This window comes from Gossypium hirsutum, chromosome D09, assembly GCF_007990345.1.
Source record: "Gossypium hirsutum isolate 1008001.06 chromosome D09, Gossypium_hirsutum_v2.1, whole genome shotgun sequence".
Taxonomy (NCBI): domain Eukaryota; kingdom Viridiplantae; phylum Streptophyta; class Magnoliopsida; order Malvales; family Malvaceae; genus Gossypium; species Gossypium hirsutum.
Window position 1 is genome coordinate 33482658 of NC_053445.1, and position 72089 is coordinate 33554746.

At 36.0% G+C, this 72089-nt stretch overlaps 2 protein-coding genes, 1 non-coding gene and 1 pseudogene across 30 annotated transcripts; 3 read left to right on the plus strand and 1 right to left on the minus strand.

Moving 5' to 3' along the window:
- Positions 1-6607: 6607 nt before the first annotated feature.
- LOC107891807 (putative receptor-like protein kinase At4g00960) lies at positions 6608-12184 on the plus strand. Its single transcript, XM_016816727.2, has 7 exons — positions 6608-8094; positions 8288-8416; positions 8516-8655; positions 10705-10915; positions 11005-11242; positions 11354-11504; positions 11584-12184. The coding sequence occupies exons 1-7, from the start codon at positions 7275-7277 to the stop codon at positions 11929-11931; spliced, it is 2037 nt and encodes a 678-aa protein (XP_016672216.2). The 5' UTR covers positions 6608-7274; the 3' UTR covers positions 11932-12184.
- A 7170-nt stretch (positions 12185-19354) lies between these two features.
- On the plus strand, positions 19355-28258 carry LOC107891805 (lon protease homolog, mitochondrial). Of its 28 annotated transcripts, none has more exons than XM_016816721.2 (10): positions 19355-19515; positions 19908-20106; positions 20265-20444; positions 20528-20607; positions 26057-26121; positions 26226-26324; positions 26543-26608; positions 26710-26796; positions 26995-27034; positions 27507-28258. In XM_016816721.2, the coding sequence occupies exons 4-10, from the start codon at positions 20577-20579 to the stop codon at positions 27530-27532; spliced, it is 414 nt and encodes a 137-aa protein (XP_016672210.1). In that variant the 5' UTR covers positions 19355-19515; positions 19908-20106; positions 20265-20444; positions 20528-20576; the 3' UTR covers positions 27533-28258. The 28 variants fall into 28 exon arrangements, 22 of the variants coding, with proteins under 22 accessions (XP_016672210.1, XP_016672209.1, XP_016672212.1 ...); XM_016816723.2 differs by having other exon boundaries at positions 19366-20106; positions 27507-27565; positions 27932-28258; XM_041100371.1 differs by adding exons at positions 25722-25806; positions 25915-25971 and having other exon boundaries at positions 19369-20106; positions 20528-20955; positions 26057-26324.
- A 2507-nt stretch (positions 28259-30765) lies between these two features.
- LOC121221528 (small nucleolar RNA R71) lies at positions 30766-30871 on the minus strand. The gene has a single exon (XR_005918919.1). It is a non-coding gene; the product is annotated as a small nucleolar RNA R71 (small nucleolar RNA).
- An 11557-nt stretch (positions 30872-42428) lies between these two features.
- LOC107891804 (cysteine-rich receptor-like protein kinase 26) lies at positions 42429-45571 on the plus strand (annotated as a pseudogene).
- The last annotated feature ends 26518 nt before the right edge of the window (positions 45572-72089 follow it).

Genomic DNA, 72089 nt, shown 5'->3' on the forward strand with positions numbered 1-72089 from the left:
AGAATAACATCATGTCGTCCTAAAGTTTGCAGTCTCTTGGGCTTATTGCAGTTTTTCCTATTGAAGACAAGATTCTTTTTTTCTGAGTTTTTTGAATCTAGCCTGATTGAAAAGGAATGTTCAAAGTTATCCATCATGGTCAAATGTGCCAAAAGCAAATGATGCGAGTAAAAAAGTTCGCCCTAGAGGATTCTATGAGAGGGACCCGGTAGGGAAGGAGATCCTTCCTATACAAAAAGAACTTCATAAGAAAGTGAATGCCAAATTGAGAAGGACCTTATGTGGAAGGCCTTATCTGGAAAAGTGTTAATTTTGATCAGAAGGGATAACAAGAACATGTCTAATCCTATGAGTTCAGATTCAATAAAAAAATATTTAAATAAAAAAGCACAAGAAGAAAAAAAGAAAAAGAAAAGAAAAAGGAGAGGCTAAGGCGAAAACCCACAAATGACGTATTAAGTTCTAAAATAAAAAGGGAGACCAAGGTGAAAACCCACAAAGGGCGCTTTGAGTCATATAAAAAATAATGATAATAAAAGGGAAAAAAAATGAGAGGCCAAGGTGAAAACCTGCAAAGGACACCTTGAGACCAAATGGGATTTGAGTTGAAAACCCAAAAAGGGTGGCTCAAATATTGATCAGAGCAGTTCAAATTTTGATCAGGTTTAGGCATGTGGTGATCTTGCTATACCGGAATCAACTGGAAAGGGTAGGCGACATCTTGGGGCATCGACGAAGTACTGTAGATCTCCTAAACACATGTCAAACTCAGAATGGTCTTTCAAAGAGTTTGTATAGAGAAGTTCAAGCTGCGATATCTGGGGTACCTAATATTTATATTATTTATATTAAGTTTATTGTTTTTGGAATATTTCATTCTTTTTCAAGATACATGTTCCAATCAATTCCTATTTTATTCTTGCTATCCTTGATAATTTATTTCGAGCTATGCTCCTAAATTAATTTTATTTTATCCATCGTTATGATCTTTTGCAAGCATGTTGCATTAGAAAAATGATTAATGGACTAATAATACTTTCACAAGGGAAATTTTGGATATTACCCTAGAAGTTTCTAAATAATATAAGAACCTGAAACAAGACTATTTTTTAGAACACACCAAGTTTAAAGGTTGAAATGTCTAAGAAGGAAAAGTCTAAATTAAGACTATCCTATTAGATTTTGTTGTCCAAACATTGATTGAACAAAATGACAAGATGTCGTGTTGGTGACAAGGCTTCAATGAACAAACAAGCAATGATCACCGAGCGATAAGAAGAAGTTTTCTCGGAGAAGAGAATCTTTCATTTATGCATAGGCATTTGGTATAACACCCTGTGACTGGTGTAAAGGACTAAAGAGTTTCACATTTTGTATCCTTGAATTATGATAGCAAAGGATTTCTACCCTTGGGTTACAGTTGGAGGAAGATGGTACGAATTTTATGTCCTAGTAGATTGAATCTGGAGGATTATAGTGGGGGTAATCTGTGAGTATTTCTTTAGAAATACCAGCCGAATAAGATGGCGTTCTGACGTGTCGGTGATAAAGCCCTAATGAACACCAAGCAATGGCAACCTAAGCATTAAAAAGGGATCATTCTTGTAAAATGACATTCTGCATTCATGCAAATATCATACATATATATCTAGTTAGGAGCATTTGATTCATTCTAATCATGACATCCTAAACACTAAAACTAAATAGGTTCATAAAATAGACTTTACAGGTCATGTTCCCCAGACAGCAGATCAATGGAGTTACTCATACCCCTGAGGTTACAATTAAAAAGATTGAAGCCACAACAGCGAGTCTTACTTCTCTGGCAGTGCAGTGGAACAGATTGAAGCTATAACGGCAAATTTTGTTTCCCCGACATTGTAATTAAAAAGATTGAAGCCACAACGGCGAGTCTTACTTCCCTGGCAGTACAGTGGAACAGATTGAAGCTACAACGACGAATCTTGTTTCCCCGACATTGCAATTAAAAAGATTGAAGCCACAATGGCGAGTCTTACTTCCCTAGTGGTGCAGTGGAACAAATTGAAGCTACAACGACGAATCCTGGCGATGCAGTGGAATAGATTAAAGCTACAACGGCAAATCTTATTTCCTCGACATTGTAATTAAAAAGATTGAACACATAACGATGAATCTTACTTCCCTGGTGGTGCACTGGAACAGATTGAAGCTACAACTGTGAATCTTGTTTCCCCGACATTGTAATTAAAAAGATTGATGCCACAACAGCGAGTCTTACTTCCCCGGCAGTACAGTGGAACAGATTGAAGCTACAACGGTGAATCTTGTTCCCCGATATTGCAATTAAAAAGATTGAAGCCACAACGGTGAGTCTTACTTCCCTGGCAGTGCAGTGGGACAGATTGAAGCTACAACGGCGAATTTTACTTCCCTGACATTGCAATTAAAAAGATTGAAGCCACAATGGGGAATCTTACTTCCCTGGCGGTGCAGTGGAACAGATTGAAGCTACAACGGCGTATCTTGTTTCCTCGATATTGCAATTAAAAATATTGAAGCCACAACGGCAAATCTTACTTCCCTGGCAGTGTAGTGGAGCAGATTGAAGCTACAACAGCGAATCTTGCTTCCCCAACATTGCAGTTAAAAAGATTGAAGCTACAACAGCAAATCTGACTTCCTTGGCGGTGTAGAAGAACTGATTGAAGCTACAACAGTGAATCTTGCTTCCCCGACATTGTAATTAAAAAGATTAAAGCTATAAACCACAGATCTTATCTCTCTGAAGTTGCAGTAGAGTAAATCGCATCTAGTCCTATCTTCCTAAAATTACAGTAGAGCGGGTTAAAACCACAGATCTTATCTCTTTGAAGTTACAGTATAGCAGATCGCATTCAGTTTTATCTCTCTAAAGTTGTAGTGGAGCAGACAAAAGAAACAAATTCTATCTCCCTACAGTGGAGTGGATTAAAACTACAGATCTTATCTCTCTGAAATTGCAGTAGAGCAGATCACATCCAGTTTTATCTCCCTGAAGTTGCAGTGGAGCAGACAAAAGAAACCAATCCTATCTCCCTGAAGTTATAGTAGAGCGGATTAAAACCACAGATCTTATCTCTTTGAAGTTGCAGCAGAGCAGATCGCATCCAGTCTTATCTCCCTGAAGTTGCAGTGGAGCAGACAAAAGAAACCAATCCTATCTCCCTAAAGTTGCAGTGGAGTGGATTAAAATCACATATCTTATCTCTCTGAAGTTACAGTAGAGCAGATCACATCTAGTCTTATCTCCTTGAAGTTGCAGTGGAGCAGACAGAAGAAGCCAATCCTACCTCCCTGAAGTTGCAGTGGAGCAGATTAAAACCACAGATCTTATCTCTCTAAAGTTGCAGTAGAGCAGATCGCATCTAGTCTTATCTCCCTAAAGATGTAGTGGAACAGACTGTTGATAGCGGATCTTATCATATTAGACCTTATTTCCTTGGGATCATGGTGGAGTAGGTTGAAGTACCAGATCTTATCTCCCTGACGTTGCAGTAGAGTAGACTAAAACCAAAATCTTGTCCCCCTAAAGTTGTAGCAGAGTGGATTGAAGCTACAAGCCGTATCTCTCTGAAGTGCAGTGGAGTGGATTGAAGTAACAAGAGACGGTGGATTGAAAGGAAGCTACTTGAAGAAGAGAAGCACCAGAACATGTCAATAATCGGCGAGACCGGACAAAATTGGTTTTTCTTAGTCTTTGCTCTGTTCTCGTTACATGACAACAAGCAAAGAAGGGCAGCTGTATCAGCCCAATTTGCCCGGGCCCAATAATAGTCCAAATTACGAAACAAAATCAGTCCCAAATTTAAACAAATCTAATAGCCCAATAGTAAAAACCCTAGCCCACAACTTAAAGAAAAAAACTTTCAGCCAAAAAAGAAACCCTAGTCGCATGCCACTGTCACCTCTGCCACTCCAAGCGCCGCGTGACCTGCTCTGCCATGTGCGTCTGGTGCCCTCTGCTACCGCTGCAACTCTACCACAAGCACTTGCAAACACGCAACAAGGGAAAAGAGAATCAGACAACACAAAACAATAGGAAATATTGAATCTTTTCTTTTCTGTTCATTCGGCTATAAAGCTAAACATATTGTAAAGAAAAAGGGAGAGGAAACTGATTGAAAAAATACAAAAAAATATTGATGAATCAATAAAAAAATAAAAAATTTGAAGAAAATGTGTTCTTCTTTCCTCTTCTTTATTCTGTCTCCTGATTTACTTCTTTCTTTTTCGTTTTTTAGCATATATATATAAGATTATATATTAAATAAAAAGAAGAAAAGACGAAGAAAATCGAATACAAAAAATTTATAATCAGATTTTTTTTTACTTTTTATTTTTCATCCTTTATTTTTAAAAATAATAAAAATAAAAAAACCAAATCTTTACCTTTTGCCGGCGTTTCGCTCTCCATCTTGGAAGACCGACGGACCCTTGGGGGTTCATCAAATGGTCGCCAAAGAAATAAGTGGAGACGAAGGCTTCCTTTGCTTCTTTTTTGAATTTTGAAGGCTTTTTGGCCATTTTAACCCTAAATCGGGGTTCTACACATAAAATGAATAAAAAAGATGAGTTTTTGCTTTTTCGGCCACCGTGGACGATGGTGCTGTCACCGGTGACCGGTGGCTAGCGCGACGACCAATGGCCGGACCCATGGTCAGAGGAGAAGAGAGGGAGAGTGAAGAGAACTCTCCAAAATTTTTTTAAAAAGGTGCAGAATGAAGTTTTTTTTTAAAAAAAATTGGTTTTTATAAAAAAAATATATTTTTTTAAATTTGACCGTGTAATTTTTTTTTTGTTTCATTTTGGTCCATTGAAGCTGTGCGTTTTGGAGGGTGGCGATTATTGCCTATTTGGTCCCTTCTTGTTATTCACGCATTCAAATTGGTCATTTTCCTTTTATTTATTTTAGATTTGCCCCGAATTTATGTTTTAAAGTTCAATTTGCCCCCCCCTTTTATTTATTTTTGCTATTTTATTATTAAATTAATTAATGTAATACTATTATTACTATTATTTTTTGTATATATTTTGTTTTATTTTATTTTTATATTTTACTATCTTTTTAAATACATAGTTACTATTTAGGTACTTTAGTATTTAAAACTATCTTTTTTTTCTTTTTTTGTATTTCTTTTTATATTTTCCTTTTGTTTCTATATTTTTTATTTATTTTATTATTATGAAATTGTTTTATTTAATATTTATTTATTTATGTGTCTATTATTATTTCTTAAAAATGTTTTAGTTCTTATTTATTTATAATTTACTTGTTATTGTATATATATAATTGATTTGTCTTTATTTATTTATTTATCTTTTTTTGTTTAGTTTTGGCTCGTATTATTTTATTGACATTATCGCATTTATTGTTATTTTGTTATGCACATTAGCACAGTATTTTATTTCTACCAATTCGTGTTAAATTAATTTTACTCGATAAATTATGACTTTAAAATAAGCAAAATTTCGATTTTTATATTCGAAAAGGTAGTGCCCTAACTTACGGGGTTTTGATTTTCTTGACAAATCCAAATATATGAACCTTTTAAAGCAAAAATTTGTGATACTCTCGAAAATTAATAAAAGATCGTGCTCTAACTTATGGAATATGATCTTCTTTTTTTTAAAACCGAGATGATCGATTATCTTTCAAAATAAATAAATATTTCGGTATTTATTCTCGTATCGAGAATTCAAGGCATTGTATCCTAACTTACGGGATATAATTTTCTTCATCGATTAATGTGAAATATGCCCTTTTTTTGAAATTTGTAGCATTTCAATAAAGGATCGTATTTTAAATTTCTTTAAAGTTTTCAATCTTCGACACTAAGACATTAGTTAATCAACTAGGTACCAATTTTGGGCATTACGAGGGTGCTAATCCTTCCTCGTACGTAACCGTCTCCCGAACCCGTTTTTCTGAATTTCGTGGACCAAAATCGTTGTTTTAATAAAATCAAATTGTTTATTAAACACAACCACTTTTCGAGGTGACCTAATCACACCTTCTCAAAAAGGATTGGTGGCGAATCCTGTATTTGTTTTCATTTTTAAAATGTAATTCGACCCCGTTTTTATCAAAAAAATGGTGTCAACACCCATTAGAGGTTAGAACTCATAACACTTTTAGAGAATTTTGTGTTTACGTTTTGAGGGTTCTTTATTTTTTGGTTTTTGGTGTTTAGTTTTTATCTCCATCTTTTGTACTCTTCGTTCTTTTGCCATTATAGTAAAATTATATTTGTTCGTGATTTTTTATCCTCTTTGGAGGGGTTTTTCCATGTTAAATTTGTGTGTTCAATTTCTTAGTTTCTTCCGCTATTTTCACTTACTGCTTAATCAGGTCGATCCCTAACATGATCCTTTTGGTCACCAAACCCTACGTGAGTTCAACTGCTCTATACCCCAAATCAGAACAAATGACAGGATATGTCACATTAAAGACATATTCATCTCATTGAAAACATCCACCCCAATTTGTCCCATATATAATAATGACCTAATAGCGAGTCTGTCACATTAACACCATCTTGCATGGGACCTCACCTATAAATAGCCTCTAGCATACTTGCCTACAGTTGGTCAATCTCCTTCCAGTTACCGCCTCAGCCTTCTCCAGTCTCTTTCTACTCTCTAGTTCTCCACCCAAACAGAGTGAACTGACCTCCGTCAGCTCCACCATATCTTTCTCCGTATCTTCTCCTTGTTGATCCCACACATCAACAATATCTATAGCTCTAAAGTAGAGGTTATACTTTCATCTTTGAGACGTGTTCTAATTTAATCAAACATGCTAGTTTCCAAAATAGTTAGCTTTGTCGTCTTCTTTTTTAATATTTCAGTGTTTGTTTAAGTAATACCATCTTTTTTAATATTAGATCGTAGAGTTAATGATCACGCGACCAGAGCTATTCCCTTGAAACCCAAGGAAACTTCCTAGTTCCTGCATATTTCCACATACTTGTTTTATTTTTCAAACCAAAGATTTTTCTTTTATGAAGTAATCAACAATTGACTTTCACTTGTTTATTTCAGACTTGTCCAAATCCACAGCCAAGTGGCTTTCTTGGAAATTTATGATCAGTTAAGTCTGCATCAACCCTGCATTTTAATAATCTTTTAAGAAAATTCTTACAGTTTTATCGTCCAATTCCTAATTTCCTATATCATAAAGGTTTTAAGCATCCAACTCGGTGACAGAAGGAGCATCCATCATTATAATATATTCTCAAAATTCTACATTAAGGATGACAATGGATCTTCCATGGTTGTTTTTGTTCTCTTCTTTAACCATTGCATTCTTTCTTACTGTTACCGTTGCTCAACAAGAGCCTCTATACCATTTTTGTTTAGACCTCAATGGTAACTTCACCAGAAACAGCACTTACCAGGCGAACCTCGACCGACTGCTTTCGTCTTTCACCCTCAGTACATCAAATGAAAACGGGTTCTACAATTTTTCATCAGGCCAAGGCTCCAACATAGCCAACGCACTTGCACTTTGCAGAGGAGATGTGAACTCAAGTGATTGCTTCACCTGCATCAATAACGCAAACGATGAGCTCAGAAACCGCTGCCCTTACCAAAGAGAGGCGATTATATGGTATGACTATTGCATGTTCCGCTACACAAATCGTACCATCCTTGGTGTTGCAGAAACCTCGCCTAGTTTTTACATGTGGAATTTAAATAACGTGACGAACGTAGATGCTTTCAATCAGGCCGTGAGTTCTTTAATGGACAACCTAACAAACATTGCTTCAACGGGGACATCCCTTGGAAAGTTTGCAACAGGAAGTGCGCGAATACCTTCCCTAACAATATATGCGCTTGTTCAATGCACGCCTGATTTGGAAGACACGGTTTGCCAATCTTGCATGTCACAGGCCATTGGAGAAATCCCAAATTATTGTGACAGAAAACAAGGATGCAGGGTATATAGGCCTAGTTGTAATTTTAGGTTTGAGATTGAACGCTTCTATAATCTTACTGCTTCTGATACAGCAGCAACACCATCATCACCGCCACCATCAACAGCATCCCCACCTTCTTCTCCCACTACAACAGGTACCTTCTCTTCTTTGTTTTATCAAGTCACCATGACCATCTTGTATAAAGAGATGCATCGCATGTCTATGAAAAGAGAAAAGGGTTTCTCCATAATATCAAGATACTTCCATATCCTTTTTGTTTATGCAACTGGGGAGATCCAAACTTCACTATGTCTTCACTCATAAAGGACACACTTGAAATTTTGCAGAAAACGACAGTAATTCATCTGGAACTACTATTATCATATCCATTTCGGCTGCTGCTTTTGCTTTACTCCTCATTTCCATCTGCATCTTCGTTATTTTAAGGTTGAGGAAGGCAAAGCTGAAACCTCAAAGTAAGTAAAAGTATCAGTTTATCGGTTTTCTTTCTGTTGCAATGTTGTAACTGAGTCTACAATTTACTTGTTTTTTGTTTCATTTGTTCCAATCTGAAGAGCATGAAGCAACGGAAGTAGTGGATGAAATCTCAACTGTAGAGTCCTTACAATATGATTTCAACACCATTAGAGCTGCAACAGATCACTTTTATGATGGAAATAAGCTTGGCCGAGGTGGATTCGGAGCAGTTTATAAGGTAAGACATCAATATATATTGCACCAGATGATAAATTTATTAGCATAGTGAAAGGATTTTTTAATAGAAAAATGATAAATTAAGTTTTCCATCTGATTTTTAGTATATTTAGTTAAATTTGAAATTTTGTAGGTCAGAATTTCATACAATGACCATTTAGCGAGACATATGCTAGTTTTAGTTACACCTATTATACTAATATTACCAAATTATAAATAATTTAATTTAATAATATTTTATAAAAGAATAATTAAAATAACTTTTATTACATTACAATTAATATAAATTTTAAATTTCAATTCCAAAGAAAAAGATATAAAAAAAAAACCTTAGCGCGTACAATGAAATATATATATATTTAATTTTTTTATGTTTAATTTTTTTCTTTGCATTTACACGTTAATTACTTAAAATATGAATATTATACTATTTTATAATAAATTTTCCAATTAATTTTATGTAATAATTTAAAAAAAAACATATAACTGATAATTTAATTATTGTAAGTTAATTTGTTAAGACTATAATTTTCAATATGAATATATATTTATAATTTTTTACTTAATTAATAAATTATATAAAAATATAAATTATAAAATTTACTATTATCTTCTATTATCAATGATTTATTTGTATCTTATTTATTATTATTTTATCCTTATATGTTTTTACGTGTGTATTGTAAATTATTTATTACTACGTTTATCTCTATTTAATTATTGATTACAAAATTTTATTGTTTATTATATTATATATCATTTACTATTAATTTATAAGTATTTATTTTAAAAATTATCAAATAATTAATATAATATAGATACTTTACAAAATATTTAATTTTTTGCTAGTAATTTTATTTAATAAAAATTTTAACATCTGAAAGCAAAAATGTTAAAAATTAATTGTGAGTTAACGAATTAATAAAAAATTCATATTTCATCTTGATGAATTAACCTATTATACAGCATAAAAAGCAATTACACTTCCATATTAAAAAAAATGGTATATAACCAATAATATATTCCTATATTATCAATTATGCACTATTATAGCATCTTTATTATAATAAATATTTTCTAATTTTTCTGTATGATTTATTTTTATGCTATTTACCGTATATTATTATTTTATAATTATATTTTTAATTATGAATTTTATTGTATATTGTGTATATTATCAATTATGCACTATTATAGCATCTTTGTTATCAACTATTTAAGAAGCATTTGAGAAGTTTGGACTTAGTCATTCAACTATTGGATGTTATATTTTTTTATATATAGAACTGATAAATGTTACATTGACATGTCATTTAATTGTTCTTGATTATTGACTAAGTGATAAAAAAAATTAAAAACCTTAACTTAATGCCTAAGTAAGTATTATGATAATTAATAAAAGTAAAATTGTACTTTGGTCTCCTTAAAAATAATAAAAAATTGATTTAATCCTTTAAAAATTATAAAGATAAAGACTATTAAAATGATGAAATTGTATTTTTACTATCGTAAAAATTACAATTTAATTTTGATCCCTAAAAAAATTTTCTAGTTTTGCCCCTGGTTGAAATAATCTAAAAAACTTAAAATTATATTACAATATTGTGCTAGAAAAAAATATTTGTAAATATTAAATTTATTTTATTTTTATTAATAGCCTATGTAATTTTTGCAATTATAATTACAAAACTGTCAATCTTTTATTAATGTTATCTTGTGTAACACCTTTATTAACAATTTATTTTAATAATAATTGTTTACTAACGATAGCCATGTTGTTAAAAATTGTTAAATTTTCTTATCATTTATATCTCATGTACAATTTCAAAATGATATATAATTAATATATTTTGTTTTAGCCATATATTAAACGTATGCTTGTTGTAATTTTTTTAAAAAATTAAAAATTCAATTGTAAGTTATCCTAATTATTTTTAATTAAATAAATAGCTTTATTTTATATATTTATTTCATTTAAATTTAAATAAACTATTAAAATTATTTATTAATTTTAACATAGATTAATTCCACGCGAAATCTATTTTGTCAGGGCACGCTTGCTGGTGGAAAATTAATAGCAGTGAAAAGGTTATCTTCAGATTCTAGACAAGGAGACCTTGAATTCAAAAATGAGGTTCATTTAATGGCCAATCTTCAGCATAGGAATTTAGTTAGGCTCCAAGGTTTCTGCCTTGAAGGAGATGAAAGGCTTCTTATCTATGAGTTTGTGCCTAATGGAAGTTTGGATAAATTCTTATTTGGTATGATATGGCACTGTATTACTGTAGGTAGACGTCAACAGCCTTGTTTTATTTCATTAATTCGGATTTGTCCATTTACGGTGATGTAGATCCAGTTAAAAAAGCGTATCTGAACTGGGAGAGAAGATACAAAATCATAGGAGGGGTTGCCCGTGGACTTCTCTACCTTCACCAAGATTCTCGATTAAGAATTATTCATCGAGATCTTAAAGCCAGCAATATTTTATTAGATGCAGAGATGACTGCCAAAATTGCAGATTTTGGCATGGCAAGATTGTGTGCTGTTGATCAAACTCAAGGTGCTACTAGTAGAATTGTGGGAACATAGTAAGTACTACAACATCATCTTAGCTGATACATGGTTGATGCGCATTGTCACTCTAATCACATGAACCTTACAATTCATTAATTTTTCTTATATTAATAATTGATTTGTAGTGGATACATGGCACCTGAATATGCCATGCATGGTCAATTTTCGGTTAAATCAGATACCTTCAGTTTTGGTGTACTAGTTTTGGAGATTTTAAGTGGTCAAAAGAACAGTGCTTTTCATAATGGGAGCAATATAGAAGATCTTCTAAGCTTTGTAAGTATCCAAATCTTCTGGACGTTATGCATTAAAAGAAGGTAGAGTTTTTCATTTTGCATGAATTAAAACCCTGCAGGCATGGAGAAATTGGGAGGCTGGGACAGCATTTGATCTTGTAGACCCCAGTTTAAGAGATGGTCCAAGAAGAGAGGTGATGAGATGCATCCACATTGGACTGCTATGTGTTCAAGAAAATGTAGCTCAAAGACCAAACATGGGTGCGGTTGTTCTAATGCTTACTAGCGACTCTACCACTCTCCCTCTACCCTTAGAACCTGCATTTTTTATGCACAGCAAAACTCAATCGGCGATGCAACTGTCAGAGGACTTAAATTCAGAGGAAACAACATCAAGTCGATCCGGAAACGAAATTGCGGTAGTCTCAGAAAATAAGCTTTCCATTACCGACCCATATCCAAGATAATAAAGATGGTCACATTTGTATGCATTTTGCTGTCAAAATTTTATCCCCATTGTTGTAAAATTCAATGATTGCCGGTTTAAGTTGGTGTTGGTGCAAAGAGGCAACAACAAACTGTTTTCAATTTTGCTTGGATAGCAAGCCTCGAGCCTTGCTGAAGAAACAAACTCAGAAGCAAGAACAGAAACAAATGCAAATAAAAACAAGATAAAAGAGAGAGAGTTTTTGAATGAAAGGAGCTGATATTTTTCATTAACTCATCAACAAGGCATCAAGCCATTACATATATCAGTCAACAAGTAAAACAAACAAGTAATCACCTAATCAACTACCTAACACCACTAATTTGCATTGAAACTTACAAGATTAGCTTGTACAACTTGCATTGCTGATTTTTCAGTCAATCAATATCAAAACATTTACCTACTTAGTTCAACATGAACTAGATTACAAATAATCAAAATGCAACTAAAAAATGGCAAGTGGATCGGCAACTTCAAGCTTCAGGCTTCAGCTTCTGCAGACCAAGGCTCGAATGCCTGCTACGTCATCTTGCATGGCCACCTTTGCATGGGAAGCTGGTTGCATGGGAACTAACTTTAACACTCCTCCTTAGTTTCTATGCTGGTTACACCTAGCTTCCCTTTTAATTTTACAAATCTTGACATATTGAGTGCCTTGGTAAAAATATCCGCAATTTGCTCCTCCGAATTGCAATGAACCAGCTCGATTTCATGAGCTTGTTCCATCTCCCTTATAACATGTAACTTGATATTGAAGTGCTTGGTTCTCCCATGGAAGATGGGATTCTTTGCAATTGCAACAGCAGATTTGTTGTCACAGTAAATCTCTGTTGCTTCTTCTTGGTTTTGGTTTAAATCGGCCAAGATTTTTCTAAGCCATATGGCTTGATTCACAGCAGATGCAGCAGCAACATATTCAGCTTCTGCAGTTGATTGTGCCACCAGACTTTGTTTCTTAGAACTCTAGCAAAACATGCCTGAGCCAAGGCTAAATGCATATCCAGATGTACTCCTCATGTCATCACATGATCCAGCCCAATCACTATCAACATAGCCTATCAACTTCATACTTTCAGCTTTTTCAAACATCACACCATGACTAATGGTGCCTTTGATGTACCTTAGCACTCGTTTAGCTGCTTGAAAATGCTGATTCTTGCAGCAATTCATCTATCTAGATAGCACACTAACTGCAAACATAATATCTGGCCTTGTTGCAGTCAAATATAGTAGACTACCAATGATACTCTTGTACATAGTCTCACAAACTGGTTCACCAGTTTCCTGTCTTGATAGTTTCATTCCAACAGCCATTGGTGTGCTTGTCGGCTTGCAGTTCTTCATTGAGAACTTGTTTAAGATTTTTATAGCAAAGGAACTCTGGCTGAGAAAGATTCCATTTGCTGTTTGCTTCACTTCCATTCCTAGGAAATAATTCATTCTGCCTAGGTCAGACATCTCAAACATCTTCATCATTTTCTTCTTGAAATCATGTAGCATGTTCTTGTCTCCTCCAGTTACTAACAAGTCATCAACATAGAGTGACAAGATAAGCTGAGTCTCAGCTTGATTTTTCTTCACATACAATGTTGGTTCACTGACACTCCTCTCGAATTCCAAACTGAGCAAGTAGGAATCAATTCGAGCATACCAGGCTCGAGGAGCCTGCTTCAGGCCATACAAGGCCTTTTTTAGCCTATACACCATGTGTTCTTTGCCAGTGGTCACAAATCCTTGAGACTGCTCGATGTAGATCTCTTCTTCCAGGAAACCATTGAGAAATGCAGACTTAACATCAAGCTGATGAATGGTCCACTGATGTTGAGCAGCTAAGGCAACTATCATTCTGACTGTGTCAAGCCTGGCTACTGGAGCAAAAGTTTCAAGGTAGTCTAGACCATACCTTTGGCTAAATCCTTTGACAACAAGCCTGGCTTTCAGCTTGTTCAGACTGCCATCTGCATTCTGTTTTGCTCGATAGACCCATTTTACTCCAATGGTCTTTTTTCCAGCAGGTTTATCAACCAGCTCTCATGTCTGGTTCTTCTCAATCATGTTGATTTCATCAACCATAGCTAGTTTCCAACCTTCATCTGCCTCAGCTTCTTCAAAACTACTAGGTTCTGCTATAACAACTTGTGCTCTTTCATAAATCTCATCTAGGGGCCTTGTGCCTCTCACAGGAACATCATCAACATCCATCTCAGGACCAAGCTGCTCGAGTTCAGCTTGATTAGGCACCAGGTCTTCTGAAGCAGCTTCTGGTTCACTCTTTTCCCAATTCCAGCAAGCCTTCTCATCAAAGATGACATCTCTGCTCACTTGGACTTTGTTTGTCAAAGGATCCAGCACCCTATAGCCCTTCTTAACTGAGCTATAGCCTACTAGAACGCCTGGTTGAGCCCTTTCAGAGAGCTTGTCTCTCTTTGCTGCTGGTATTTGTGCATAACACAGGCAACCAAACACCTTCAGGTGTGCCAAGGAAGGCTTGAAACCAAACCAAGCCTCGAAAGGTGTCTTGGATGCAAGGGCTTTGGTAGGAAGCCTATTTTGAAGGTAGACAGCAGTGCTTACTGCCTCGGCCCACATGGTCTTGGGCAGTTTCTTCTCAAACAGCAGGCACCTGGCCATATCCATCAAGCTTCTGTTCTTTCTTTCTGATACCCCATTCTGCTGAGGTGTGTAGACATTTGTGAGCTGGTGTTTGATACCAGCATCATTACAAATGGCTTGAAACTGAGCTGAAGTGTACTCAGTGCCATTGTCAGACCTTATCGATTTCAGCTTGCAACCTGTTTCTGTCTCTACAGCAGTTTTAAACTTCACAAACACTTGAGCTACCTCTGACTTGTATTTTAAGAAGAAAATCCAGCAAAACCTTGTAAAATCATCAATGAAGAGGATGAAATACCTATTTTTGCTGAGTGATTCAGTCCTCATCGGGCCACATACATCAGAGTGCACCAGCTGCAGTCTTTCAGTAGCTCTCCAAGCTGAATTTGTAGGAAATGGCAGTCTTGCCTGTTTCCCCATCTTGCAAACTTCACACACATCATCATGCTCCACTGAGCTGGTGAAGTTCTCTGCCAAGCCCTCTTTGGCCATTCGAGCCAATGATCTAAAGTTAGCATGCCCGAGCCTTTGATGCCAAAGTTTGGAATCATCAACAGAGGCTGTGTATGCTGACTTTGAGTCATTTGGCCAGTGCACCTCAAAGCATTTGTCAGTCATTGTGACTGTCATAAGGCTTGATCCACTTGGATCAGTAATGTGGCACTGTTTGTCCTTGAACACAACAGAATAGCCTTTTTCGAGCAATTGAGCTATACTGAGAATGTTTCTGTCAATCTCAGGCACCAAAAGCACATTTGGAATAATTTTGTTACCTGTAGGAGTACATATCAGCACCTCTCCTCTTCCTTCAGCTCTTATGAACTGACCATTTCCAACCTTGACCTTGGTTTTACAACTTCTATCCAAGGTTTTAAACAAGGAGGCATCTGGTGACATGTGGTTAGTGCAACCACTATCCAATAACCATCCTTTTGAGCATTTCTTCTCAGCAGCTAAGCAAGAAACAGTAAAGACTTGCTCTTCTTGATCACTACTGTCATCAGCTACTCGAGCTTCAACCTTTTGTTGTTGAAATTGACTCTGCCACTGCTTGGTTTTGTTTTTGCAAACCCTCTCAACATGACCTTTCTTCTTGCAGTGTTGGCATACTGCATCTGGCCTGAACCAGCATCTGTCTTCTGGATGACCTGGCCTCTTGCAATGTCTGCAGGGCTGGTCATCGCTCCTTGCAGCATCAGGCTTAGGCCTGCTTTTCCAAGGCTTTTTGCCTCTTGGAGCATTGGTGCTCGAGGCTTCTCTGGCCTTGGCATTGAATGCACCTTCTTGGTGATCTTCAGCTCTGCTAGCTCTTCTTTGTTCCTGAGCATAAAAGGTGTTAATTAGCTCAGTCAAGGAGATGCTTGCAAGGTCTCTTGAGTCCTCTAGAGAGGATATCTTGGCCTCATATCTCTCAGGCAAAGTGGAGAGGACTTTCTCCACTATCCTTGCCTCATCAAAGTGCTCACCAATGAGCCTTATACTGTTAACCACTGCCATGATTCTATCTGCATACTGCTTCACTGTTTCTTCTTCCTTCATCTTCAGATTCTCGAAATCCCTTCTTAAATTCAACAGCTGTTGTTGTCTTGTCCTCTCAGTGCCTTGAAACTCCTCCTTAAGCTTGTCCCAGGCCTGTTTTGGAGTCTCACAGGCCATAATCCTTGTGAAGATCACATCTGACACTGAGTTTTGGATGCAAGACATGGCCTTATGCCTCTTGGTTCTCTCATCAGCATGCTGCCTGATTTGAGCCACTGTTGGATTGGCTCTTAATAGCTTTGGTTCAACATCTGAGTTGACCACCTCCCACAGATCAAAAGCCTGCAGGTAGGTTTTCATTTTGACCACCCATATGTGGTAGCCTTCTCCATTGAAGACTTGAGGTGCAGCTGGTGAAAAGTTTGATGAAGCCATAGATTTGTATAACAGATCCCTTAAGAAGTAAGCTCTCGATACCAATTGTTAGTGCAAAGAGGAAACATCAAACTGTTTTCAATTTTGCTTGGATAGCAAGCCTCGAGCCTTGCTGAAGAAACAAACTCAGAAGCAAGAACAGAAACAAATGCAAATAAAAACAAGATAAAAGAGAGAGAGTTTTTGAATGAAAGGAGCTGATATTTTTCATTAACTCATCAACAAGGCATCAAGCCATTACATATATCAGTCAACAAGCAAAACAAACAAGTAATCACCTAATCAACTACCTAACACCACTAATTTGCATTGAAACTTACAAGATTAGCTTGTACAACTTGCATTGCTGATTTTTCAGTCAATCAATATCAAAACATTTACCTACTTAGTTCAACATGAACTAGATTACAAAATAATCAAAATGCAACTAAAAAATGGCAAGTGGATCGGCAACTTCAAGCTTCAGGCTTCCGCTCTTGCAGACCAAGGCTCGAATGCCTGCTACGTCATCTTGCATGGCCACCTTTGCATGGGAAGCTGGTTGCATGGGAACTAACTTTAACAGTTGGTTAACCCTTAGATCTTCTTTTCATGTGGCAAATATGTTGGTGTTAATTAATACTCCTTGTTTTACTAGCGTGATTAAAAAAACTTATTCATTGTTTTCCCGATTAACCAAATGATTCCTAATTAAAATTGCAGATTTTGGGATGATAATATGTCTTATGGACTGGCCGTTAGTAGTAGGTAATTATCTAAAAAGTCTAATAAATTATAATTATTAATGAATAGTTATCTTCTAAAAACATAACTTCTGTGGGTAAAGTTGTATATTAATGTAAAGTTGTTTTTTAAAACAATACAATCTTACGAAAAAGAGTGTTTCATTAAACATATGTCCTCATGAATGGATATCTTATGGAAAGATGCACTTATTGAATGTATATATAAATAACTTTTCTATTAGTCATTTTCACGGTTCTGTTGGGAGTGTTAAAAGACTTTGTTGTATTTTAAAGACATATAAAAGCCTTAAGAAAAATGTTGTACACGCCTCAAAGCAATAACATTATTTTATTTTTCTTTTTTCTATTATCCAATTATTTATGTTTCTAACACTTACAACTACAACCATTCACTATACCAAAATAGGCTTTTAGCGGCATTTGGATAAAAAATGCCACTAAAAATCAAGCATTAGCGGCGCTTTTCTAAAAATGCCATTAAAGATCGAGCATTAGTTGGAAAACGCCGCTAGAAATAAGCATTAGCGGCGTTTTCTGAGAAGTGCCGCAAAAAACCTAAGCCCAACGACACCATTTTCTGAGTTTTTGGGGCTTTAACAGCGTTTTCGAAAAAGCGCCGCTAGTGCTCGGGCCTTTAGCAGCGTTTTTGAAAAAGCGCCGCTAATAATAATAAAATCTAATAACCATTTCAATTATCTCATTCTTTGATATGTTTTCAAGTAATGTTTCAATTATATTTTTTTTATTATAAGTTGAAAATTTTAATATTTCGATGTATTTATTATATATTGGTCAAATTTATATTTAAATGATAACAAATAATATTGTTTAATACAAAATGTTTTTATTAAAGAGAAGTCCTAACTCCTAACTATTTATTATTATTTTCCAATCACAGTTTATTTAAACTACTTTACTAGAAAAATATATTAAATTATGAGTAAAATAAAATATCATAAAACTTAAGTTGTTGTGTTGTAAAGAATAAAAAATAGAATAAATTTTTATAAGAATAATAAATTTTGATAGTTCGACTAAATAAATGAAAGAAAGTAATATAAAACACTAAATATCGTGATAAATAATATTATATATTGATAATTTTATTACCAAAAATAATTTTATATTTAGTTAATCAAACATGAACATAACAATGACCTAATAGTACCTACTCAAGATTAAGAACTGAAAATGAATGAAAAGGGACAAATGAGGTTGTTACATTGGTCTAATACCCATTAGAAATTAATACTAGGTTTTTTAGGCTGAGAAAGGGTTATAGGAAAATATTATAAATATTGAAATTTGAATAAATTTTATTAAATATTGAATTTTAGAAAATAATTAAGTGAAGTTGGGATTCAATTTAGCTAGTAGAGTCGGTGGGATTAGTTAGACGATTTGCTCCCGAAAAGAAAAAGCTGTTTTTTTATTCTTGATAACAAAAAGTGTTAGCTGGGTCTCGAGTCTAGAGCCGAATGCTGCTTCAGGCGGTATAGTGGTAGTGGTGGACAGGTAGGTCTAATTTATCTGAATAGCCCAATTGCAAAAGAAAGCAAATATCTTATATTTGCAATCATTAATCGAATTACGTTGGGTACTTCATTAGGGTGGGTGAGTGGCAAGTGCTGAGGTCCAGGGTTGAGAAAACAAAATGAGCAGAGCAGGGCAGGGTTTGCATTTGGATTTAGGTCGGGTTAGTGGATAATGATGAATAAATATCATAATATGCATGGGACACGGCAACATAGCTTCCTAAAACGATGTGGAGTGGGCACCAAACTCTAATAATTTTGTACTCCATGCCCTAGTAGAAAGGGTTCAAACATCTTTTTCTCAAGATAATGATATGCAAGTGAGCTGTTAGACTGTGAGGGTGTAATATATCAAATGGTTTTTTTTATTTATAAAAATCCAATTTATAAAAAATAGTAATAATAAATGTTTTATAAAATCATTTAACTAATAATTTTTAACAGACAAAATAAAGGATTTTTAGCAAAGCAGAACGGCGTCGTATTGATCAAAATGAAATAATATTTTGCGGTGCTCATAGTGGCGTTTTTACAAAAAATCATTTTACTTTAAAAAATTGGAGCCGTTTTATCCCTAAATTTCCCCCTGAAACACTTAATTTTTCCCTCTAAAAATAATCACCTCAGCACACTGTTACCCCCTCAGCTCTTTTCGAAACCCTAAAGCAATGCCTCCCAAAGAAGCTAAATCCAAGCAAGCCCAGCGGAGAGGCCCATCCTCGGTCGATTCTCTTCTCATATAGTTTAGGATTTAAGGTTGTTAATTCTGACTCTTGAACAAGTTGACTCATTCACCGACTCAGCCTTCAAGGGAACCCCAGCAGCGGTTTGTTTGTTGTAGGAATAAAGAGATGAGAAATGGCTGCAAGATCCTCTACTGTCAATCACCATAAAAAAAATTCTAGTTTTTGCATTTCTGGATATTTTTCTTCATTTTTAGCTCTCTGGGTTTTTGTTCTTTTGATTGTTTTATAACAGTTTCTTCTTACAAATCCATGTAAAGAAAAAAGGGTTTTCTGGGTTTTATAATTTGCTTCTTTTATAACTGTTTTTCTTTTTTTGTTCATTTATATTCTTATGTTTTCCATGTGTTTGTTTTAATGCCTGTTTGGTATTTCATATATATATATGTTTTGTTGGCTTTGAAGGTACGAAGATCCTCATCATGGTGAGGGGAAAAACACAAATGAGGCGCATAGAGAACGATACGAGCAGGCAAGTTACATTCTCAAAGTGACGAAGTGGGCTACTAAAGAAAGGTTTTGAACTATCAGTTCTTTGTTATGCTGAAGTTGCTTTAATCATCTTCTCTCCTAGAGGCAAGCTCTTTGAATTTGCAAGCTCTAGGTAAATCATATTTTTCTTTAAACCCCCTCACTTTTCAATTAATTTTCTGTTCAGCACCAATTTTCATACTTAGGGTTGTTTGATTCTGCCATAAAAACTCTCACTTACGCACATCATTACTCTCCACAACATTGTTCTTTCATGTGGGGTTTTTCCAGTTACTAGAAAGACAAGAATTTGAAATTCGGTGTGATTTTGATGCAAAACGTTCTTCACTGGAAGTTGAGGTTAGTGATTTAGAGGAAAAAATAGCAGCTGGATCTGACAGCAAGATGCTTTCTCGTGGTTTAGATGGTTCTTTAAATGAATCATTGTAGAAGCTTAATACAGCAAAGAGGGTAAAGTAACTTAACTTTTCATGGAATTAATCGCTTTTAAGTATATCAATAGTTACTAACAATTATGTATATTTGGGTCATAGGAACTTGCAGCTAGACTGAGGGCAATAGTATCAATAAAGCGTCTGTTGGATGATGCACCTTCCCAGTCAGAACTCATCCAGTATGTTCACCTTCCTTTTCCATTGCTGTAAAGTTTTAGGCCTTGAAATCTTGATATTACATAGGAACTTGCAGCTAGACTGAGGGTAATAGTATCAATAAAGCATCTGCTGGATGACTGCCATGTCACATTTTCATTCTGGAGTAATCAAATTCATGTTGTAATTCTCTCCCGTGCTTAAGTTGGTGAACTTGTGCTATTGTATAAGACCACTTGGATGAGATATTTGCTTTCTACAGAGTTCTTGCTTGTGTGTGAGTACCTGGGTGAATGGAGAAGTAGAGATTAGTGAGTAAAATGCATCAGGGAGAATAAGATGTCCTAAGATCGTCACAGGAGAGTTTGAAGGTGAGAGGTCACCAGCATGGGGTGGGATATTCTTATTTGTTTGTGTTAGGACATAGAGGGATGGTGCCTATTTCAATGTTAAATTTCTCTTTTGTTTACTTCATCAGAACTGATGTTACGTACTGTCTGTAACTTGTAACCATTTATTGTGCTGTAGATGGTTTATCTATATGTTCTCAGTTTTGTGCGGATACATGTTTATTTTTGATCTCATAATTTATTTTTGGATCTCATAATTTATCCTTTCACCCCTGTCGATTTTGGATCTCATAATTTATTTTTGGTTCTTGGGTTTAGTGAGCTATTTTGGGTGCTTTCTAGGAGATTTTCTTTCATTTTCCTTTCTCCTATTTCGGTGGATTTTAGGGAGGTCTTTTATTTCATCTTTAGTGCTGATATATTTTCTCCTTAGTCTGGACTATGTCTTCTTGTCTGTTATACCTATTGAACACTTTTATTTTGAAGTAAAATTGTTATAAACAACATGGAGGTTTTATTAAGCAACGTGGGTTATTTCTTCTATTGGCTTGGAGGGCATGAAATTTGTTTGAACTCTTTGAAGTGAATTGTGGTTGCGTTTAGCTTTTTTTGTTTTAACAAGTATTTGTTTGATTTATGTTTTCCTGAAACTTGTTCTCCTTGTTGATGTAAAAAATTGTCCTCCTTGCGTTTAACTTGTTCTCCTTGTTGATGTAAAAATTTGTCTTCATGAGTTTTTGAGCTTCCCAGCATTTCATTGTTATACTAATTAATTAGTTGACCCTTTGATTTTATGGGAGCTCAATAACTTAAGGCCTTAACTTTATTCAGCTGCTGAGTACTGCGAAAAGTCGTATCTCCATAATGAGCAGAAATAGATGTAAGGTTACCTATTTTACTTAAATACTTGCTTAGTTCCTTCATTGTTTGTTTAACAACCTCACATGTTCATGCAAGCAATACCATAATTGATTTCAGAACTTGATCGATTACCACAAGCACTGGCTTGCTTCTATAATGTTCATGCAAGTGTCACGGGGCTAGACCTTTCGTCTCGCAATCCGTGCGGCCTTAGGCAATCCGTTCGTCCTAAACTCGCCTAAGTCAGCCTTTACGCCCAAAAGTGAGGATTCTTTAGAACTCCTCCAAGCCACCAATTTGTATAGCGGAAGCGATTGTGCCAAAAGAAGCTACAAAAGAACAACAGAAAGCCAAAGAAAGAATGCACACAAAGTGTTTGAGTGAATGCTCAAGAATTCTATTACTCTTAAGAATTCAGCTTACAATGGATGAGTACAAATGAGGGGAGGCTCTCTATTTATAGTTGAGCTCCCCCAAAACCGACGGTCAAGATACATTTACATCGACGGACGAGATTCACTATATCCCTTGATTTTAGGGATTTACAAGATTTGCCATATCAAATCTAATCTAATCTTTACAAGATATGATTCTCTCTATCTTCTAAGATTAGTTACTAAAATTAGCCTAAGTTGCCATGTCTTCATCATCGGGCCAATCAGGCTTCAATCTGACAGGCTTCTTCAATAGTTCTCTGAATTGGGCCAGTTCTCGTGGGCCAAAATCTAATCGATAGACCTCCATGGGGCGCTTCTTGTGCCATGGTCAAGGGCTTTGCACTTTGGCCCGTGACATTCTCCCCCACCCATTCTCGTAACGCCCTAGTTGTAACTTCTGGATGACACTGACTTGATTCACCTTGAAGCTTCCTCGTTGCCTCGGCTTCTTCCCGACTTGTCTTGCAATCGGGTTGTCCCTTCCTTCGGAACCTATGCCTTGGCTTCCGTTGCCTCTTATCTTGAACCGTTGCACTCGTTGGTACATTCTGTTGGCAAGAAGTCTCTGCTTTAACTTGCCCCAATTTTGACTTGTTCCCACTGGAATTCCCTGAATTCTCACATCTTGGCCTCGTACCACCCATAGTCCCTTTGCCTCATTGCTTATGAACTTTGAAAGGGCCCCTACGATCTTGCCAAGCTAACAAGTCAGAATTCAAAACACTATCAGAGTGTTTGCAATGCACCTTACTCGTAGCATTTACTCACCTCGACTTTTTTGCATCGCTCCTTTTCCCTCGAAGCTCGATGCACAACCCACCTTTCCCAAAGGTGTTGGCTCCACAGTCAAATCCGCAGGCTTCATATCGGTCCCTTGCGCCACTAACACTTCCGAAAGGGCTTTCGTAGCTTTCTGTTCTGACGAATTAATGTTTCTCTCATACGAAACATCTTCGACTAGTTGGATTGACGATAACACCTTGGTCCCAACCTTAATATCTCGATGCACCGGCACAACCATTTTTGTTGACTGCCCGGTGACAATATGGATTTGATCGGCCCATGGTTGCAGAGTTGCCTGAATCCTGTCAAGGAAGTTTAAGCCAAGTACATAATTGTAATCATCCAATTGGATTACCTCGAAATCTTCCTTGCTCTTCCATTTGCCGATTTGTAGTTCCACATCACGAACTACTCCCACAGTTGGGGCTTTCTCGGAAGTTGCTATCTTGATCTTCTTATTCGATTTCCTAATCGATAGATCAAGCTTTTTCGCAGCCTTTTCCGACATGAACAAGTCCAATGCTCCCGTATCAATAAGAGCACTCTGCTTCTGACCCGCAATGTTGATGTCTACAAACATCAACCCTTTGCCACCATTCCTCTTCCCAGGAATGAGCACTATCAAATTGACTCTCGATATCTTTCCCTCGGTAGGCTTTGCCTCTTCCTTCGGCTCATCTTTCTTTTTGATTGCCGAAATCATCACTTTATTTAGACATTTTCGCGCCATGTGTGGTCCTTGACAAAAGAAGCATTTTATCTTCTTCCTCTTGTCCCTTGGGTTGTCGAATCCACTTGTGCTATCGGTACCGTTGCCATCATCGCTATGTCCCTCATCATCTTCTTCATGGTTTCTCTCACCATTGCCCTTTCCATTGGGCTTAGATGCCTCAAGCTTGTCTCTCGCTGGATCAAGCTCAACAAAGGACTCTGCTTCTGCCATGGCTATAGTAAGTTCAATGATCCCTTGCCTTCGCAACTCATGCTTTGCCCACGACTTTAACCCATCCTCGAACCAATAGAACGCTTCTTTCTCACTCAAGTCAGAGATTTGAAGCATCAACTTGCTAAATTCCCAAACATACTCCCGAACAGTGCCTTGTTGCATGAGACGACGTAACTTTGCTCGAGCCTCCTTCTCGGCAAACTGAGGGTAAAACTGCTTCTTCAACTTTCTTTGGAACTCCTTTGTGTTCCCACTACGTTTCTCATCTGTGGACCTACGACGTCACCACAAGAGAGCTACATCAGTAGAATAGATTGAAGCAGTGTTTACCTTAAAGGCATCATCCTTGATGCCCATCGCTCAGAAGTATTGCTCCATTTCCCACAAAAAGTTGTCCACATCCCTTGCGGATCGTGCACCCTTAAACTTCTTTGGTTTGGGAACATCCATTGCTTGTTGCTTTAGCCTTGAAGTCAACATCCCATTACTCAAAGCGACTTTGTAAATCGTGAGCTCCCCTTTGAGCTCCTCTATTTCTTTCTTCACGGCTAACACCATATCCTCGAGATTCTCATCCCTCTCTGCCAACTTTTCCACAGTGGACTCGAGTAATTCCTTCATCTTTTCCCCATTTGCATCGAGAGAATCCAACACAAAATCTCTGAGTTGCTCTTCCATTGAGTCAAACCCATCCGTGCGTCCTTCGACCAATTCAAGCGTCTCTTTCACGTTCCCTACGGACTCCTCAAGATTGACCACTCGGTTTTCCAAAGCTATCAGCATTTCCCTCGAGCGACTGGCTTTTCTAGCCCTCCCACGGGTCTCCATTGGCTCACTCTGACCAACGACTTCTTTTGACATCCCAACAGTGCCTTCGAACCAACTCGAATATCACTTGGTTCAAAACTTGGCTCGGATACCACTTGTCTAGGGGCTAGACCTTTCGTCTCGCAATCCGTGCGGCCTTAGGCGATTCGTTCATCCCAAACTCACCTAAGTCAGCCTTTACACCCAAAAGTGAGGATTCTTTAGAACTCGTCTAAGCCACCAATTTGTATAGCGGAAGCGATTGTGCCAAAAGAAGCTACAAAAGAACAACAGAAAGCCAAAGAAAGAATGCACACAAAGTGTTTGAGTAAATGCTCAAGAATTCTATTACTCTTAAGAATTCAGCTTATAATGGATGAGTACAAATGAGGGGGAGGCTCTCTATTTATAGTTGAGCTCCCCCAAAATCGACGGTTAAGATACATTTACATCGATGGATGAGATTCACTATATCCCTTGATTTTAGGGATTTACAAGATTTGCCATATCAAATCTAATCTAATCTTTACAAGATATGATTCTCTCTATCTTCTATGATTAGTTACTAAAATTAGCCTAAGTTGCCATGTCTTCATCATCGGGCCAACCAGGCTTCAATCTGACAGGCTTCTTCAATAGTTCTCTGAATCGGGCCAGTTTTCGTGGGCTAAAATCTAATCGATAGACCTCCATGGGGCACTTCTTGTGCCATGGTCACGGGCTTTGCACTTTGGCCCGTGACACAAGCAAGAAGGTACATTTTAGCCCCCAGTTACAGACAGATCCTAGGCAAAATTATCTCCATGCTAAATCTTGTCTTCAGCCTTCAGGTATAGTGTTTCTTAGCAAGTAGGAACTCTTCTATGTTAGTTGTTTTCTGCATTGTTGTGATATACTTTCTTGAAGGAAGAAGGTAAATATCATGGTACTGATTAAATGTTTTTCAAGTATAGATACTCCTGCATCAAAAACTCTTTCTTGGCACTTATCCTCAGAAACCAAGTCTACTTTGAAAGGGACTTCACAAACTTTAGCAAGGTTAGTTTGGCTTAAAAATTCTATGTTGAATGGATATTTTCCTTTGAGTGTAACTCTTCTAATGTTCAGCTGAGAGAAAGAAAGTTATTAACATTGCTTACCATACAGCAATGAAATCACAAAACCTACTATTCCCGCTTCTGAGGTTTTCCAGTTAGTGGGCATGTACGTTAGACCAGTAGCTCATTTTTAGTATTGTTAAAAAAGGCTTTAGATGATAATACTTGTATTTTGACTGTAATTCTGGCAGAGAATGAAGACAATGCAAGCGCAAAGTCTTCAGCAGCACTTTTTCCTGCTTCTAATGAGTTATATGTACATCATATCACTATCAAAATCTATTTGTTGGGTTGTTCAATTAACTTTAGCGACTTAATTATGAAATGTTTCTTCTTTTTTGCCTTCTCAATGTTTTGCAGCATATAGGTGATTTCAATTTTCCAAGGTTAGCAGATTTTGGAGCTGCAATATCTGCTGCAAACAAATTGCAATGCCAGCAAGTTCTTGAACAGTTGGATGTAAGTGCACTGGATACAATGTACTATTGATTACTGATTTTTTTGAGATCTTTTTTCTGGTTTAGTTGGTTTTATATTTGAGGATATCACAACTCTCAAACATCTATTATGTGAATTATCCTGGAATAGGCATTAACCTGTTTGTTTGATTTTATATATTTGGAGATTGGAGTAATTATCTTTTTTCTCGTTAAACTGTTCTGTACTGTTTTCATTAGGTGCATAAGCGGTTGCAACTTACACTGGAATTAGTAAAAAACGAAATGGAAATCAGCAAGATTCAGGTACTTGATGCCATTGAATCCCCTTGCACCTCTACGTTATTTAAACATTTTTATTCTTGTTTGATTTGAGTAGGTCTAAATCATTTGAAGCATATTTTTAGGAATCAATTGCGAAAGCAATCGAGGAAAAGATAAGTGGTGAGCAATGCCGATACTTGTTGAATGAGCAGCTTAAGGCAATAAAGAAGGTATTTTTATTCCAATATGTTATTATTATTATTTATGTTCTTCTTAGGTGGTGCTAATGCTTTTACCAATTTATCTTTAAATATAGCCTAATATGCCCCCATATAATCATTTTATTTTTTTTGAACTCTTGTCTCTATTCTTTATTCCAACCTTTCCTCCGTAGAAATTGGAATGAATTTCATTTTTTTTTGGTGCAGGAACTTGGGTTAGAAACAGACGACAAAACTGCACTTTCAGGTTAGTTCTGTTTCTTGTCATATTTGGCAGAATCACAAGATAGTATTTACCTATTTGCGTTTCCTCTATCTCTCTCACACACACAAAAATGGTCATTTGCGTGCATGGATGCTCCTCTTGAACATTGTTGTTGAAGTAATTTTTCGTACGAATGAAGAACTAGACTAATTGTTTATTTTCAGACTTTTTTCCAATAAAAAGTAACTTTCTGAATTTCAGTTATATTATAATAATATAAAAGCAATTTCTAGACTATGTAAACCACCAAGCATAAGTTGCTACACAATTGTAGTTATCTTTTTAAATAATATAACGCAAGATTGCCATCGACGCTAGCATGAGCATTTACCAATTTCTTGTTTGTATATTGTTCCCTCGAAAAGAAAAAAAATGAAAGTTCTCTCTTTTATATCCATTTGAGAGCTAAGGCTAACTACTAATGTTTTTTTTTTAAATTTTGGGTTGATTGTAGATTGTGGTGGGTCGTATAGGGACTGAAATGCTCACCAATGAAGCCGGTGAAGTTACCAGGTTTTTAATATATTTTTCCCTTCATTCATTAATTCATTTTTATCTTAAAGAACTATCGTTAGCTAATTCTTATTTTATTTTTTTACCTTTTCAATTACATTTTCATTATTTGGTTCATAAAATGTTTACATGGGTTCTGCTAGCCTAATCCTTAGTCATTTGCAAAAGCATGTTTACTCGGACAATTCGGCTTCTTGAAGCTGGGCTTAAACCTGTGTAATGTATTTCTTTTTCTTTTCTTTTCATTTTCCTTAGAAGTTAATTAGTCAGTCATTTTAACACAGATACTTTCTTCCTTATGCTGCCTATACGGTACCACATCCCAAAGGCCCTTTATTTGCTAATGCTTGTGGTATTTTCTTTCAGCTATGTTTTTGATGGGTAGCCTCCAGTTTTGAAAAAACAAGAGCTTGCTAAGCGGTACACATGGAGTGATAAAGTAAAGTTTTCTTTTGTTGTTTCACCACTACGGAAAATTAAGGTGCTGTTGTTTTTATTATTAGACTAAAAATAAGGATGGCATTGAGAAATTAAATATGTAGCCAAAATTTTGTCACCTGTCAGTAATAGATACTCGTAGAGTTCAATCAATTCAACGCTGCAAGAAAAGGGAAGCGTATGTATAATAACTGTGTATTGTAGTACTGATTTTTGTTATATATTAATGAAAAGAATATATGTTCTTTTCCCGTATAATGAAATTTATTTATTTATTTATTGTTAGGAAATTTAATTGTTTATTTTAACATTATATGCTATATACATTATTTTATATACTAATGATCTATAATTAATTAAATAATATAATCAATTTAAAATAAGGTTAAAGTGTAAATTTGTTGCCATATTATAGGTGAATGTTGAAATTTATTACTATAATTTATTTTACTTTTATTGTTAATGAAAAGTAATACATTTAAAATAAAATTTGACCATTCTATTTGTTATTCTAAAAATTCATTTAATAAAAATATTTTTAGTGTTGCTTTTTCAAAAACGTCACTAAAGAACGGAACTTTTAGTAGCGTTTTCGATAAAAGCGTCGCTAAAGGTCATGCTTTTAGCGGCATTTGTGATAAAAGCGCGCTAAAGATCATGTCTTTAGCGGCATTTTTGGGTAAAGCGTCGCTAAAGGTCATGTTCTTTAGCGACGTTTTTTTACATTTTGTTCTTTAGCGTTGTCTACACCGCTATAGGCCCAAAAAAGGCCGCTAAAAGTCTATTTTGTTGTAGTGATTTTATGTTGTTTTAGCAGTTTTTCTAACAAATAAACAATTTTAGTTATTAAAAGGAAATTGATAAATGCCAAAAAGTAATATATTTTTAGTCTCATTCTTAATGTGTTTTTGGATGATTATTTGATTTAAAATGGTGAATTTTATGCTCCTAATCCTTTAAATTTATATTTCTAGACATTTGGGAGTAAAATGAGTGAAAAATGAGTGAAAATCGGAAAATCGGAGCAAGTTTCAGGAGCCACATGGGCTGGACCCAAAGCCATGTGCTAGACCGTGTGGATTTTGCAAATCACACTCCAAGCACGTGAAAAACGTAATTTTTAGATTCTTCCGGCATTTTAAAACCTATATATGACAAATATAAAAAGAGGGGAGCAAGTCGTCATAGAATATACAAGAAAATAAATCGGAAAACACCATTGAATCTGACTCTAAAGTAGATTTCCATCAAGATTAAAGATCTCCTTTTGATTTCTTTGAAGTTTATTATGAGTTCCTTATTTCTTGTGGTTATGATTTCTAAATACCTAGGGAGATGAACCCTAGAATGTATTTTGTATTTTGTCTTTTGATTTATGTTTTACGTAATAAATACTTTGAATCTTATTCTCAATTATGTGTTCTTAATTCTTAATTTAATATTTTTAGGTTATTAATCCATGTTTAATGTGCTTAAATTAGAGGAGAAATAGACCCTATTTAAGAGTAGATCTAGCGTAATTGAATGGAGTTGCATGCAATCCTAAAAATAAGACGCCATAAATCTATCGGATTAGAGTAAAATATAATAAAGGGGATCCATAGATCAAGTTAATGCGATAATAGGGGTTTTAATTAGAAAGAAATTTCAATTAATCAACCTAGAGCCAGTTGCTCTTAGTTTTGAAAAGAGATATTAGCATAATTTAGGGATTTTTTCTGATCAAGATACTAAATGAAGAAATTATTTAATTCAGATTAATAATGACAGATGAAATCTAGGTGGATTCTTCCTGGATATTGTTCTGCTTCTTGGTTGTTAATCGTTTGTTTTCCTGCTTTGTTCTTTGTTGTGTTATCTAGTTAATTAATTTAGTTAATTTTAGTTTTAATCAATCACTCCTATTCATCGGTTAAATAATAGAAAGACGGTAATTAATAGTACTTTTAGTCTTCGTGGGAACGATATATATGCTCATCGTAGCTATACTATTAATTGATAGGTACACTTTCCTTTGTTAAAGTTTTAGTTGGTTTTGTGGACGTCAAGTTTTTGACGTCATTGTCGGGGACTAAAATATTAGGAAAACTTTATTTCTACTAATTTAGCCATTTTTAATTTTTAATTTAATATTTTTATTTTTAATTTAATTTTTATATTTTAATTTTTTGTTTGTTTGCTTCTGGTAGGTTATATTGGTCTATGACTAGAGGAAACCCGTTGGTCCATTACTTTTTTACAATAAGATTGAAAAAACTGCTCACATAAATTGTAGAGAGGTTAAAGAAGTAAGGCAAAGTCAACAGAATATAGTAGACGATTAAGAGGAAAAGGATATTACTGTGGACATGGGTGATAATCAAAATAATCAGCTACCTCCTGCACGTCCTGCCCTTTGGCCTATGTATGATTATGCTAAGCCTACACTGATTGAGGTTGAATAGAGTATTATGAGAGCCACCATTAATGCAAATAATTTTAAGCTAAAGCAAAACACAATTTAGATGGTAAAACAGTATGTTCAGTTTGATGGTTTGCAATATGAAGATCCAAATACTCATTTGGCTAACTTTCTAGAGATTTATGACACTTTCAAGATCAATGGCGTTACTGACGATGCCATACGCTTACGATTATTCCCATTTTCTTTGAGGAGTAAGGCAAAATAGTGGTTGAATTCACTTTCACGAGGTTCTATCACAGCTTGGGATCAAATGACTGAAAAGTTTATGTTGAAGTACTTCCCACTGGCCAAAATAACTAAGTTAAGAAACAACATCTCTTCCTTTGTTCAATTGATATGGAGACATTATATGATGCATGGGAGAGATTTAAAGATCTTTTGAGAAGTTTTTCTTATCATGGGTTACCTTTGTGGTTGCAAGTTCAAACATTCTACAATGGTTTGAATCTCTCAACTAGACAATTAATTGATGTAGCAGCTGGTGGAACACTGAATAATAAAACACCTAAGGAAGCCCAAGAGTTTATTGAAGAAATAACACTGAATAATTATCAGTGACAACTCATAAGAACAAAATCGATGAAAGCATCCGATGTTTTAAATATAGATGCAGTTGCTATGTTGGCAAGCAAAGTAGAAGCACTGAATAAAAAATTTGATGCTTTGAATTTTCTAAGCAGGTAAATTCAGTGATGCAATATGATGCCAATGTAGTGAAGATGATTAATCCAGAATATTTAACCTTCAAGTCTAACATGGAGTATAAGCAAGTCAACTTTCTGGGTAATAATTCTACACTTCAAAATAACCCTTATACTTATAATGCAAGTTGGAGGAACCATCCAAATTTCTCTTGGGGTGGTCAAGGAAATCAAAGGTCACAACTTTTTCCAGGTTTTCAACAACCTTATCAGTAATAGAAGAAATTGAACCTTGAGGAGATGTTAACTAAATTTATTTTGGTTTCAAAAACTCGATTTCAAAACACTGAAACAACATTGAAAAATTAACAAGCATTGATTCATGGACGAGAAAATCAAATTGGATAACTTGCCAAACTTATTTTGGAAATACCACAACGGAGCTTACCTACCAACACTGAAACTAACCTAAGGGAGCAAATCCACGCAATCATTGTTAGAAATGTGGAAGGGTTAGTCGAGCTTGAAAAGAAGTCGAAGCTAGAGCTATCGTGAAAAGTGATGAGGTTGAGGAGGGTTAGAAAGAGCATAAAAAGATAATTAGCGAATACAAACCACGAATTGCATATTTGGCAGCATTTAAGAGAGACTGCACAAATGAACAATATGGTAAATTTCTTAAACTTTTAAAAAACATCATATTAAATTTCCTTTTGTTGAAGCCATTTCGTAGATGCCAAAATACATAAAATTTTTAAAAAAGCTGTTAACAAAGAAAAAGAAGTTAGACGACTTGTCGACTGTGGAACTCAATGTAGTTTGCTCGACCATTCTCCCAAACAAACTACCAACGAACATAACGATCCAATATAACACCTCAAACCCGACCTAAAAGTTAGGCCCAAATCTGGCGTGTCACTTTAAGGTGTTTTTCAAAAATCATGTTTTCATTAAAAACCCTTCTCGAAATTTCAAACTTCTTGCCATTTAAAATTTGTATAAAACCTCAATTTGCGTTTGTTTATTTTCAATTGAGTTTTAATAAAAAGTTATTACCTTCTAAACCTTATTGTTGCGGAAGCTTAATTTAAAGCAAATGATTTACGAAAACGCGATATTTAAAAATTAAGGTACGGAAACGTAGTGTTAGAAAACAATTATTGTTTTGGAAAACTGCATTCTACTTCTAGCAGATATAAATCACAATCACCTCAAATCCCAAAATTAAAATCCAGAAATTATAGAGGCCTTAGTACAACCAGAATCAAAATCAAATTGCTTATGTAAATGAGCAAAACAGAATAAAACATGTGCAGTTGTGTGGCCCTCTCCGAGTCCCTCGCAGCTCCGAACCGCCTAATGCTGGGGATCACCTAAAAGGTTAAAAACAGGGTGAGTTTACGAAAACTCAGTGTGTAATCCCCTTATTAAAGAAACAATCAGTATACAGAAACAGATTCAGAATCATTCAAGGCCTGAGCCCTTAAACAGTAACTGTATCAGTGTAGGCCTTAGCCCATTACAGTAACGGTAGTAATTGGGCCTTAGCCCCCATCAGCCTCGGTTGGGTCTGAGCCCATAACAAATGGCACATAACACATATATTTGGGCCTAAGCCCATCATAATATCAGAATCAGTATATGCAATGCCTAAATACCCATACCAACCCTGCACTCCATCTTCTGTCCAGTCCTACACTCCTGTGGGGATTAAATGGACCCACCCATCCCTACACTCCTTATGTAGCACCGGTTGCAGCACTAACCAATATTGCAGCAGAGCTGCCAATCACATAATCGGCTTAAAGCCATCAGTGGGTCCACAGTGGTCTCGTACGACCCGTGTGACCCTCACATATCAATCACTTCCTCAATACAAGATCCCAACCCCATGCAGTATGTCATGTATGCAGTATGCCATGCTCAGAATCAGTCATATCATTCATAGTTAAGTTAATCAAACCATAGCACAAATTAGTCAGTTACCCTCAATGGGTAAAATAGTCATTTACCCTCCAAAGGCATTATGGTTATTTAACAACCTTCTCGAAGGTCTACAGTTGCCTCAAGCAACACAGATAACCTAAATGGTCATAATAGTATAAATGGGCCCAAGGCCCGAATTCGGCTTCAATGGGCCTACACGTTCGTATGGCCTATTTGACCCAAATTTAATTACGACTATGCGAACTACATTTCCCAATCCAGTACTTGCCACTTAACGTGGATTTTGTCCATGTGGGGACCACGAGCCTATTGGGCTCACACGACCCATTTCAGCCCAATGAGGCCCATAACGGCCCAAGAGCACGGGAATGTTCGTGGCAACCTCAACAGTCTAACACCCATATTCTTTAGCTCGACTCACCACACGAGTGTTCGTATGCCCATGTGTCCTCAGTCACCGTATTTTCAGCTTTTCGGCTTTTATCTGTTCATAGAAGAGACAGTGTGATTACACACCTTTTTCACGGAAGCTAGCGAAACACCTCTTGGCACCAACCTACATTGATTTGAACCTTCAGTTAGTCTCTTACTTAACAGTGTTCACATTCATCTAATCCCTAAACAATACTCTTGCTTACCTTGACCGAACGGAGTATGGCCAGACATACTTAGATCGTGGCAAGAATCAACCACACGTATCCTGGCACTTAACTGCACACACGTCAGATAGATAGATAGAATTGCTTAAAATGTAGCCCAAAACCTTATACATAATACTTTCAGAATCTAAGAGTAATTGGCCTATACCCAAAAACAAGGTGTCGAAAATATTGAGAGACAGGATCTCGACAACTGAAGGGGCATACAAATGCCAATTGGTTTCTCTGAAGTCTTGTAAAATCGAAACCAAAATACCAAGAAGTATTCGACTTAGTAATGGAGTTCAAGGGACAAGAGAGGAGGAGAATTGACTTGTAAAATAATAGAGGAAACAAAATAAAAATAATAGAAGAAGAGAGATGTTAAGTTCGGCCAAGACAAAGAGATATATTGAGAGGAGATGAAAGGTGAATAAAGAGGGAAAGAAAAATAATATAGTCGACTTTGATTGTGAGAGAAGAGGGATAAGGGTTCGGCCAAATGAAGGATTAAGATCGAGAGTAGAGAGACAAGGTTCGACTTCAAGAAATAAAGGAACGAAAATGCCCAAAAGCAATTTGATCACAAAAGTAGAGCATGAAATCGCAAAAGAGCAGAAAGCAGGAAAATTTGGCACTTAGAAAAAATAAGACTAGTTGACACAACTCCCAAAACTCGAAACTGGCACAACAATAATATCCCAAAATGCTCTTAAATTGTCGAAAATCCCACAAAAGAGACCCCTAGCCGAATTTGCATACACAAGCTTCCCTAATCAATTACAACTCTCTAAGTTTTGAATTCCTAGATTTCCTCCTCCTAATCACCCAACTACCAACCACATCCCCTGGTTCTCTCCTCATTGACCAATTCAAACCTTATCCAGTAGAGTTTTAGCCAAACTCCACCTCTCTCACCACAAAGAAATAAAATAAATATCCTTTTGCATTCCATTTTGAATTCCTAGATTTCCTCCTCCTAATTCTCCTCCAAATCACCCAACTACCAACCACATCCCCTGGTTCTCTCCTCATTGACCAATTCAAACCTTATCCAGTAGTTCCATGAGATTCGAACCCAAGCTTTCATAATAGCCAAGTCACGCCACCACCACTAGGCCACAAGTTCTTTTGTGATGTAAATCTACCATATTTATTTATAATGTCTACAGTCTAGAGTCAAGGTTTACTTAAGAGGGAAAACTAAAATTTTGCTAAAGCTTAGGTTTGATCCCAGGACTTCTTAGACACTCCTAAACACACCCAAATCACTTAACCACTAAAGCAGACATTCATTTATACCATTTTCTTGCACACATGAATTTTTATGTGATCCCACGCTCAAGACCTATTTCTATCTAGCCCAAATTCGAGGCGTTACATCCAAGGAGTTTTAGTATTCCGTGTCTCATTAGTAGTTTAAATGTTAAAAGTGTTTTGGTTGATTTGGGAGCTAGTATAAATGTCATGCCTTATAAAATATTCAAACAACTTGGACTTAGGGAACCCAAACCTACTAGGATAAGTATTCAAATAGCAGATAGACCAATTAGATACCTTAGGGGTATTATTGATGATGTACTTTTGAAAGTACATGGATGAGGATATTGAGGTACCTATGATCTTAGGCCAACCTTTTCTTGCCACTGCTAGAACTGTTATTGATGTGGGTACTGATGAACTTGTGCTTTGTATGGGTGATGAAAAGTGTACTTTGCAAGTACATAATTTTGTAAGAGTCCCTAGTAAACAAGATGATACTAATTGGTCTGTTAGTTTTAGTAATCATCTGGCTCTACGTTCTTTACAGGAAACCCCTCATGAAAACGTGTTTGAGCCATATTTTATTCAAAGTGATAAAACTCGAGGGACAAGTGAAGAGCGAATGGTGCAGCTCAACGAAATAGATGAATGACGATCAAATATTGATGAGAAATCGAGAAAGCAAAAAGAATTAACAAAGCAACGCCATGATGTGCATGTAAAGAGAATGAACCAATTCAAAGTTGGGGATCAAGTAATGTTAGACAAATCTGATCCACAAAATTTTCCTTTACAATTTAAGTCAAATAGGTCCAACCCATTTGTCGTAAAAATCGTTTTTTCATACGGTATAGTTGTGGTAACAGATTCTGAATTTGGCACGATCAAGGTAAACAATACTCGTCTCAAACTTTATTTTGGTGGTAAAACTGATATCAAGAGAGAAGAGCTTCAGCTCCAAGATTCACCTTAACCGTGAGCTTAAAAAGAGAAGTCAAACTTAGACTCTAAATAAATGCTTTGGGAAGCAATTCGAGTGTTTTTATTTTTTTAGTTTACTTTCATGTTTTTTTCAAAAAAATAAATATATATACTACTGTTAATTTTTTTATCACTTTAAAAAAATTGAAAAAAATAAAAAATTTTGAAAAGAAAAAATTCAAAAAAATTGAAATTGTTTTTTTTTTTAAAAAGTGGTGCACATGATTTAGGGTGATCCACACCCACACGGCTGAACACATGGGCGTATCTCAGGCTGTGTGTATACTGGAGCTAATTTTTTCAATTTTGGTTTGACCCATACAGGCATAGAGAGTTACACGAGTTGGAGACATAGTCGTGTGAGACACACGGCTTGGCACACGGGCGTGGGAGAACCAATGGAGCATCGCACACGACTTGGCCCATAGCTGCGTGGTTACTGGGCTTATTTTTGCCTATTTTTTTCACACACGGTCTGAGTGATTTACACGATCATGTGCCGCACATGGCCATGTAATTTTTTCCATTTTAAAGCTAGTGTTTTTTCCTTTTATTTCCTTCCCAACCCAATTAGAGTGATCTCATTTAGTTTTATATTTTATTTGTTTTTGTTTTTGTTTTTATTTTTTATTTTATTATGCACTGTACTTATATGATTTTGTTGGCTATTTTTCTATTTTGTTATCTCTTTATCTTTTTATTCATTTTCGTTTGTTTTTTATTAGTTTGTTTGAAAACATGCACATCATTTAGAGTCGCACATGATTCCGATTTTCAATATTCCGACAAATTCATCCAAATTAAGGGCAATTCTAGTTCCCCTACTCTCTTATTTATGTTTTTTCTATGATTATATTTGTTTGTATATTGAGGAAAATGTACATCTTAAGTGTGGAGAGGTTGTTTGTATATTTGTGATAAAATATCTGAATTATTTCTTGTGTTTAGGAACTTTTCTCATACCTTCCATTAGAGTGAGTTCCCTTTAATTTGAAGATTTTATTGATTCGGTTTTGGAATAACTTGTGGATTTTTTTGTGATTTATACTTTAAGACATGAATGAGTCAAGCATGATAAGATGTTTTCAAAAATTATTATTTTAGGTTGTCTCCCTAAATTAAAGTATTATCTTTAAATTTTAAATTTACAAGTTTGACATCAAAACCATAATTTTTTTGTGAGCTTTGAGCCTATAGAGCATATATTTATTCGTGTTCATTTTATCTTTGGTTGAGAGTCTGCTGACTTGATTTGTTATTCTAGAACTTGCTTTGATTATACATGTCGAGACCACATTATTGATTTGATATACTGAGATGATAAAGACACTTAGGATTTAACCCACTTAACCTGCAAAAAGCTTACCTATTGAATTAACCCTTAGTATACCCCATTGATCCTAACACATTTTTTTTCTAACCCGTTAATGTTAACCCATAATGTAACACCCCAGAATTTAGAAGTTTTGAGATTTGTAGGTAGGGTCAGTGGTTGGGCAATTGGGTTTGTTGCTCAGATTTTATGTCAGAGTGGGTCTGCTTGTCTGTTGGTTGGTTGTGTGTTAATGTACGCTTAGGCCCCGAGTTTGAGTTCTTAGGTGTGTTTTGAAGGACTATTTTTGATTTAGTTTGTTTTATTTTAAAAGTCTAAATATTTATTTATTCATTTGTTTTTATTTATTTTTAATTTTTTCTTCTGAAAGAGGCAAAATCTCTTCTTACGTTCTTTTCTCCCTCTCTTACACGTTCTTCTATTCTCTTTTCACCTTTTCTTCTTTTTCTTTTAATTTTTGATTTTCGTTTGCTGTTTCATTTCAGTGGGTTGTTTTCGACTCGATTAGAGTTCTGCTCTTTTGCTTCTACTCTATTTCTTTTGTTGCGTTTTACAATTTCGTCGACAAGAGTTTTCAGATTTTGTGGATTTAAGGCGTTGATCATTTTGGGTGTTTAAATCATGAATTCAAGTGTGGGTTTCATAACTCTTTAAATTTATTCATGAATTATTGAACTAATTTTGTGAAATTTGGTAATTTCGTGTGTTCCGGTGATTGTGTAATCGTAATGTTGTGTTGCTGTTAAATTGCATAAAATTTAACTAGTTAGGGTGTATTTTTACACTATTACGGTGTGTAAAAATTCATGTTTTCTGTGCTATTTTAAGGTGGTTTCGTGACCACACAGGTGGCCACATGGGCATGTGCCCACATGGGTGGCTCACACGGCCGTGTGCAATTGGAATTAGGGTTTTTGGGAAAATTTTGGTGCACACGACTATGTGGCTAGTTTGGGGATTTTGTCAATTTTCATACGGGCATGTGCCTTGGCCACACGGGCGTGTCCCCTAGCCACATGGGCATGTGAGATTTCTATGTGGCCGTGTATGCTCTACACTTAATTTTAGCTCTTTTGGATAGTGAGTTACACGAGATGATCACATGGGCGTGTGTGGCATTCACATGGGTGTGTAAACCCCCACATGGCTGAGGCACACGGCCTTGTGGCTCTATTTCGTAAATTTTGGTTTTGAGTCGGGCTATAACTTAATTTTGTTCCTGTGTGTTCCAACCCTTAGCTAGGCCTTAGTAAGGGTAGTTTAGACTCTATTTTGGCTCGGACATATGTGTTTTATGTATCGTTAAACTAGATTAATGATTTGTTATTGTGATGTTGCCTAATAATTATGTATCATGATATTTGATTATGGACCTAGTCGATTGGATGTGTGCACCTTTGATTCGGTTTGACTATCCGTACGCTGTTTCTGTGAGTTTGTCTGTATACATGCATTTGCATAAAGTTTTTAGGATTGGTTGCAAAGTGAAAGAAGTCTGATATAATATGCCAGTTCATCTGCATTACATCTGTACAGTAGTTTACCGCACAGTATAATACATATGTCAGCTCAGCTGCATATTATCATCTACGTGGCTTAGTTCCACATATGTGGTGTGTAAGGCTGGATGGGTCTTTCGAGGTCCTATGTGGTGTGCATTGTTGGTTGGGCTACCTTTAGCTTATTCATAGTGTGAATGGGGATCAAAGTGGTGTTCAATTGGTGGGGTGGATTTGTTTTTAATCTGTTTTGCATCAGCACATACTTGTGGTTGTGCAAACATCTATTTGTTTGAAAGATATGTTCACAATGATATGATGTGCTCTGTTTGATACGTATGATTGGGACGTTGGTTTCATGTTTACATTCCGAATTAGTAATAGCTTGGTAAGTACGTTTCACTATTGAATTGCTAATTGAAATTCTATTTTGAAAACTTTGTTGTTTGTTACGTTTCGAACTTATACTGAGATCATGTAGCTCACCCCATAGTTTATCCCTTTGCAGGTACCCTCATTTTCTGTAGCTGGGCTTGGCATGCTAGAGGTCTCAGAGTGATATGTTTTAAGCCGGACTAATAAAATGACTTTTCAGAATTTTAAATTTGTGAACTGTTTTGGACTGTAAACATCTATAAAGACTATGGTAGAATCTAATTTTTGATTTTCATTGATAGTTTTGTTTTGAATTCTAAAAACTCAGAGCTTTACTTCCAAACACCTTCAACGTGACTTGAATTTTCTGTTTTGAATCTTAAAACAGTTAAACAGTTTAGTTCGATTTTAATAACTGTGTTTGTATAAGGTTTTAACAACTCATTTGTAAAATTGTTTCAGATCACTTTGTGATCAATATAACCTCTGGGATTCGGTCTAAACTTCTAGGTTGGGTTTTAAGGCGTTACAGATAACCCATATTTATGTTTTTTATTGACTCCTTTTTTTTGAGATTTGGTTTTGTTAGTTGTCTAACTATGTTTCATTATTTGAAATACTGAATTTTATTTTGTTTAAAAAAATCAATCAAAAAAGAATAAAAAAATATAAAAAAATTGATTGAGCTTGAATAATTAGTTTCATAGTCTATTGAAAAGCTCAATTCCATTTGTGATTATTCTTGTTGATGTAATTTCTTTTAATTCAGCAACTGATTTTTTTCTTTCTAGTTTGGTAATTTTTCAACACGATCTCGATTATAACTAACTTTTCTGACATTTTCCATACCCATAATCTAAGCCCCATTACAATCTTGTAAAGACTTTTTGATTGGTGTGTCATTTCATTTTATAGTGGTGGAGATTTGATTTTTAAGCAAGCTTGTGATAATGGCATTTCTCGTTCGACTGTTGAGTGTACAATATTTGAACCTTAAACACTTTGAGTACTTTGAGTGATCTTTAGTAAGGATGTCAATTCTTCTTGATTTGAATTTAAGGTGATTATTTAGATAATAGGAGACACCTACGTTTTTGTGCTTTAAAAAAATTTTCGGCTTGGACTACTTGAATATTTAGTGTCATTTTGGTTGAATTTACTATGCATGATTATTTGTGAATTACCTTGAAACATTATTGATAAAAATGACATATTGAGAAAGTTAAATTGAATGTGGGTTGAGAATTTTGCTTGAGTACAAATAAATGCTTAAGTGTGGGGGTATTTGATAGATGTCAAAAGTAACATGTTTTAGCCTCATTCTAAATGCATTTTTGGATGATTATTCGATTTGAAATGGTGAATTTTATACTTCTAATCCTTTAAATTAACATTTCTATACTTAGGAGAGCATTTGGGAGCAAAAGGAGTGAAAATAAAAAAATTGGAGCAAGTTTCAGGAGCCACACCATGTGAGTCATATGGCCATGTGCTAGACAGTGTGGATTGTTGGAACATTTTCAAATATTTAGAGTGTTCCAGTAACTATAAATGAATGAGTGTAATTAATCGAAAGTTATATTATTTGATTTTTTTGAAAAAGAATTATAACTATTTAAATAATGTTTTTTGAATAGTTATCATATTAAATGAATAATTATGTGTTTATTTTAAAGACATTATTATTCAAAAACACACCTATTGATGAAAGATGTCTCTATGAAGAGACATGAAAATTCCTATAAATAGGAATGAGATTTCATTTGGAAAACACACCAACAAATTCTAAATATTCTTTCTTTCCTTCCTTCATTTTCTAATATTATTAGATTATTCTATAAAGTATTACTATAGAAATCCATTGTAGAAATTGAATTTTTGTTATTCATTGCTCAGTGTGTAGTGGACTGTTCTCGTCAGTGCAAAACGCAAATAGTCATTCGCTTCATTGTATCCTCGAGGTTAATTTGCTTGGAACTCATTTGCACACTGAAGATAGGTAGGGGAAAATATAACCTTAAAGATAATGGCTTGATACACGCCTTGGAGCCTTGTCCTATTTCTTTTTTTTTCTATTCGAGTTTCGTTCGTCTGTTCGAAATTTTCCTCATCGAAGATTTGTATTGACAATGGATTTCGCGAATCGCAATCCGAACACGCAAAAAAAACGTAACTTTTAGGTTCTTAGGGCATTCTAAGACTTATATATGACAAAGATAAGAAGAGGGGAGAAAGCCTTCATAGAATATTCAAGGAAACAACTTGGAAAACGCTATTGAAACTGACTCTGAAGCAAATTTCCATCAAGATTAAAAATCTCATTTTGAATTCTTTGAAGTTTATTATGAGTTTCTTTATTACTTGTGGTTATACTGTCTTTGAAATGTTTTTAATTGCAATTATGAACTAATTTTCTAAATACCTAGGGAAATGAATCCTAGAATGGATTTTGCCTTTTGATTTCTATTTTACGCAATAAATACTTGAATCTTGTTCTCAATTATGTGTGCTTAATTCTTGGTTTAATATTTCTAGGCTATTAATCCATATTTAATGTGCTTAAATTAGAGGAGAAATAGACCATGTTTAAGAGTAAATCTAGCATAATTGAGTGGAGTTGGATGCAATATTAGAAATAGGATGACATAAATCTATCGGATTAGAATCAAATCTACGAGGGGGATCCATGCGATAATACGAGTTTTAATTAGAAAGAAATTCCTATTTATCAACCTAGAGTCAGTTGCTCTTAATCTATTAGCAGAATTTAGAAATTTCTATGAACCAATATACTAAGTGAAGAAATTGTTTAATTCAGATTGATAATAACAGATGAATCCAGGTGGATTCTTCCTAAGTATTGTTTCGCTTTTTTATTGTTAATTGTTTTTTTTTTCTGCTTTGTTCTTTGTTATGTCCTCTAGCTAATTAATTTATTTAATTTTAGTTATAATCAATTACTTCCATTTGTCGCTTAAATAATAAAAAGACAGTAATTACTAATAACGATATTTGTACTCACCTCATTGTAGCTATTGCAAAGAATTTTTAGTTGGTTTGTCAAGGTCAGAAATCATGCATGAAGGTTAATGGACTCCAATTTCACTCTTCTCTGAGCATTCCATTACTTTCTTGCAGCGTGTGGTAAAACTGAATTGAAGAGGCAGCGCTGAATGTTACACTATTTGTTTTCTTCATTTAAGTAGGAGGGGACAATATTTATAGCATATGGTTAAAGGTCACACAATTAATTTCCATTACCTTTTAACTTTGAATCATTCAACGTTGACATAGACTAATACACCATAAAGGTTTTTAAGCATCCAACTCCTTACTCCGTGACAGAAGGAGCACTGATCATTTTAACATACTCGCTTTGAAGATCTGCAGGCAATCATATCAATGGATCTTTCATGGCAGTTTTTTTCCTCTTCTTTAGTTACAGCGTTCCTTCTTACTCTTACCCTTGCTCAACAACAGCCTCCATACCTATACCACTATTGTTCAGAGACAGATGGTAACTTCACCAGAAACAGCACGTACGAGACAAACCTCAACCGCTTACTTTCGTCCTTCTCCCGCCGCACAGCACATGAAAACGGCTTCTACAATTTTTCATCAGGTCAAGGCTCCAACATAGCTAACGCAATTGCACTTTGCAGAGGAGATGTGAGCTCAAGTGATTGCTTCAACTGCGTCAATAACGCAAACACTGAGCTTAGAGATCGCTGCCCTAACCAAATAGAGGCAAGCATATGGTATGACTATTCATGTTCCGCTACACAAATCACTCCATCCTTGGTCGCGCGGAAACAGACCCTGCTTTCTTCATTTGGTATGGAGATAACGTGACGGATGTAGACGCTTTTAATCAGGCTTTGAGTTCTTTATTGGAAAGCCTAAGAAATAAAGCTTCATCAGGGACTTCTCTTGGGAAGTTCGCAACAGGAAGTACACGAGTTTCACCTTTCCGAACAATATATGCGCTTGCTCAATGCACTCCTGATTTGACACAGAATGGTTGCAGCTCCTGCTTGTCTCGCGTTATTGTTTATATCCCGCAATGCTGTGGAAGAAAACAAGGAGTCAGGGTAGGTATGCTTAGTTGTAATATTAGGTTTGACATTGAACGCTTCTATAATCTTACTGCTGCTGATACCACAACAACAGGTACCTTCTCTTCTCTTCTTTGTTTTATCAATTCACCATCTTGTATAAAGAGATTCCTATCTGTGAAAACAGAAAAGGGTTTCTCCATAATATCAAGATACTTCCATATTGGGGAGATCTAAACTTCACTATGTCTTCACTCAAAAAGGAAACACTTTTTTGAAATTTTGCAGGAAACAATAGTAATTCATCTGAAACAACTATTATCATATCCATCTCGGCTACTGCTTTTGCTCTATTTCTCATTTCCGGCTGCATCTTCATTATTTTAAGGTTGAGGAACCCAAAGCTGAAACCTCGAGGTAAGTAGAAGTATTAGTTTATTGGTTTTCTTTCTTTTGCAACGTTATGACTGAATCTACAATTTACTTGTTTGTATTTCATTTGTTATACCTCTGAAGAGCATGAAGCAACTGAAGCAGTGGATGAAATAATAACTGAAGAGTCTTTACAATATGATTTCAACATCATTACAGCCGCAACAGATCACTTTTCTGATGCAAATAAGCTTGGACAAGGTGGATTTGGAGCAGTTTATAAGGTAATACGTTAGAATTAAATTTAAAAAGAAGAAGAAGAAGAAGAAGGTATTGCACCAAATCATAAGTTCAATTAGCATATACATACACACATGTATATGATTCATTCTGATATCTTGTCAGGGCACACTTGCTGGTGGAAAATTAATAGCAGTGAAAAGGTTATCTTCAGATTCTACACAAGGAGACCTTGAATTCAAAAACGAGGTTCAGTTAATGTCCAATCTTCAGCACAGGAATTTAGTTAGGCTCCAAGGTTTCAGCCTTGAAGGAAAAGAAAGGCTTCTCATCTATGAGTTTGTGCCTAATGGAAGTTTGGATAAATTCTTATTTGGTATGATATGTCAGTGTATTAATGTATTATAGAATCTCTGCTACAAAGCTGAACACCAGCAACCATTTTTATTTCATTATTTCAAATTTGTACATTTTTGGTGATGTAGATCCAGTTAAGAAAGCGTATTTGGATTGGGAAAGACGATACAAAATCATAGAAGGTGTTGCTCGTGGACTTCTCTACCTTCATCAAGATTCTCGACTAAGAATTATTCATCGAGATCTCAAAGCTGGCAATATATTGTTAGATGCAGAGATGACGCCCAAAATTGCAGATTTTGGCACGGCAAGATTGTGTGCTATCGATCAAACTCACGGTGCTACCAGTAGAATTATGGGAACATAGTAAGTACCCCAAAATAAATTTTTGATTGATGATTGGTAATCACTGTCACTAACATAATCAGGACGATTCAAAAAATGAAAAGTAGTTAATTTTTCTTATATCGATTGCCTTGTAGTGGATACATGGCCCCTGAATATATAATGCATGGGCAATTTTCGGTTAAATCAGATGTTTTTAGTTTTGGTGTATTGATTTTGGAGATTTTAAGTGGTCAAAAGAACAAGATTTTAAATGGGGGTGATATAGAGCATCTTCTAAACTTTGTAAGTATCCAACTCTTCTGCATATTATGATGCATTAAAAGAATGTCGAGTTTATCACTTAGTAGGACTTAAACCTTACAGGCATGGAGAAATTGGGAGGCTGGGACAGCATTTGATCTTGTAGGTCCCAATTTGAGGGATGGATCCAGAAGTGAGCTAATGAGATGCATCCACATTGGGTTGCTTTGTGTTCAAGAAAATGTAGCTCAAAGACCAAACATGAGTGCGGTTGTGCTAATGCTTACTAGCTACTCTACCACTCTCCCACTACCCTCTGAACCTGCATTTCTTATGCACAGCAAAACTCAATCAGGGATTAAACTCTCAGGGGCAACAGCATTAGGTCGATTCCGAGACGAAATTGCGGTAGCCTCACAAAATCAGGTTTCCTGTTGAAGTTAGTTCCCATGCAACGAGTGTAGTAGCAATCGTTGCCATGCAACTCACATGGAGCAAAGAAGCAGCACATGCAGATCGTGATAAAAGGCAGCAGCTGGAGCCTATGAATGCTGTCCAAATTCAACCTATTTTGTTGCTTTGTAACTTAGTTCTTTTAGAAATTAGTTGGTAAATCTTTTGATGTAATTTTAGATGTTGATTGACTAAAATTCAGCAAAGCAACTAGTACAAGCTAGTTTAGCAATTTACAATGTATTTAGTGGTGTTAGGCAAGTGTTTAGGTAGCATTTTGACTTGTAAAATCTGACTTATGCATGATATATGTAATGGCAACTTGCCAATACTTGGTTAATGAAAAATCAGTTTGTTTTTCATTCATATTGTTGACACCATTTTTTTAACAAGATGGGGTCGACTTGGATTTTGAAAATGAAAACGAGTATGGGAGTCGCCACCAATCCTTTTTGATAAAGTGTGATTGGGCCACCTTCAAAAGTGGTTGTTTTTAATAAACGATTTAATTTTATTAAAACAACGAATTTTGGTCCACGAAATTCAGAAAAACGGGTTCGGGAGTCGGTTACGTACAAGAAAGGATTAGCACCCTCGTAATGCCCAAAATTGGTACCTAGTTGATTAATTAATGTCTTAGTGTCGAAGATTGAAAACTTTAAAGAGATTTAAAATACGATCATTTATTGAAATGTTAAAAATTTTGAGAAAATGGCATATTTCACGTTAATCGGGAAAGAGACTTATATCCAGTAAGTTAGGACCAATGTCTTGAATTCCTGATGCGCGAATGAATGCCAAAGATTTACTTATTTAGAATATTTTTAGCTATCTCGGATTAAAAAAAAAGGGATGATGCCCAGTAAGTTAGGACACGATCTTTTCTTAATTCCCGAGATCGGTTAAAACTTAAGTTTGAAAAGATTCGTGTATTTAAATTTATTGTGAAAATTAAAACCCAGTAAGTTAGGGTGCGACCTTCTCGAATCTAAATGCGAGATTTTACTTATTCAAAAATCATAATTTATGCATTGAATAATAATAAAAATAATCTAACGCGAAAAAGTGGAAATAAAACACGATGTTAATACACGTAACAAAACAATAATGAATTCGATAATGTAAGTATGAATAACACGAACAATCATGAAAAATGAAATAAATAAATATAAGAGACAAATCAATCATACAATAACAAGTAAATAGACGAATAGAATTAAAACGTTCTTTTAAATAATAATGAATATGTAAATAACAATAAAGAAAATGAATAAAATTAAAAATGTAAAGAGGTATATATATATGTATATAGATATAAATTAAAAAATATATGTATATGAGTATATATATACGTATATATATGTATATAAAAATTATGAAAATAAAATAATAAGAAAAATATATATATGTAAAAGTATGTGTATATATATATTTACAAAAGTTTAAAATATGTACGTATATATATATAAATGAGTTATAAAAATATGTACGTGCATATGTATATATATATTATAAAAATGTATGTATGTATATATGTATATAAATTATAAAGTATAAAAAATATATAAGTATGTATATATATAAATCAAAGATATGTATGTATATATAATTAAATCTAAAAAAGGTATAAATGAGTAACTAATAATAAACATGATAATAGTAATAACAATATAAATAATAATAATAGTAAAAATAATGATAACTTTATTAAAATCAATTAATTTAATAGCAAAATATAAAAAAAGACTAATTTGAACTGAAAACAGAATTTTGGGGGAATCCGCAAATAAAATAAAAAGGGGAAGCTTTCTGAACGCGCGCATAACATGGAGGGACTAAAAGGGAAATTTTCCCTTCCCCCACCAAAACGGCGCCGTTCAAATAGGGACTAAACTGTAAACGCGAAGAATTGTGGGGTAAAATTGAAAAATCCTAAAATACTTGATTGAAAAACCATAAAATAGCAGAGGGACTAAAAGGGTAAATAACCCAAAGCTTAAAAACACGCTGATCCCCTGGAGCGAGTCGGGTCGACTGACGGGTCAGGTCAAAACGGCGTCGTTTTGTGCCTGAGAAGGCTGCCCAAAACGACGTCGTTTTGGAGGCCTATTTAAGTCAAAATGTTCTCAAAAATTTCATTCCAGCCTTCTTTCTAAAAAGAAAAAAAAATTGAAAATCCTCTCAAAACTCTCTCCCTCTCCCCTGAACCAGGCCAGAACGCCGACGATTGGCCACCGCGGCGGCCATCACTCGCTGGCACCGCCATGCACAGCGGCGGAGAGTCCAAATTTTTTTTCGATGCAGCCCTCCGCGCTCCGAGTACTCCGGCAACAGCGAAAAGGTAAAAAAATTCCTTTTTCTTTTGTTATTTAATATTTTGAAATAAAAAAATAAAGAAAAAACGAAGCAAAAAAAAATAAAAAACAAATTTTGAATCTTTGCTCTTTTTTTGGACGTTTTCTTTTATTATTTTCCCCAAAAAGAAAAAATCCCCCGTTACAATAATTTTTCATGGCTTATATAGCCATTTTACAGAGTTTTTTTTTCTTTTTCTATGCTGTCTTTTCTTCTTTTGCAGGTGCAAGTGGGTGGTGGAGCAGGTGGAGTTGGTGCGCTGCAGGCGGCGGTGGCAGGCATGGCAGAGGCTAAGGTGGCGGCTAGTGTTATGGAGGCTAGGTTTTTTTTTATTTGGTTTAGGGTTTTTTAGGCCAGGGTTTTAGTATTTTGGGCCAGTTGGGCTGTTATGTTTGGGTTTATTTTTTGTAAAATGGACTGTTTTTATTGGGCTCGGGCAAATTGGGCTAATTATAGCTGCCCCTCTTTGCTCGTTTTCGTGTAACAAGAACAAAGCAAAGACTAAGAAAGACCAATTTTGCCCGGTCTCATCAATTCTTGACTTGTTATGGTGCTTCTCTTCTTCAAGTAGCTTCATTCTAGTCCACTGCGTCTTGTTGCTTTAGTCCACTCTACTGCAACTTCAGATGCAACTTATAGCTTCAGTCTATTCTGTCACAACTTCAAGGGGATGAGATTTGCGGTTTTAGTGTACTCCACTGCAACGTCAGGGAGATAAGACTTGTTGCTTCAACCTGCTCCACTGCGACTTTAGATAGATAATGTTTGATATGATAAGATCCGCTATCTACAATCTGCTCCACTACAACTTGAGGGAGATAAGACTCGTTATGGTATATTTAATCTGACCTACTGCAACTTCAGTGGTATAGGATTCATCGTTTTAATCCGCTCCACTGCAACTTTAGGGAGATAGGATTAGTTATCTTCAGTCTGCTCCACTGCAACTTCAGGGAGATAAGACTGGTTACTTCAAACTGCCCCACTGCAACTTCAAGGGGATAAGGTTCGTCACTTCAACCTACTCCATGCAACTTTAGAGAAATAAGGTTTGTGGCTTTAATATACTCCACTGCAAGTTCAGGGAGATAAGACTTGTTATGGTTTAATCCGACCTACAGCAACTTCAGAGGTATAGGATTCATTGTTTTAATCTGCTCCACTGCAACTTCAAGGAGAAAGGATTAATAGCTTCAATTTGCTCCACTGCAACTTCAGGGAGATAAGATTGACATCTTCAACCTGCTTCATTGCAACTTCAGGACGATAAGGTTTGTGGTTTAAATTTGCTTCCCTACTACCTTGGGAAGATAAGATTCACCGTTTTCGATCTGCTCCACTACTGCTTAAGGAGACAGGATCTACAATCTTCAACCTACTCCACTGCTGCTCAGGGAGATAATGTTTGTTTTTTCGATCTACTTTACTGCCAGTACAAGAAGACAAAATTTGTTGTTTTCAGTCCGCTCCGCTACAAACTCTGGGAGGCAAGGCTGGTGTCTTCGATCTGCTTCACTGTCAGTACAGGAAGGCAAGATTTGCTATCTTCAGTCCGCTTTGTTGCAAACTATGGTTTCTTCAATCTACTTCGCTGTCAGTACAGGAAGGCAAGATCTGCTATCTTCAGTTTGCTCCGCTGTCAGTACAGGAAGGCAAGATCTGTTACCTTCAGTCTACTTCACTGTCAGTACAGGAAGGCAAGGCTAGTGTCTTCGATCTACTTCACTGTTAGTATAGGAAGATAAGATCTGTTATCTTCAGTCTGCTTCACTGTCAGTGTAGGAAGGCAAGGCTGATGTCTTCGATCTGCTTCGCTATCAGTACAGGAATGCAAGATTTGTTATCTTTAGTCTACTTTGTTGTCAGTACAGGAAGGCAAGGCTGGTGTATTCGATCTGCTTTGCTGTCAGTATAGGAAGGCAAGATCTGTTATCTTCAGGCTGCTTCGCTGTCAGTGCAAAAAGGCAAGGCTGATGTCTTCAATCTACTTCACTGTCAGTACAGGAATGTAAGATTTGTTATCTTCAGTGATCTGTTCTCTGGGGAACATGACCTGTATAATCTATTTTATGAACCTAATTATGCCTAGTGATTAGGATGACATGATCAGAATGAATCAAATGCTCATAACTAGACGTGTATGAATGACATTTGAATGAATGCAGAATGTTATTTTTTCGAGAATAATCATTCTTTATCACTTAGGTTATCATTACTCAAAGTTTATTAAGGTTTTATCACTGACGCGTTGCAATGCCTTCTTGCTCGGCTGGCATATCCAAAGAAACACTTAATCAAATTGCCCCCTACTGTGAACATCAAAGTTCAATCCACTGGGATGCAAAATTTGTACCTACATTCTCCCACTGTAACCCAAGGGTAGAAAAATATGGCTTTTTTTAAATCCTCTCCTATCACAATTCAAGGATACAGAATGTGAAGCTCTTTGGTCTTTTACCCCATTCCCAGGGTGTCATACCAAATGCTCATGCACCAATGAAGAATTTTTTTCTCCCAGAAAACCTCTTCTTATTGCTTGTAAACATCGCTTGTTTGTTCATTGAAGCTCTGGCATCTTGTCATTTTTTTTAATTAATGTTTTGAAGACAAAATCCAAAAGGATGGTATTAATTTAGACTTTACCTTCTTAGATATTCCAATCTTTAAACTTGGTACGTTCTAAACAATATTCTTGTTTTGGGTTACTGTATTATTTGGAAACTTCTAGAGCAATATGCGAAACTTTCTTTGTGAAAGTATTATTAGTCTATTAATCATTATTCCAATGCAACATGCTTGCAAAAGATCATGACGAAAAAAAATAAAATTGATTTGGGAGCATAGCTTGAAATAAATTATCAAGGATAGCAAGACTAAAAAGGAATTTATTGGGAACACGTATCTTGAAAGAGAATGAAGTATTCCAAGAACAAAAAATTCAATACAAATACTATGAAGACTAGGTACCCCAGATATCGCAGCTTGAACTTCTCTGTACAAACTTTCTGAAGACCATTCTGAGTTTGACATGTGTTTAGGAGATCTACAGGACTTTGTCGATGCCCCAAGACATCGCCTACCCTTTCCTGTTGATTCAGGTATAGCAAGATCACCACATGCCCCAATATGATCAAAATTTGAGCTACTCTGATCACCTCATGTCCCGTTCTGATCAAAATTTGAGCCGTCCTTTTTAGGTTTTCATCTCAAATCCCCTTTAGTCTCAAGGCGCCCTTTGTGAGTTTTCACCTTGGCTTCTCCTTTTGCTTTTTTCTTTTTCTTTTCTTTTTTTTGAAATATATTTTTATTGACTTTGAACTCATAGGATTAGGCAAGTCCTTGTTATCCCTTACGATCAAAATCAATATTTTTTCAGATAGGGTCTTTCACATAAGGCCCTTCTCGGTTTGGCATCCGCTTCCTTCTGAAGTTTTTTTGTATGGGGAAGATCTTTTTCAATACCAGGTCCCACTCATGAAATCCTCTTGGGCGAACTCTATTTTTTTTTGTTTTTGTGAGCTCGCATCATTTGCTTTTGGCGCATTTGACCATGATGGATAACTTTGAACATTCCTCTTCAATTGGGATTGGATCCAAAAACTCAGAAAGAAGAAAATCTCGACCTCAATGGGTGAAACCGCTATAAGCCAAAAAGAAAGGCGTTGCCCCGGTAGAGTTTTTTTTTTATGCCATCTTTTTTCGGGCGATATGACATTAATCGTGAACAGACTACAAACTTTTGATATTGTGCTGTTGTTTAAATTTAGTGCATTATCAGATATGATCCTTTTGGCATTCCATAATAACGTATGAATTTTTCAAGAATTTGTTGACCGTTGACTTTGTGACATTGGCGTATAAAGCAGCTTCTACCCACGAAGATAAATCGATGACTGCCAGAGTCCTTTGGCGAGATCGACCCAATGATCTTCTTTCCCCACATAGGGAGAAGTCATGGATTTCATTGATTCTTTGTAGGTAGGATCTATTTTTTATCTTGTTCTACCACCCTTAATAAGTCCGGAGATAGGTTATAATCTATGTCACCTTCAAAGTCGTGAGATCCTTTTAAACACATGTCTTGCTCAAAAAGAGATTCTGAGTCTGTAACAGCGTCACTCATGTCGTTGATATCTGGGGACCTGTTATAAGTACCAAAGGATATACAAAGAGTGTATGAATTTAAGAATACTTATTTATATGGTATGATTATGAATTAATGAAAGAATGATTTGGAAGAAAATCCAAGAGAATGAAAGAATCCAAAATGACTATTCGTGCAAAAATAATGAAAGAATCTTGAAAGAATATCTGCTCAAAAATAATTGCAAATATATGTTCCATTAAAATAACGATGTTCAGACATATGCCCATTTCACAAAAAATCCTTATTTTCTCTAGGCTAAAACAACAAGCATGTTCTGAATATTACTCTGAATAAGCTCTAAAGACTACAGTGATTTCTTCCGTAGTCCAATTACTTAGAACACTATCAGGTTTATAAGGGTGGATATCTAACAATACCCCTTTTCAGTTGTCTTCATATACGGCATTGATGTGAAAGCTTCCCAACACTTCTTCATACATCGCATTCACCCCATTATCAATGTGATTGGGTAGCGATTTTCTACACTGGATGAATCATCAATTTGACAATGCGCATACTAATAAGCCTTTCAACCACTTTTTAAAGGCAATGTAATTTTCTATAGAATTCCCCGTAATTCCTGCATGATAATCGCATTGTGCATTCGCGTCTTACCATTTGGGGTACGGAGGTTGTAGGGGTTTTGGGTAGAAAGGGGTAACAACGTGTGCATCGAATAAGCTTTGATACAGCTCCTTATATGACATCGAAATTGGCGTGAACTAAAGCTTCTCAGTGTTTTGTCTTGTTCCGGATTCTTGTCTTGATGAACCTTGTTGGTTAGAGACCATTTTTCTTGGCTGATTCACCGTAATTGATTTTGAATAACCCTTGTTATATGTACTCGTGTTGTTCGCCTCATTTTCCTTATTCTTTAGGGTTGATCTCTTGACGCTTTCTCCCGCATCTATCTTTCCACTTCTTATTACGTTTTCAATCATCTCACCAGACATCACTACATCTGAGAAGCTCATGGTAGCACTTTCTAACATTTGGTTAATGAACGGTGCTTTCAGAGTGTTGATGAAAAGTATTGTGGTTTCTTTCTCTAAAAGAGGTGGCTGAACTTGTGTCGCTACCTCTCTCCATCTTTGGGCATATTATTTGAAGCTCTCACTTGGCTTCTTTTCTATATTCTACAGTGTAATTCTGTCAGGTGTCATGTCTGTTACATGGCTGTATTGCTTCATAAAAGCCTGTGCCAAGTCCTTCTATGAGTGGATGTCGACACGGCTCAACTGGTTGTACCATTTGGCAGCCGACCCGATCAAACTATCTTGGAAGCAATGAATTAACAAATGATCGTTATTAACGTATCCTGTCATTCTTCAGCAGAACATCGTGATGTGAGCTTCAAGACAACTAGTCCCATTATACGTTTCAAATTCTAGAGTCTTGAATTTTGGCGGGAGCATTAAATCTAGGACCAAACTCAGATCCCTAGCGTCAACCCCGTGATGGTAATCAGCATTTTCCATTGCTCGGAGTTTTTCCTCTAACCACTTGTATCGATCTTTAAGCTGTTTTGGCAGCTCCACTATTTCTTTTTCTATTTCTGCCATTTCATCTAGATCAAGAACCACAGGATTGGTTGGATTGTCCCCCGAATTGGAGCCTGAGCCTGTTTGGTAATTCACCAGAGCCGAGGCACTGGCCTAATATTGTTGGGGTCTGTTAGTAACGGGTGCCCCTTGTAGATATGCCTTCGGTTGTGCCTGGGTATTAGTTGGAGTGAAACCCGGTGGATAGGTAGGGTCTTCATGATCATCTCTAAGATTGACTAAAGGCTTTTCCCCTTATCATGCCCCCTAGCCATTAACTGCGTCAATCGGCTCAATAAATTTCTTTGGGACTCTTCCATGTCATGTTCGATCTTTTCTAGTTGTTCTTGCACCTGGGCTTGCATCTACTCTAATCTCTCCAACCTTTGGTCCATTTCTTTAGCTTCTGTTTAGGCACCGTAAGGGTGTTGGTTTTCCAGATTAGCTGAAATAATTTTACTCAATTAGGGTCTTTTAATGATCCTTAATGCATATGATGTCATGTAATGCAAATGCATGAAATGAAATGAATGCCATGAATGCAAAAGAAGAGAGGCTTTGATTCTGATTCAATTCTATTAGAACAACTTTTCTAGAAAACAAATCTCTTTACATAAAATAGATATTTATACGGCCTTGCCCTCATACTCCAGGTCGAAGAAATTGATCTTTTCCTCATCCGGATGCTAGGATAAATCTCGCGAATTTTCAGTAGAAGTCTCTACTATCTCCTTTTTACTTGATCCGGGCTACGACTCATTGCTCACTCACCTTCGTGATGCTCGTTAGCTTCTTTAAAAAAGTTCAGCAGCTTTCGAATAATCTTTGTCAGCTTGAATCCTCGGGTGACGAAGTAAAGTTGTGTATTCATTCATCAGACTATCACCTTTACCTCTTCTCGGTTAATGAATCCCCCACTTTTTTCTCGAAATAGATCTTGTTACTTTAAACAATGCGAAATGAAACCCGAGGCCCTATCTGGTTCACCATATTTGGATGACCTCATTATTTTCTATTTTATCAAGAAACTCATTTTCTTATGACAAGCTCTCTATTTAGATACTGAACGTGAATCAACACCTCTTTTCTATGATGAAAATGCAATGCAATTATAACCAAAACAAAGGAAAATAGGTTAGTACAAATCAAAAGTAAGCAAGAAAGAAATACATAGAGTACCTATTCGGGTGACCACTAGGGGTTTGGCATGGTTCTACTTAGGGTGGGCTCTTAAGGTCTTCTTCATGTGATTTGGTTCTAAAGTAAAGGTACCTGAACCAGCAAATTCCTCGATCCTTACCCATTACATGCTTATACGGACCGAGTTCGATTCAGGGGAATACATTTCATTATGGCTACACGGAGATGAAAATCTCACGAAGACATAGGTACAGATGTATCCCGAAAGCGATCCACTATCTTGCATGAATGTGAAAACCTCACGAAGGAGTAGCTTCTCACTCCCACTTAAAAGGGTGTGACTAACGGTCATGCAATGCAATGTGCAGAAAGATACCAAAACTTAAACTAACATAGCAATTATAAACCACAATGATGAATATCATAATAAAGATGGATGAAATGCAACGAAAGGATCATATATTTAAATCAAGTTTTCAACTTTCGACAAAAAGACAAAAAATAATCAACTTGTGGCTTGACTCACTTATTACGTCCCTAGTGGAGTCGCCAAGCTGTTGACACCATTTTTTTTGACAAGACGAGGTCGACTTGGATTTTGAAAATGAAAATGAGTATGAGAGTTGCCACCAATCCTTTTTGGTAAGGTGTGATCGGGTCACCTTGAAAAGTGGTTGTTTTTAATAAACAATTTAATTTATTAAAACAACGATTTTGGTCCACGAAATTCAGAAAAATGGGTTCGGGAGTCGGTTACGTACGAGGAAGGATTAGCACCCTCATAACGCCCAAAATTGGTACCTAGTTGATTAATTAATGTCTTAGTGTCGAAGATTGAAAACTTTAAAGAGATTTAAAATACGATCCTTTATTGAAATGTTAAAAATTTCGAGAAAATGACATTTCACGTTAATCGAAAAAGAGACTTATATCCAGTAAGTTAGGACACAATGTCTTGAATTCTCGATGCGCGAATGAATGCCAAAATGTACTTATTTGGAAGATTTTTAGCTATCTCGGATTTTAAAAAAGGGATCACGCCCAGTAAGCTAGGACACGATCTTTTCTTAATTCCCGAGATCGTTTAAAACTTAAGTTTGAAAAGATTCGTGTATTTAGATTTATTGTGAAAATTGAAACTCAGTAAGTTAGAGTGCGACCTTCTCGAATTTAAATACGAGATTTTTCTTATTCAAAAATCATAATTTATGCATTGAATAATAATAAAAATAATCTAACGCGAAAAAGTGGAAATAAAACACGATGTTAATACACGTAACAAAACAATAATGAATTCGATAATGTAAGTATGAATAACACGAACAATCATGAAAAATGAAATAAATAAATATAAGAGACAAATCAATCATACAATAACAAGTAAATAGACGAATAGAATTAAAACGTTCTTTTAAATAATAATGAATATGTAAATAACAATAAAGAAAATGAATAAAATTAAAAATGTAAAGAGATATATATATGTATATAGATATAAATTAAAAAATATATGTATATGTGTATATATACGTATATATATGTATATAAAAATTATGAAAATAAAATAATAAGAAATATATATATAAAAGTATGTGTATATATATATTTACAAAAGTTTAAAATCTGTACGTATATATATATTATAAAAAGTATGTATATATATAAATGAGTTATAAAATATGTACGTGCATATGTGTATATATATTATAAAAATGTATGTATGTATATATGTATATAAATTATAAAGTATAAAAAATATATAAGTATGTATATATATAAATCAAATATATGTATGTATATATAATTAAATCTAAAAAAGGTATAAATGAGTAACTAATAATAAACATGATAATAGTAATAACAATATAAATAATAATAATAATAGTAGTAAAAATAATGATAAATTTATTAAAATCAATTAATTTAATAGAAAAATATAAAAAATGGACTAATTTGAATTGAAAATAGAACTTTGGGGGGGAATCCGCAAATAAAATAAATGGGGGAGCTTTCTGAACGCGCGCATAACATGGAGGGACTAAAAGGGAAATTTTCCCTTCCCCCACCAAAATGGCGCCGTTCAAATAGGGACTAAACTGTAAATGCGAAGAATTGTGGCGTAAAATTGAAAAATCTTAAAATACTTGATTGAAAAACCATAAAAAGTCGGAGGGACTAAAAGGGTAAATAACCCAAAGCTTAAAAACACGCGGATCCCCTGGAGCGGGTCGGGTTGGCCAACAGGTCAGGTCAAAACGGCGTCGTTTTGGTGCCTAAGAAGGATGTCCAAAACGACGACATTTTAGAGGCCTATTTAAGTCAAAATGTTTTCAAAAATTTCATTCCAACCCTCTTTCTAAAAAAAACTGAAAATTCTCTCAAAACTCTCTCCCTTTCCCTTAAATCCAGCCAGGACGCCGGCGATTGGCCACCGCGCCGGCCGTCGCTCGCCGGCATCGCCGTGCACGGTGGCGGGGAGTCCAAAATTTTTTTCGATGCAGCCCTCCGCGCTCCGAGTACTTCGGCAACGGCGAAAAGGTAAAATAAACTTTCTTTTTCTTTTGTTATTTAATATTTCGAAATAAAAAAAATAAAGAAAAACGAAGCAAAAACAAAAAATAAAAAAACAACCTTTGAATCTTTGCTCTTTTTTTGAACCGTTTTCTTTTATTATTTTCCCAAAAAAGAAAATATCCCCCATTACAATAATTTTTCATGGCTTTTATAGCCATTTTACAAAGGTTTTTTTATTTTTCTATGCTGTCTTTTCTTCTTTTCCAGGTGCAAGTGGGTGGTGGAGCAGGTGGAGTTGGTACGCTGCAGGCTGGGTGGCAGGCATGGCAGAGGCTAAGGTGGCGGCTAGGGTTATGGAGGTTAGGGTTTTTTTTTCTAATTTGGTTTAGGGTGTTTTGGGCCAATTGAGCCGTTATGTTTGGGTTTATTTTTTGTAAAATTGACTGTTTTTATTGGGCCCAGGCAAATTGGGCTAATTACACATATACTCTTTGTACAAGCCCAATTTTAAACCCGGGCCCAATTACAATTAAACCTTACCCACCAGCTACCAACCCAAATCCCAAATTTACACATAACAAACCATCTTAAACCAAACCCAATACCCAAAAATACTAACCCAGCAAACCTCAGCCCAATAACCTACCCAAACCCGAATAGCCCAATAACAAACCCAAAAATAAACCCAACATCCTAACCCAAATACAAACCAAGCCCAAAACCCGAATGGCCCACTAACCTAACCCTAGCCCAAAATCCCAAACCACAACACAAAAGAACAAAATTTTCAAACCCTAAGTGCGCCGCACCTAGGGTCTTCTAGCCCGGCGCCTCCTCCATGCGCCGCCTCCATCAGTGCAAGTGACGCACGCCACTGCCACCGCTGCAGCCCACTTGCTCCATCACCATCACCACTTGCCTGCAAAATCAAAGAAGAAAAGACAAGAAACAATAGCATTCGGCTATAAAAGCCGAGGAAAATGTATTTTGAAGCTCTTGGCTTCCTATTTTGTAACAAAAAGAAAAAGATATTAGCAAACAAAAGAAATAAAAACAAGAAAACTTGAGAGGTGATTTTCTCTCATTTCTGTTTTAGATCTAAAACTCTATTTCGGTTTTTTTCCTTCTTTTCTCTTCTTCTTGGTGTTTTTTTACGTAATAATAATAAAAGAAAAAGAAACCTTACCTGCGCCGCGTCGGAGGAGAGAAGACGAAGCGGTTTCCCCCCGTTCTTCGGGTCACCGACTCTTTTTTCGGGGGTTTGGTCCTAGATCCATACCCTAGGGATGCCTTGGAAACCAACCTACCAAACCAACACCCTCTCGGTACCTGAACAAAAGCTAAAGGAATGGATCAGAGGTTGGAACGATTAGAGCAAATGCAAATACAGATGCAAGAGCAATTAACGAAATTGCAACAAGATATGAAGGATCAAATGCTAGAAGTCCAAAGAAATCTGATGACTCAGTTAACCCAGTTATTGGATAGAGGGTTAGAAAAAGGAAAAAACCTGGTGGTCCACTTTAGAGATGATGATGAAGACCTTGCTCATTTTCTAGGCTTTACCCCAACAAACATCCAAGCACAACCGAATGCATATCCACAAAGGGTAACTGTTAACATCCGTCCACAACACCAGACCAGTACCTCGACACCGGTGAATTTCGGGGCAGGCTCAGATTCTAATCTTAGGGGCAATCTAACTAGTCCTGGTGTCCTTGATGATCTAGCGGGAACAAAACAGACAAGGGAAGAGCTCTCAAAACAATTTGAAGATTGTTACAAACGAAAAGGACAAGAGTGGAACTCCCAAAACAATACTTCTAAGGTCTCGAGGAAGAGGAAAAATGAGGTGAACAATACGGGTAGGCATCATGAAGGTTATTCAAAGCCGATTGTCGCAGGTCAACAAAGGTCGGTTGCTACTGGCCTTCAGATATCCACAAGACAAGAATCCGACACAAAGCAAAGCATTAAGAAGTCTCAATTTACACCAATCCCAATGTCATACCAGGAACTGTATCAGAGTTTATTTGACGCACATGTTGTCTCCCCCTTCTACTTGAAGCCTTTACAACCTCCGTACCCTAAATGGTACGACACAAATGCGCAATGTGAGTATCATGCGGGAATTACAGGGCATTCTATAGAAAATTGCACTGCCTTTAAAAAGTTGGTCAAAAGGCTTATCAATATGGGCATTGTCAAATTTGAGGATTCACTCAGCACAGAAAACCCTCTACTCAATCATGCGGATAATAAAGGGAATGCGATGAATGAAGAAATGTTGTGAAATGTTCACATCAGTGCCGCATACGAGGAAGAAACTGGAGAAGAGATCTTATTAGATGTTCGCCCTTATAAACTTGGGAGTGTTCCGAATAATTAGACTGCAAAAGAAATCCTTATAGTATTTAGAGCTTACTCAGAGTAATATTCAGAATACACTTGTTGCTTTCAGCCTAGAGGCAACAAGAACTCTTTTGTGAAATAGGCTCATGTTTGAACATCTTTATTTTAATAGAAATGCATCTTTGCGATCTTTTTGAACCAATATTCTTCCATTTCTTATGAATGATTATTCTTTTATTCTTTCTTCCAAAGCATTATTGCATTCGTAATCATATTGTACATAGCTTTATATATTCTTTGTATATTCTCTTGAACCTACAATAGGTCCCCAGATATCAATGACATGAGTGACGCTGCTACAAACTCAGAATCTCCTTTTGAGCGAGACATGTGATTAGAGGGATCTCACGACTTTGAAAATGACATGGATTGTAGCCTACTTTCGGACTTATTGAGGATGGTAGAACAATATGGAAAACAAATCCTACCCTACAAAGAATCAATAAAATCCACGACTTCTCCCTATGTGGGGCATGAAGGTTGTTGGGTCGATCTCGCCAAAAAAGTCTGGCGGTCATCAGTTCATCTTCGCGGGAAGAAGCTGCATCATATGCCAATGTCACAAAGTCGACAATAAATTTTTGGAAAAAATCATGTCAACATGAAAAGCCGAAAAGGATCATATCTGACAATGCACTAAATTTGAACAAGAGCACGATATCAGAAGTTTTCAGTCTGTATCGCCAAAAAGAAAAAAGATGATGGCAAAAAAAAAACTCTGCCGGGGCAAACTCTCTTTTTGGCTTATCGCGGTTTCAACTATTGAGGTCGAGATTTTCTTCTCTTTGAGTTTTTGGATTCAATCCTAATTGAAGAGGAATGATCAAAGTTATCCATCACGGTCAAATGCGCCAAAAGCAAATGATGCGAGCTCACAAAAAAGGTTCGCCCTAGAGAATTCCATGAAGAGGGATCTGGTATTGAGGAAGATCATTCCCATACAAAAAGAACTTTATGCCAAGTTGAAAAGAACCTTGTGTGGATAGCCTTATCTAGAAAAGCGTCAATCTTGATCAGAAAGGATAATAAGGAAATGCCTAATTCTGTGAGTTTAGATGCAATAAAAGAATATTTTGAAAAAGAAGAAGAAAAAAGAGAAAAATAATAATAAAAAATAAAAATTAGAAAAAATCAAAGTCAAAAAAAGGAGAACAAGAAAGAAGAAAAAGAAGAAAAAAGAGAGGTCAAGGCGAAAACCCGGAAAGGGCGCTTTGACCAAAGGTGGATCTGAGTTGAAAACCCGAAAAAGGGCGACTCAAATTTTAAGCAAAATGGGGCATGGACTTCACCATTATCGAAGACTTCTAATGGTCATTGCTTCATTTTTTGAGAGGCTACTTCATGGATCAAGGTCATCCTATACCGATACAGTATTTCAGAGAGGATGGTATTCGAAAATGCATTGAACTTAAATAATAGCACGATAACTGAGGTCTGAAATCAATTCAGAAGCAGGCACCACGTTTTGTCGCCGAATTACCTAGAGGTGAACAAGGACTGGCATGAGAAATTACCATTTGCCCTCCTTGCTTGTCAAACATTTGTACTGGGGCAACACTTCTCTTTTTGGTTTACAAGATTGAGGTAGTTTTACCTATTAAAATCCCCTCATTGCTTGTTGGAGGTATCCAATCGTGATGTGATCAGTTGGCCGTAAGAAAAGGGTTAAAAGCTATTCATCAGGGTTAGATGTACCATAAATAAATGATATGAGCCCATAATAAACAGGCTCGTCTCAGAGAATTCCACGAGAGGGCTGGATGTTGAATAAGATTCTTCCTTAATGAAAGGATTCTAAAGAGAAATGAATGCCAAACCGGGAATGTCCCTATGTTGTAAAAAAGACCATTTTCAGAGGAGCACTGATCCTGAGTGAGATTGCTAATCCTATAAACTTGGATCCAATTAAGAAACACTTTGTTTAAAGAAGAAAGAAGGACCAGGGTGAAAACCTGCAAAGGGCACTTTGAGTCAAACAAAAAAATGAAAAATAAAAATGAAAAAGTAAAAATGGAGAGGCTAAGGGGAAAGCCCACAAAGGACATCTTAGGCCAAAGGGGATTTGAGTTGAAAACCCGAAAAGGGCAGCTCAAATATTGATCAGAATGGGGCATGAAGTGATTAGAGCAATCAGATTGGGGCATGTGGTGATCTTGATATACCTGAATCAACAAGAAATGGTAGGCGACATCTTGGGGCATCGACAAAGCAATGTAGATCTCCTAAACACATGTCAAACTCAGAATGGTCTTCAGAAAGTTTGTACAGATGAGATCAAGCTGCTATATCTGGGGCACCCCATTCTCATATTATTTATATTGAATTTGTTGTTCTCGGAATACTTTATTCTTTTCCAAGATATGCATTCCCAATCAATTTATTTATTATCCTTCTTTTCTATTCTGGATAATTTATTCATTTTGAGTTATGCTCAGAACCAGCTTTATTCTTATCCATTGTTATGTCTTTTTTGCAAGCATGTTGCATTGGAATAATGATTAATGGACTAATAGAAATTTCACAAAGGAAGTTTTGCATATTACTCCGAAAAGTTTCTAAATAATATGGGAACCTGAAACAGGACTATTGTTTAGAACACACCAAATTTTAAAGGTTGGAAATTTGAGAAGGACGAGTGTAAATTTGGACTTTCTTTTTGGATTTTGTTGTCAAATGCATTGATTCAACAAAATGACAAGATGTCGTATCGGTAAGGTTTCTTCGAAGAAGAAATTCTTCGTTTTGTGCATAAACATTTGGTATGACACCCTGGGAATGGTGTAGGAGACCAAAGAGTTTCACATTCTGTATCATTGAATTATGATAACAGAGGATCGAGAAAAAGGCCATGTCTTTCTATACTTGGGTTATAGAGGGAGAAAGATGATTCAAATTTTGTATCCAGTGGATTGAACCTTGAAGATTATAGTGGGGGCAACCCGACCAAGTAAGAGATGAGCATTACCCACCGGACAAGATAGCATTCAGACGCATTGGCAATAAAGCCTTATTGAGCAAGGGGCAATAACAACTCAAATATTGAAAGATCATTTTCAATTTGCATTCATGCATACACATTTAGCCAGGATATTTTGATTCATTTTGATCATAATCACTAGGCATAAATAGGTTCATATAGGTCATGTTCCCCAAAGAATAGATCAGTGAAGACGGCAGGTCTTGCTTTCATGAGTTGACAGCGAAGCAGGTTGAAAAAACCATAGATTGCAATTCAAAAGATTGAAGCTACAACAGTAAATCTCACCTCCCTAGCGATGCAGCGGAATAGATTGAAGCTACGACGACGAATCTCATTTCCCCGACATTGCAATTCAAAATATTGAAGCTACAACAGCGAATCTCACCTCCTTGGCGATGCAGCGGAACAGATTGAAGCTACAATGGTGAATCTCACTTCCCCGACATTGCAATTTAAAAGATTGAAGCTACAACAGCAAATCTCACCTCCCTGGTGATGCAGCGAAACAGATCGAAGCTACAACGGCGAATCTCATTTCCCTGACATTGCAATTCAAAGATTGAAGCCACAACGGTGAATCTTACTCATAGGCGATGCAGCGGAGCAGATTGAAGCTATAACGGCAAATCTCACTTCCCCGACATTGCAATTCAAAAGATTTAAGCCACAACGGTGAATCTTACTTTCCAGGCGATGTAGCGGAGTAGATTGAAGCTGCAACGGTGAATCTCACTTCCCCGACATTGCAATTCAAAAGATTGAAGCCACAACGGTGAATCTTACTTCCCAGGTGATGCAGCGGAGCAGATTGAAGCTACAACGGTGAATTTCACTTCCCCAACATTGCAATTCAAAATATTGAAGCCACAACGGCGAATCTTACTTCCCAGGCGATGCAGCGGAGCAGATTGAAGCTACAACGGCGAATCTCACTTCCTCGACATTGCAATTCAAAAGATTTAAGCCACAACGGTGAATCTTACTTCCCAGGTGATGCAGCGGAGCAGATTGAAACTACAACGGTGAATCTCACTTCCTCGACATTGCAATTCAAAAGATTGAAGCCACAACGGCGAATCTTACTTCCCAGGCGATGTAGTGGAATAGGTTGAAGCTACGATAGCGAATCTTATTTCCTCGACGAGACCGGGTAAAAATTGGTCTTTCTTAGTCTTTGCTCTGTTATCGCTACACGACAACGAGCAAAGAGGGGCATCTGTACAAGCCCAATTTTAAACCCGGGCCCAATTACAATTAAACCTTACCCACCAGCTACCAGCCCAAACCCCAAATTTACCCATTACAAACCATCTTAAACCAAACCCAATACCCAAAAATACTAATCCAGCAAACCTCAGCCCAATAACCTACCCAAACCCGAATAGCCCAATAACAAACCCAAAAATAAACCCAACAGCCTAACCCAAATACAAACCAAGCCCAAAACCCGAATGGCCCACTAACCTAACCCTAGCCCAAAATCCCAAACCACAACACAAAAGAACAAAATTTTCAAACCCTAGGTGCGCCACACCTAGGGTCTTCTAGCCCGACGCCGCCTCCACGCGCCGCCTCCATCAGTGCAAGTGACGCACGCCATTGCCACCGCCGCAGCCCACTTGCTCCATCACCATCACCATCACCACTTGCCTGCAAAATCAAAGAAGAAAAAACAAGAAACAGTAGCATTCGGCTATAAAAGCTGAGGAAAATGTATTTTGAAGCTATTGGCTTCCTATTTTGTAACAAAAAGTAACAGATATTTGCAAACAAAAGAAATAAAAACAAGAAAACTTGAGAGGTGATTTTCTCTCATTTCTGTTTTAGATCTAAAACTCTATTTCGTTTTTTTTCCTTCTTTTCTCTTCTTCTTGGTGTTTTTTTTACGTAATAATAATAAAAGAAAAAGAAACCTTACCTGCGCCGCGCCGGAGGAGAGAAGACGAAGTGGTTTCCCCTCGTTCTTCGGGTCTCTGGCTCTTTTTTCGGGGGTTTGGTCCTAGATCCATACCCTAGGGATGCTCGGCTTCAAAAAGGGACCGAAAAGGTTCGACTTTGGACCTCCGGCCGCCACACACGATGGCTCTACGGAGGAGACTCGCCGGAAGTCTAGGCCAGGCCATCTTCGGAATCGGAGCCTGAGAAAGGGCAAAAAGAGAGAGTTTTCTCTCTGTTTTTCAACAAAAATGATGAAACAGTTTTTTAACCCTTTTTTTATATTTATATTAAACATAAAACGGTGCCGTTTTGGTGAGGGGATCCGCGCGTCGACCCGACCCGCACCCAAGGATCCGCGCGTTTTCGTTTAAGGGTCTATTTACGCAATTAGTCCCTTTGATTTTGTGGCACTTTCAGGACAGTTTTTCGCATATTTGCAATTTCGGCCATAAGTTTCTCTTTTGTTTAAATTTGGTCCATAGCCTATGAGCTTGGACTTCGCTTGAACGGCGTCGTTTGGCAGGTGTGGGATATTTTCTTGTTGGTCCCCTTTTTTTAGCGCGCATTACAATTTAGTCCCTTCTTTTTTTATTCCGAATTCGCCCGGTATTTTTGTTTTTACTTTGATTTAGTCCCTTTTTTATTATTTAACTAATTGTTTTATTATTATTATTATTATTATTATTGCATTTAATCTACCTATTTATACAGTTTTAGGATTTGTTATATACATACTTATATTTTATATATTTTATAATTTATCTATATTTGTACGTACATATTTTCTTTTATTTTACAATATATATATGCACCTACTTTTTATATGTATTTCATTATTTTCATATTCCATAATTTTATACACCTACATATATATGTACATATTTTTATATATATACATATTATTTTTTATATATTGTAAAATATACTTGATATATTTTTTATATATTTTGTAATTTACGTATACATACATATTATAATTTATGTCTATATACATATATATATCCCTCTACATTTTTGTGTTCACTATTTATTTATTTCATTTTCATTCTTATTTTGAACAAATGTTTTAATTTATTTGTTTATATGCATTGTTATTTTATATGATTGTAGGTTTAACTTTTATTTATTTTATATTGTTATTATTGCTCATATCATTTTTATACTTTTATGTGCATTATGATTTTACCATTCATAACAACAATGTAGTTTGCTTTCACATTCTTTACTACGATTTCGTGTTTTATTTTACTTGATATAACAAAATTTGTTTTAAAAAATGGTATTTCGTGTTTAGATTTGAGAAAATCGTACACTAACTTACTGGGTTTTGATTTTCACGATAAATCTAAATGCACGAATCTTTTCAAACTCCAATTTTAAATGATCTCTGGATTTTAAAAAAAATCGCGTCCTAACTTACTGGTCGTGATCTCACTTTCCGAGATGGCTAAAATGTCTTTAAATAAGTAAATTTTAGCATTTTTCATTCGCGTATCGAGAATTCGAGACATTGTGTCCTAACTTACTGGATATGATTCTCTTTCTCGAATAACGTGAAATATCCCCCTTTTTCCTGAAATTTTTCAACGTTTTAATACAGGGATCGTATTTTTAAAATTCTTCAAATTTCTCAATTTTCAACATTAAGACATTAAGTAATCAACTAGGTTCCAATTTTGGGCGTATCGAGGGTGCTAATCCTTCCTCGTGCGTAACCGACTCCCGAACCCGTTTTTCTAAATTTCATGGACCAAACTTGTTGTTTTAATAAAAGCAAACCGTTTATTAAAAACAACCCCTTTTCGAGGTGATCCAATCACACCTCATAAAAAAGGATTGGTGGCGACTCCCGTTTTATTTTTCAAAACCCAAGTCGACCCCGTTTTTCATCAAAAAAATGGAGTCAACACTCTCCCTTTTTCTTTTGCTTTCAATTCTGTTCTTTACAAAAGGAAAATTTCTGCTTTGTTTCTTCTTCAAGTCACGAGACTTTTTGATTAAGTTAAAGCAAAATCAGCTTGTGCACTGCCACTAACACCAACATTTCCTTTACCGACCCGTATCCGAGATAACAAAGCTGGTCACATTTGTATGCATTTTGCTGTAAAAAATTATTGTGGCAAATATGTTGGTGTTAATTAAAACTCCTTGCTTTACTACCAAATTTATAATCAGACTGTAATTCCTCTATCGTCAGCTCAACCATCTCCGACAGCCCCGTTTCCTGAAATTGGTTTTGTGTCTGTTCTTTTCTTCAATACAGGCAGCATGCTACAACCACAAAGTTTTTGTTTAGTTCTCTATTGAAATTTTCATTTATCATTAAACAGCTCAAGAGTGTGATATTAACTTTCTATATATGTTTTTCATATATCATAAATAAAGAGAAAAAATATATTCCTAAATTATGCATAAATTGAAATGTTTGGAAATCTTTTATTCTAGGGTGTGGAAAAAGTTGGGCATTTTCCCTACAAGCAAATTGATAGTTTCCTTGCATCATTGAATCCCATTGATTCCACTTTGGACCACTGTTTTTATGATTGAAAATTACTACACATTCAATAAATCATGGAGCTGACTTGACTACACTTATGGATCAAAGTTGCTTATATTCCAATATAATTTAATCTCTTTTTTTTTAATTTGTACAATTGATTTATTGGTGCATTTGGAATGTTTTCTCCTCTCATTTTCTAATGGTTTAATTCAAATTTAATCCCTCTATTTTAGAAAAATCAACAAGTTAATCCCTCTATTTCAATGTTTCACCGAACGAAGAATTGCAGTAGAGCAGTTTACTTGCTGTCAAAATTTCTAAATTCAAAAACCATGTTCCACTTCACTTTTTATTCAATAGAACCACTTCTAGCTTTATGCTCTACTTTTTCCATTCTTTATTTGAGAGCTACAATTAAAAAAAGAAAATAGTAAAAAAATTCAAATTACCTGAAAAATATACACAATTCATCTAAAATAGAATAAATTCAAAAAAACTATAAAATATAATAAAAATAATCTAAACACTAAAATTTACTCCTTAAATATTCCAAGAATTATATTAAAATAATTATAAATATAAAAGTTATCATGTAACAAAAAATTCTTCAAAAATAGTTTAAAAAAAATAAAGTTATTCTATATGGATTTAAACTAAGATTTTGTTTGAAAACATGACTTTTCATATTTGAATTTATATTTAATTTGTGTAATAAAATATGTTTATACATTAAGTTAGTCAAGACTCTAATTGAGCAATAAATAAATGAAAAATAACTTTTTTATTTATAAAATATTCTTGTTGGGGAATTTGTCAATTTCTTTTTGGAAAAACTGGTTATATATTACTTTTTGTTTGAAAATATTTTTCTTTTTTCTTTTTTTCACACTCGACTTTTCTTCTATACCTACTCGTAGCAATTCACATCATATGCTAATGGGGTAAAATATACTCCAAGTCCTTGTATTGTTGGTACACCCAATTTTTTTTTTTTACTTTCTAAGAATTTAATCATTATACTTTTCAGTTTTCAAAATTGTAACCTTCCCAACCTGGCCTAGACGTTAGGCCCGAATCTAGGTGATTACATCAGTCACCAGAATGGCCTAGTAGTGATCGAGATTTATAAAACAGTTAATTTAAAATATTTATTTATTTTGGAAGAAAACTTAGTCTATTTTCAGAAAAACTCACGGGTTATCAAAAACTTATTTAATTTAACTTTCCTATATAACGATGACTACTTTTAAGAAAACTTAGTTAATTTTCCATTCATTTATTACTCAAAATTCATTTACAATCTAGCAGCAGAAAAGTGATATTCAATTTAGATTTGCATATTACTCTAAAAGTTTCTAAATAATACAGGAACTTGAAACAGGACTATTGTTTAGAGCACACCAAGTTTAAAGGTTGAAATGTCTAAGATGGAAAAGTCTAAATTAAGACTATCCTTTCAGATTTTGTTGTCCAAGTATGGATTGAACAAAACAACAAAATGTCTTGTTGATGACAAGGCTTCAATGAACAAACGAGCAATGATCACCGAGTGATAAAAAGAGGTTTCTCGGAAGAGAAAGTACTACAATTGTGCATAAACATTTGGTACGACACCCTTGGAATGGTGGAGGAGACCAAAGAGATTCAAATCCTATATCCCCGAATTGCAGTGGGAGAGGTTAAGAAAGAGTCAGATCTTATACCCAGTGGGAGGAAGATAGTTCAAATTTTATTACATTGGACTGAACCTCGAAGATTACAACGGATTGAACTCTGAAGATTACGGTGGGGGCAATCCGGCTAAGTAAGAGATGAGTGTTACCAGCCAAGCAAAGATAGCATTCTGACGTGTTGGTAATAAAACCTTATTGAATAACGAGCAATGACAACCTTAACATTAAAAAGGGATCACTCTCATGACATTCTGCATTCATGCAAATATCATTCATACACACCTAGTTAGGAGCATTTGATTCGTTCTGATCATAACATCCTAGTCATTAGGAATAAATATGTTCATAAAATGGACTTTACAGGTCATGTTCCCCAGAGAGCATATTAATGAAGTTACCCATACCCCTGAAGTTACAGTGGGATGAATTGAAGTCGTCATATCAAGTCCTATCTCTCAGAAATTACAGAGGAATGGACTAGAAGTAGCAGATCTTGTCTTCCTGTATTTGGCAGCGGAGTAGATCGAAGATAGCAGATCTTGTCTTCCTGTATTTGGCAGCAGAGTAGATTGAAGATAGCAGATCTTGTCTTCCTGTATTTGGCAGTGGAGTAGATCGAAGATAGCAGATCTTGTCTTCCTGTATTTGGCAGCAGAGTAGATCGAAGATAGCAGATCTTGCCTTCCTGTATTTGGCAGTGAAGTAGATCGAAGATGGCAGATCTTATCTTCCTGTATTTGGCAGTGGACTAGATCGAAGATAGCATATCTTGTCTTCCTGTATTTGGCAACAGAGTAGATCTAAGAGATAGCAGATCTTATCTTCCTGTATTTGGTAGCAGAGTAGATCTAAGATATAGCAGATCTTGTCTTCCTGTATTTGGCAGCGGAGTAGATCAAAGATAGCAGATCTTGTCTTCCTGTATTTGGCAGCGGAGTAGATCGAAGATAGCAGATCTTGTCTTCCTGTATTTGGCAGCAGAGTAGATCGAAGATAGCAGATTTTATCTTCTTGTACTGGCAGTGGAGCAGATTGAAAGCACCAGCCTTATCTCCCTGAGTAGCAGCGGAGTAGGTCGAAGATTGTAGATCTTATCTCCCTAAGGAGTAGTGGAGCAGATCGAAGATGGCGGATTTTACCTCCCTAAGATTACAGTGGAGTACATTGAAGCCAGTAGTCCTTGCCTCCCTCGGTTGTAGTGGAGCAGGTTGATGGTGGATTTTACCTCCCTGAGATTACAGTGGAGTACATTGAAGCTAGTAGTTCTATCTCCCTGGGCAGCAGTGGAATAGATTGAAGATTACAGAATAGATTGAAGATTACAGATCTTATCTCCCTAAGCAGTAGTGGAGCAGATCGAAAATGGCAGATTTTACATCCTTGAGATTACAGTGGAGTATATTGAAGCTAGTAGTCCTTGCCTCCCTCGGTTGCAGTGGAGCAAATCGAAGATGGCGAATTTTACCTCTCTAAGATTGCAGTGGAGTACATTGAAGCCGGTAGTCCTATCTCCCTAAGTAGTAGTGGAGTAGGTTGAAGATTGTAGATCTTATCTCCCTAAGCAGTAGTGGAGCAGATCGAAGACGGCGAATCTTATCTTCTCGCGATAATAGGAAGCAGATTTAAGCCACTAGCCTTATCTCCCTAAGTAGTAGTGGAGCGGACAAAAGAAACTGATCTTATCTCCCTAAGCAGTAGTGGAGCGGATCACATCAAGTCTTATCTCCCTAAGCACTAAGCAATAGTGGAGCAGACAAAAGAAACCGATCTTATCTCCCTAAGCAGTAGTGGAGCGGATCACATCAAGTCTTATCTCCCTAAGCACTAAGCAATAGTGGAGCAGACAAAAGAAACCGATCTTATCTCCCTAAGTAGTAGTGGAGCAGATCACATCAAGTCTTATCTCCCTAAGCAATAGTGGAGCAGACAAAAGAAACCGATCTTATCTCCCTAAGCAGTAGTGAAGCGGATCATATCAAGTCTTGTCTCCCTAAGCAATAGTGGAGCAGACAAAAGAAACCGATTTTATCTCCCTAAGCAGTAGTGGAGCGGATCACATCAAGTCTTATCTCCCTAAGCAATAGTGGAGCAGACGAAAGAAAATGATGAATCGTACACCTCTGAAGTTACAGCAGTAGAGCAGACTAAAACCACGAATCTCGTCCCCCTGAAGTTGCTGCGAAGAAGATTGAAGCTACAAGTCAGATCTTTCTGAAGTGCTGTAGAGTGGATCAAAGCAACAAGACACAGTAGACTAGAATGAGGCTACTTGAAGCAGGAAGGCACTAAGAAGTCAAGACTCGGCGAGACCGGGCAAAATTGGTCTTTCTTAGTCTTTGTTCTATTATCGTTACACGGCAATGAGCAAAGAGGGGCAGCTGTAAGACCAAATTTATGCCCGGGCCCAAAATTACAACCCAAATTACAAACCCATGACCCAGGGCCCAATAGGCCCAAAACCTTAACTTGTTTCAGTAAAAAATTTGAAACCCTAACCCTAATGCGCTGTTCACTTTGCTGCCCACGTGCCTCCGCAGCGCGCCCACCACCCGAGGACTGACCACCTTACACCGAAATGGCAATGACTCCTCTCGTTGACTTCATCTTGCCTGCAAAAAGGACAGAAACAGAAGCAAGAAAAAAGGCAAAAATAGTAGCAGAAGACTGTAGCATAGATTAACAGTAACCGTGGCTATAAAAACCACGAAAAAGAACAATATAAATGGGGTTTTTTCTTCTTCTTTTGTATCAAAAAACAGATATCAACAAAAGAAATAAAAATTAAGTTTCAAAGGTGATTTCTAGTGTCCTTGTATTATGTTTCTTTTGATAGTCTAATCTCCTTTATTTTATTTTATTTTATTTTTGTTTATTTATTTGCGTATATATAATATAATAAAAAAAGGGGAAAAAGAGAGGTACCTAAGTCGCCTGTGGCTCCGTCGACGGAGGACCCTTTGTTGCCGGCAGAATCGGTTTTTGAAGAGGGGTCTAAGACTCTCGGTTCTTCAGGTCGATGGCCGTGCTATGGTGCGCTGCGATGGGAGGGCCAAGTAGCCCATCTCCCTTGCCGTCGGCCTATGGCCATGATGGAGGCGCGCCGGAAGCCGAAAGGACCTTGGTGGCCAGAGTTTTAAGAGAAAGAAGGAGAGGGGCGTCATTTCTTGAAAAACAGAGAGAAAAAGAAGTTTCTTTTCAGATTTTTTTATTATTTTCAACTGAAAAAATGGGTTTTTGCTAAAAAATTTAGGTTTAAATAAACCATCGAAACGGCGCCGTTTTAGCCCATTCGACCCGCGCGATGACCCGACCCAGGGGGAGGATCCGCGTGTTTTCTTTCAAGGGTATAATTGCGCGCGCAGTCCTTCGACTCTGCAGCGCTTCAATCAAGCCCCTTTTCGTTATTTTCTTTTATTTTTTAATCTAGCCCCATAATTTTATTTTTGTATCAATTTAATCCATCGCAGTGCTGCGTTTTGGGAGTCTTAGTTTATTTACTCTTTTGGTCCCTCCCCTTTTGGCGCGTGTTGCAATCTAATCCTTTTTATTTTAAATTCGCCCAATATTTTCATTACTAGTTCGATTTAGTCTGCATTTTAATACATTCATTATTTTAGTTAATTATTTCAACGTTATTATTTTTAATATTATTAATTATTGTTAGCTTTATTTTTCTTTTA

Bases quoted from the DNA above. Each gene is read 5' to 3' on its own strand.
- LOC107891805 (XM_041100367.1), top strand. From the start codon at position 25,705: ATGTTTTTCAAGTATAGATACTCCTGCATCAAAAACTCTTTCTTGGCA. The intron at 25,807-26,225 runs GTTAGTTTGGCT...AATGTTTTGCAG, and splicing joins ACTTCACAAACTTTAGCAAG to CATATAGGTGATTTCAATTT. The intron at 26,609-26,709 runs GTACTTGATGCC...GCATATTTTTAG, and splicing joins TGGAAATCAGCAAGATTCAG to GAATCAATTGCGAAAGCAAT.
- LOC107891807 (XM_016816727.2), top strand. From the start codon at position 7,275: ATGACAATGGATCTTCCATGGTTGTTTTTGTTCTCTTCTTTAACCATT. The intron at 8,656-10,704 runs GTAAGACATCAA...CTATTTTGTCAG, and splicing joins GATTCGGAGCAGTTTATAAG to GGCACGCTTGCTGGTGGAAA. The intron at 10,916-11,004 runs GTATGATATGGC...ACGGTGATGTAG, and splicing joins TTTGGATAAATTCTTATTTG to ATCCAGTTAAAAAAGCGTAT.